This window comes from Scleropages formosus, chromosome 15 (genome assembly GCF_900964775.1).
Source record: "Scleropages formosus chromosome 15, fSclFor1.1, whole genome shotgun sequence".
In the NCBI taxonomy this organism is placed as follows: Eukaryota; Metazoa; Chordata; class Actinopteri; order Osteoglossiformes; family Osteoglossidae; genus Scleropages; species Scleropages formosus.
Window position 1 is genome coordinate 21,439,217 of NC_041820.1, and position 70,679 is coordinate 21,509,895.

A 70,679-nucleotide genomic window follows, 5' to 3' on the forward strand; every position below is an offset into this window, starting at 1 on the left:
AGTCCTTACCTTCAAAGATTCACTTTTATTCTCCTGAACCAGAGCTGATGCCTTCTGACAGGAATTCAAATAATGACTACAAGTAATAATTTATAACTGTTACATATGTTGAAAATTTTTTTCATCTTGACTCAATAATTATTGTAAAGCTGAGTCATATGAATTCAACATCCCAGACACATGCGCAGTCCATAACACATGGTCATATTTCTATTGGAAGAGCTGTCTTGGAGGTCCAGAACTGGTATGTTATGTCTGAGATGAAGAACCCTGTCCACAAGTGCTAATTTTTAATCTCAGATAAAAAAAGCTGGCATCTTAACTAACGAATGGCTCAGTGCATGCTCTTAAAAGCATGTTCAATCAAAGGTGAAATTGATGTTTAACACCAAACTCTGTATATCTTGTCTCTCTAAACAAGTGCCTATTACTAATGGTAGCTTGAGCTTTGGAAAAAAGGCACCTGGGGGGTTAGCTGGGTGGGAGTGTTGGAAGTGTACACACTCAGGAGATGCCCCAGTTTCAGAGGAATGTGACCTCTGGGTAGGTGTGCGATGAATGATGTCGATAACCCAAACCCCTGCTGCTCAGGTTTGGTCTGCAGCTGGCATGTGCTTCTTGAGTGGTGTGATGGGTAGCTGGCTCTTGCAAGGTCACTGGGAAGCATTAAATGAATGTGAAAAAATGACGACAGTTAAAGAAGGACACTGTAACACACATGCAGGGAATGAAGTATGGTTTACAAAGCAATTTATGAAGCAAAGGTCTTCACTACACATGTTGACTCTTTCCTTCTTGCGAGTCCTTCATACATTTTGCTTTTTTTCATGTCTTCCACTCATATGCAGCATCTGAGAGAAAAATAATTCAGAGGCTCTTGCAAAAGTACACACGTACACGTATATATATACACACACACACACACACACACAGCTTGTCCCAAGCAGGGTCACAGCAAACCAGAGCCTAACCTAGCAACACAGGGCACAAGGCTGGAGGGTGAGGGGACACACCCAGGGCAAGATGTCAGTTCATCACAAGGTACCCCAAGCAGGACTCGAACCCCAGACACACCAGAAAGCGGGACCCAGCCAAACCTACTGCGCCACCATGCCCCTTTATATGCAAAAGTATATACCTGCAAATTCTAAAAAAAGAGTATGACATCTTCGACCACCCACACTCCGTGCCAGTAACACTGTGGTTTCACTGCAGCTAACTTGTTTGAACATTGCTTTCCACAAGAAAGGCTGAAGTGACTCATTTGATTCAGAGGGTAAACCACATTTCTGAGTGAATTATATGTCTCATAGATGAAGTGTGAGAAGGTGGTATAAAGTTTTACACATTCCTGTTACCTAGGTTTAGCTTTCACTATAAATCGTCTTGCACCCTTGGGTATAGTAATTGTGATTTGGTTATTATTTACACTGAGCATATTGTAGCTATAGGATTATGAAGGCATTCTCTAGTCATAGTGAACATAGTCAATGATTAAGCCCTCTGCAAAAAATCTGTGGTAGGAGCTCCCTTGCCATAGCGACACATTGGATTACCCTCATAACTTGCAGTAAAAATGAGGAGTAAATGTCAAGGTAGCAAAGGGCAAGTATTTGCTCGTTTCTGAAACATCTTGGCCCAAGATACTCTTACTATCACAACAAGAGTGCTGGGTCAGTAAGAGTCAGACGCACGGTAGGAGGGATGTCTCTATGCGGCAAGTCTGAAACACGCATTTCCTGCAAGTATGGAAGTTACCCCTACCCTGCCCCCCGCCTACTCCCTGCATTAATCCAGTGCAAGTAAAGCTCCTAGAAGAGCATTACGTGAACCAATCTGATGTTCAGACAAGCTGTTTTCCAGTTCTTGTAATCCTGTTGCTTGCATTGCCATAGCTTATCCACCAACATCCGTTCCACATACTGAACAGTTCCACTCTTACACGCTCTTCTTGAGCATTTGGTGCTAATTGGCTCTATGACTCCACTGCTAAGTGGACTGGCTGTTGCATAACATGTCTTGCAAACAAAGAGGTTGTTGAGGAGCAAATCACTCAAATTTAGAATGTGGAAGTCATTCCAGGTCGTACTCAACTTGGCAGGAGAATATAAGACATCCAAAATACCAGGTATGTGACTAGCAAACTTGTCAGTTCAGTATGATGTATCAAGTCTTGTTTTTAGTAGAAAACACAAGTTAAAAAAATTTCACAACAAATCTTAAGTTTGCTACACAATTACACTGCCTCTGAGACACAGAAGCTCTTCACTGGTGATATCCTGTTTTGCTCAGGGTCTCCATAGAGTTTATGAGAGTATTCTAGAGCACCGGCCCAGCCATAAGCTTATGGAACATGAAGCATAAGTAGGTGGAATGTTTACTCGTTCCAGATGAGACCACCCCTGACTCTCTGGATCCCACTCCTGGGACAGTCATCACTCACAGTATCCCAGAGGTATAAACAAATAAAACCATTACTAACTTTTAGTAACATAGACCAACACAGTATGGCATGGGGATCAAGTCTTCCCACCAGTTCTGGTCAATTTGCCATGTTTACATAACTGCAGCAGCTACAACTATATTATTATATCATTTTCTCTTGTGGATGTCTGTGATTCCGTGTGATACGTCTCCCAGAATAACCAAATTGTTGTTTTTGGTTTCTACCAGGAGAAGTCACCCTGTTTGTACTGGACACATCCTCTTTCCTGCAGCTGACAGATCACATAGAAAAGACTGAGAGTTTAACCTGGGGACTGCAGCCTCAGCTATTTGTGGAAAATATTTTATTTTGAACTGGGGACGACAGGACCTAGTGAATGCTGACAACAACCAGGCTACTTTTCCCCTTTCTTTATCCCAAGAATTTGATCAAGGTGCAGAATGCTCAGTCCACATCATACTCAGCATACTCTCTTTACAGCCGATCAGCCTCAAATGGCATCCTTCAAAAAGACAAAGTGAATTGGGTCCTAAAAGGATTGGGACATCATGGCGGAACACAGAAAAACACAAAATTCTGATGCTCCAATGAATCTCAGCAACATGCTTTCAATACTAAAAGAGAGATGCAGTACATGGACCCAGACATGCAGTGCTAGTCAAAAGCTTGAGTACACTTTCTTGGAGTTAGATATTTCACAAGCTGTTTGGGTAACAAAGAAATGAACTGACACATCTTCTGAGCTCTTCTGTAGCAGACGAAAGCTTTGCTTTCACACTTCTGTCCAGGTCACCCACACAAGTATGGTTCAATTTGCCCAGCTTTACTCAGACTTTTGACTAGTATTTGCATGCAAGAGATTGCAAGATCATTCACAATTATCCTGCTGAAGATGACTTGCCCTGTGTTTGTTTAGACTCAGGCAGAAACATTTTATACTAATTGCCAAGGATAGAAAGGGTGACATGCTTGCAATGGCAGTCTTCTATCACCTTCCTCCTGACCTCTCATGCTCATTTAATCCCCCTGTCCACATGGAAAATATGGTGTGTTCTATAATGGCTTCACAGAGCTGGACAGGATGTTTCAACTGGGAATGACAGGCATTTTAATAGTTTAAACCAGAGCTTGTCAAGGCATTTGTCACAGTCTCTCTGGACTGATATAACGGCCCTGGCATGATTGGCTATGTAAACTGCTTTTTTTTTTCCATGTGCCCACATTCTCACAGTAAGCCCCCCCCCCCCCACCACCATTAACTTGATTAGTCTGCTCATTAGTTTAGTGTGATTCTCTGCCAGCTGGGATTTGCACTATGAATCAGAATGTTGGATGGTTTATACCAACATATGTTTTCAAAACATTGGACATCTTGTATATAAATCTTTTGTTCTTAGGCAAGCATGTTTTCTTGCATGTCTAGGGCATCCTTTTCCCAAAAGAACTTACTGGTTGGGAAGTCTTGATGTTTTAAAAAAAAGCCTCGTGATTCATGTTACAGTCAAATGTACCCGATTATTTTCAATTGAGGTGCAATAGGTGAAAGAGGTAGGACTGTAAATTGAGTTAAGGACAGACTGGAGATGAGGTGTTGTAGGGAACAGAGAGGGCAAATTTCCCAGTGGATTGTTTATAACAAGGGCAGCACAGTGGCTCAGTGGGTATTGCTCTCATTGTATAGCCCCAAGGTGGTGTATTTCAAGCCTAGCCTCAGCTTTGACCGACCTATGGCGATGTGGGTTTTCATTAGATGGTCCAGCCCCCCAAACCTTCCACAGGCATGTGAGTGAATTCATGTAAGCGTATGTGAAATGGGTGTGTAAAACCCTTTCACCCCACACTACACATAAATTAGGTGTGGATAACTCCAAACTAACTACAGTACTACGTAATGGATAAGCAATGAGCTTAACCAACCCCACACCTGTCCAAGAAGGAAAAAACAGCTTACTGAAAGCTTGTTCTTGCAAGCTGGTACCAGTTGTTTTAACCCAAATACTGGGTAAAATCTGTTTCCATTAAAATTATTTTAATTCTATTATCTGGAAAAAAAGTGCATCTGACTATTTATGTACCATTCAGAGAAGAAAATAGCCACTCAATAAAAATGAGACACTGAAAGAAAAATTATAGACAATGCAAATAGATAATAAAATAAGACCACTTAATCTCTGTATGCATAACATGCTAGTAAAAATCACCACATTTTATGTCAGTTTTAGTCTTTTAAAGCCTCGGATGAGATTTGTGGCATTGAAACTTTGTCCATGAACCATGTAAGAACTTCCTGGCTTATGTAAATTCCTTATATTTTTTAAATGCTTTTAAGCTACTCAATCCATCATGCATAAATCACATTGTTCTTGTGTAATTCACGTGGTGTTAGATTTATTAATTCCAGCATGATTCCAGAGCAACAGCGCTCTGAAAACTCAAGAGTGTAAACCTGCTTTATGCAGAATTTGAAATGTAAAGTATCATCCATTTCACTCAGTTCAAAACACATGTATCTTATGACTGGCTTCCATTGGCTGCAGAAGAAAAGAAAAATTGCATAACTGTTCTCAAATTGTGCATATAATCATCGAATTCTCTGTTATGTCCTTGAAAGAGGCAGGCATGTACTTAACAGTTCATTCTCCCTTTGTAATTTGCTTGAAAAGGGTCACAGCTTGATCAAGTTTGTGTCACTGGTCACCTCCCAATGTCAAATGGTGTGGTTAGACCCAGGCCACCACACCGTGCTGTTCCTTCACTAGCCACATGCTGTCAATCACCTTGCCGTTCTGTGAGAAAAACAGCCAGGAAGAAAAGTTCCTCAGTCACTACTTGACCTCAGCATAACCACAAAACTGACATCACCCTGTGTCTGAATTTTCTTCACAATCTGACTTGATGGGTTTATACTGCAGCCAAAGGATGAATCAATTTATTGAGCCTCTCAGTAAGGAGCAAACAGATGTGCTGGCAGGCCCTGTTGCTTTTCTCTTCTATTCAAACTAAGAAATGGTCCTGTCTGCAAGTCGCAAACTCCACCACAAGGGCTACCATCTTTGCCTACCTGATCATCGGAAACCTGCTCCAGGTAAAGGTGGGTAGAGTTGAAAACCTGCATGCGTGTGTAGCCATAATCAGAGTTCCGGAAAGCACTCCAGTCCCTAGGATCAGGGATGAAACCGTCATGTTTTTCTCGGCATCCCTAGAAGAGCAAGGGATCGGTTTATAGGGTCCATGAAAGCTTAAGTTTAGGGTGGGTTTACAAAAGAAGAGCCAAAATGTCAACATGTGTCAATACCTGCAGACCTTATGGACAAGACAGCACACTGTGGCAGTGAGAATACCTTGTACTATTCACTGAAGCACTGTCCGCCAGTACTTACAGCAGAGCCAGTGATGATGTGGACTGGGGCTTTGGGATTCACATAGGGCTCTTCTCTACTACCGTTGTATACCTTGGGAAAACACGATCATTCACATTTATTTCTTATTCACATCAGATCATTGACCATTTGCTGAGGGAAAAGCATAGATTGATCATTCGTATCAGTGTTACTTTAATGTTCTTACCATGAATCCGTAGACAGGCCACAGCCTCTCATAAGTGTGCTCATGTGCCCAGAGCTCCAGGTCCACCCCTGAAATGAGAAAAAGGGTACAATAGCAAGTGAATGAGTTTGCCTGTCTTCTTCCTATTGTTGCTTTCCTTTTTCACTTGTTTCAGAGAATGCATCTGACAAATTTACCAGGAAATCAGCTATACAGTCTCAGCTGTTAAGATGACCTTTTTCTTTTCAAAGCTTAAAATGTGATTTTGAGAAGTTAAGGAAACTACACACTGCCAAGGCAGGGTCTGCACACTGTCAGCCAGCTAAACCTGAGCTAAGTCCAAAGATGTAACCACCATTTGTTCTTTTTCTTGTTATTGTTTCAGTCTTCTTTCAGAGGTGTCATACTTAGCTGTCAAAGGACAGACTTGCAAAATTTGCGTTCAACAGAGGCTGTGGCAATTTTGTGATATGAGGTGACAGCAGAAGCATCTTACCGTTAAGGTAGAAGAGGTTTTCCAGACCCTTTCGAACCTAGAAAACAGAGAGCACTGGGTTATACTAAACAAAGTGATGCAGAAGATGGCAAAATGAGACACAGGAACAGGATATGCATGGTTAATTTTGCCTCTCTGTCATATTCACAGCTTTGCACCCCCCCACACACACACACCAAATATTGCCCGCAAATTCTGCTTTAGGATACAAATATCATTCCATTTATGTTTGAAAATAAAAATAAGAACAATCAGCAATGCATGGGCAGTGACACTAATCAGTTTTTATCTGGTGAAATGTGTGGAACGTCAGTTATTTATCACTACTGCCAGACTTTTGGCCAATAGACCTCATATTCAAGGAACTCCAGAACACGACGATGAGCTGAAATTAAAGTTCATTTTATAGTAATATAATAGTGATTAGTGATTCTGTTTTCAGAAAGCAGAGAAGTATATGATTATTCAGTTATTTTGCCAATATCTAATTTAAGAAATGTGTTCTTGTTTAATATTTACTCACTGTATATGTGCAAATTTCTGTCTTAGGCACCTGGTTATAGGTGTTTATAATGTCATCCACTAAACAATGACAGTTTTGCCATCCTAGGTGATTCATTAATTTATTCATTCATTTTTTTGACAGATAAATGCCAAGGTCCAAGGGTTACATACTAGACTCTCAAACTTAGTGCAGTCATCATGGTCATTATTGGAACAGTACATTGGACGGTGGCCCATGGTGATGATCCAGGGTCGAGACTTCCTATTTTCTGGCTTGTTGGATTCCTAAGAGTGCATGGCAAGAGCAGTTTTGTGTTTACCCTGTAGCCTAGACACCAAACTGAAGTTCACACTGAATTTTAGCTCTATGAGGAAATACCCCATTTTATACTTCCAATAAATGTAATTATCAACATCACTCAGTCTCATTATTTGCAAAAGGAGGAAAGAAAAGAATGAAGATTAATTTTGTTTAGACAATTGCTGTCCTTTCTTTTTCACAACAAAATACCCACAAGCAGGTGGGAAAAGATGCTGTTTGGCTGACTTGCACAGATGAAGTGCAGATCCAGTAAAAATTTAAATGTAAATAAAATGTGTACCTCCAGATCCTTTTTGAGCCATTCATACTGCTTGACAATGAGATCCAAGCCATAATCGGTATAGAAGTACACTTCAGTGGAAAATGATATTAAATGAGCAGGACCTACGTTCCAACTACAAGACACAAACAAAACAGAAAGCGCTGAACAGCATAACACATCCATTTTGACAGTAAATGTAATTTTCTATTGAGATTTACATTTATTTTTTTCCAAGCACACTGTAAACTATGTAAAGAATTTATAATAATACTTAAAAAAAAACAGATCCTGTTCAAAAATTGGCTGTAGCTCCCTCTTCAAGATAGGAAAGCTATAAACCACTGCAACTGCAACGTGCAAAGAGCATAAACAGTGTAGTGTGTCTCATTCAGCCAACTCAAGTTGCCTTAAACCTGCTTTGATAGCGAGGGCCAAGGCTGTACCAGAAGCCATAAATTGTGGCTTCAAAAAAAGGAGGCATTTATAACTGCAGTGTGGAGCTTTGCTTCCATTCTGAACACTTGTTGTAAGGATATGCTGGAGCACTTGGAGAGTAATGGGCTTCCTCACAGCTAGACCATGCAAGCAGGCAAAGCCTCTCCGTGGTTTCAACCACTGAGCATGGCACTTAATCCACTGCTCTGCGGCTGACTGAAAAGAACACTTTGCGAGTTTGTGAGCTGAAGCAGTGGCAGAGATGGGCACGGAGGGAGAAGTCAGTAACTCAGGGTAAAGGAGCAAAAGCAGGAATGTGTCCTAGTGTCTATCGCCCTTTCTGAATGTTTGCGGCCTCTTCAAGTGGGACGGCCCAGCATGAGCCACTGGACCAAGTGCACATCTGAGCGATCTTTCTGTCCTCACGCCACTGACAGACCTTTGATGGATGAGGCCAGGGCACCAGTGGGCATAGACCAAAGCTGGTATGGCTGTGGGCAGTAGCATGTAGCCAGGTTCTTGTCCAGCATATCACCTTACAGCCCTAAAGAGTGGAACGAGTCTTTTGCACCCGCATGCTCTTGGATGGCTGGAGTCTCTACCATCATCTCCTTCAGATCCAAGCCGAACATGTGAAGGAAAGCTGGTGAAGGAATAGCAAGCCAACTGTTCTCTCTTTGCAATGCTTTTGGTTCCTGTTTCTTTCCACCTCTTTGCTTATTTTAACTCCTATGACAGACAGTGCGGTACAATGTGTATTCCTGCAGGAGAGCAGGCGTAGCTGTATGTAACCATGGACACTGGGCAGTTCTTGTTTTAAAGATCTATAGAGTAAAATGTTTGATGTTTGGGAAATCTTTATGTGCTAAAATCCAGGCACTGCTCTCAGTTTAACCCTTTCCTCCAGCATGCAGTGCTATACATGGTGTTTGTGACATCCTGCATTAAATGTCTTGTTTTTCACTCTCATGCTAAGTGCATTGGTTGTGAGCAACTCAGTTACATTCATGTGATGTACACTGGTTTATATGGTAGATAGTGACAAATTAACTGTACTTTAGATTCACATGTCTGCATCCAAGACTCTCTTTCTGTTGATATAATGCACTCATTGTATTTTTCTCTGAGACGAACATCACTTTGGAAAAAAATGTCTACTAAATGAATAAATGTAAATGTAGATGTAAGTACAAAGAAGGCCCTCCTCAATGGCCAGACCAGTAAAGAACTGTGGGACTCCTTCCTACCTGTACCACAGGCCCTCCGTGTCCCCTGGCATGCTGAAGCGGTACCTGTAGTTAGAAAAGTTGCTGGAGAAAATAAAAAACAGAACAAGACTTGTGAACTAAATGGGTAGACTGATTGGACTAACAATCCGAAAATTTCTTTTTCTCCTTTAAATTTCAAGAATTTCACTTATGTACTGATTGTTCAATAACACTACTGTCATCTGCTGTGGTTGGTATTCTTGAATTACTACAATCAGTCTGAAAATAAAATTAAATACAGACACTGGTAGCAGTAACCCTTTGACCCTGAGACAAACATTAAGGTAGGATTGAGTTTCCTCAGCATGCCACACACAGCTGAGTTCAGTTAACTTGCTGCATATGGTCAGATCCATCCTCGCTCTTTGGCAGGTGTGGCCAAGCTGCACCTTTCACCCCTGATGACAAGAGACCCATGAGAGGCGCATGGCTGAAGCTGTAACCTTGTATGGATGGAATTTTATCTTTTACATAACAGCGCCCACAAGGTAAAGATAGCAGTGGCACCTACAGTATCTGAGCATAGTGCTGCATCTTTCACTACATTTCTCACACAAGGTCACTGCAAAGGAAGGTCTGATGGTACAGCTTTAGCAACAAGTGACAGACACCCCCACAGTTTCACACAAACTAAAATCAAGGTAGGATTTTGTTCTTAATGACAGAGTAATGGGTCACAGACTTCAATCCTGAAAGTTGCTGATCATGATCTGTGTGTTCTGGAATTCCTGATGTAGTACGTTTTAGATGTGCAGTTACTACAGTAAAAACACCCTTTTTTTATAAAGGGCTAAAAATCTGAATTCTCTTTTGAGGAAAACCAGCTAAGAGAAAAAGGACAATAAGTTCAGTAATATCTGAAATAATACACACACACACACACACATTCTCAGAACCGCTTGTCCCATACGGGGTCGTGGGGAACCGGAGCCTACCCGGTAACACAGGGCGTAAGGCCGGAGGGGGAGGGGACACACCAAGGACGGGACGCCAGTCCGTCGCAAGGCACCCCAAGCGGGACTCGAACCCCAGACCCACTGGAGAGCAGGACTGTGGTCCAACCCACTGTGCCACCGCACCCCCTCTCTGAAATAATAATAATAATAATAATAATAATAGTAATTATTATTATTATTATTATTATTATTATTATTATTATTAAATAGAAGCTCCAGCAGCACAGACTGACAAAGAGACAGTAGGCATGCTGGTTTGGAGGACTGCAGACTGTCAATAAAAAAAACCATGGTCTCTTCCCTACATGAGAGTCATTATTTCAGGTGCAAATCTGCCCACTGCTCCAGATATGACACAAGGTGGAGTAAACACGGTATTTTCTTTTGAACCCACTGGTTCAAGGGTCATTAGAAGCAGTTACTTCCGTTTGTGTCAGACCTTGTCCAAGAAAACATAAATTGATGCGCTCTTATTAAAGTGACCCAAGCCTCAGGGCTCCTGCAGTTTAGGTCGAGGCTCATTCTTTAACCTTTCGCAGTGTGTGCGAGTAGCTAAATGTTTTCCTTCGAAGAGCTAGGCCTGCTATACCATGAGTGAGAAGGGGAAGTCTTTCTAAGACCGCCACTGTTCACAAAGTGCTTTCCATCAGGATTTGCTAGAATTTAATTTCACGAGTTCAACAGTTCAGCCAGCTTTGCTCCTGAGAAGACAGCTTGCTGCAGGGAACACAACTAAACACTCATGTAAGAGTGAGGTAAAGTGACTGTTACGGGCACACAGGTGTGGATTTGGACGATAGAGGTGGGTGAAAGAGTTAACAGCAGGTTACAGTAACCAGAGAAGGTTAAAGTCAAGGATTAAATGGACAAGGAAGGGTCAGGATACTGGTCCTATCACTGAGGCTGCTTAAATCCAGTGTCAGAGTTACAACTGCTTAAAAAGTCAAATTTATGTTATAAAAATGAATTGAGTTGAACTGAATATGTGGTCAGTGTTGAAAAAGCATTCTTCACTGGTCCCGTTTTCATTAGCAGCTCTAGTTTCAAAACACAAACGAACCACATGTCAATTCTTTCACTTTTTTTGTTGCTGCACAAAAACAACAAAACCATGTGCCAAATTCGTGACTCATAAACCTGCACAAACCTTCATTTATTAATGAATGTCAGGACAAACTGAGACGACACCGACACTGATTACTGCCTTCACAGGACTGTGGGTCGTGATCATATGAAAGCCTGCGGGGTCACTGTGTTCACATTCCAATACACCACCTTGCGCAGGCTGCACCAGAAATTCTCACAAGGGTCAGAGCCATGGGTTTACACTGCCACCTTGTGATCAGAAAGGCATCTGAACGTCTCTAAGTTCAAAAGTCAGAAGATAAAGGCTCTGTTTCGGATGTTGGCTTCATGTAAATTTAACGGCAATGGCAGAGGGTTTGAAATAGACATCCAACATGTTTTCCTGCACTCTCTTGCTTTCAGTAACCAATTGTCCTGGTCAGGGTTGCAGTGGTCTGGAGCTTGTCCCGGAATCTTCACTGGGTCTAAGGCGAGTGAGCGGTACACCCTTAATGGGATGCCAGTCCATCACAGGATAGCCACACGCACACACATTCTCACACACAGCCACACACTACTGTGAATGGAAACCAGAGAAGCTGAATAAAACCAACACAGACACAGGCAGAACATGCAACCTGCACAGACTGAGCTGGATTAAAACCTATACCACAAGTATATTATATTAAAACCTCCAACTCCAGCCAACAAATACAGGGATAAATCTTGATAAAAAGCAAAGAAGACACTCAGTTAATATGTGGATCTGTGGCTCATGCTTGTTTATACTAAACTATGTGTTAATAATTTCCTTGACAACTCAGTAAACCAGTTGAATGATTGAAGATACATTTGTTGCTCTGTTTGGTATAAAATGGAGTTAAACAGACACACACAGACACACGCCCAGCAAAAGCTAGGTGTAAATGTTCCGTGCAGAAAGCAATGGGCCTTGGAGATATGGCGCTGTATGTTGACTCTCCCACACTGGACCTGTTCTACATCATTTACAAAATCCTGTGGAAAAAACGAATCATCCAGAGTGATGCATCCCGTTAGTTTGGTTCACTTCTGTTTTTCTTCAAAATGTAAACTGAATGCTGCTGTCCTCACTAGCTGAGCCCCCAGTCAGGAAGGTCTTCTTTTCCAAAGAACTTCTTCATTCTGAGAGGAATGAAAGGGCACAAGAAGCCAGAAGAATCAAACCGTAAATGATTATAGCTTTCAGTTAGGGGAGCGCATTTCTCTGGAAAGCCATGCATTAGACGAGAGGTATCGTGACTCAATGCTCCTTTAATACCACAAATAAATCAACTTTTTATAAAACACTGTAAATATTTAAATGCAGCTGAACTTTCTTCTCAAAGGTCCTGTTTCCAGTCTGCTCAGACAAGCTCAGGTCAGCTACTGCCCAATCTGTCACCCGAAATACACAATTCGAAGAAGAGCACAAAGGCCTCGACGGGGGTCTCCTGCAAACAGGCAGGCGCATCATGCAAATGGAATGCTGAAACGCCACAGTCCGGTGTATAGCCTTTACGGTTTCCTGCTACTGCACTGGTTTTGTGGTCGCAGTGAAACGGGAGATGCCACGGCTGGGGGAATTGGAAGGGTGGTGTGCTTGCAGAGAGGTTATGCAACATAAACACAATTACTGATATTAAATTCTCGTGTCGGGGGTACTGCCAAGAACAACAGGCTACCATTCGCCACTCCCGACATCAGGTCGGGCTCCCATTATGCAGCGTGCAAAGTGAAGGGGAAAATTACTTTGAGAGGAGAGGAAGGAAATGAGATTACAGAGTGCAAACACAACACTTAATGATTGTTTCTGCCACTGGTTTTCATGTACTTGCTCATCCTGCTTCCTCAGGAGAATGAGAATTTGTTTCAAGACTACTTGGGATAGAAACACCCTTCTTCATGATCAAGCCACGTTTGGCATATTTTTCGTATGGGCCATGGCTTTAACAGATATCCTCTGAACTGTCCCCTGTACTTCATATTGTCTAGGGGGCCATGGGGCACTAAGCCCCTTCATTATGATAAAAAAATCATGGTCTGAAATATCCCATCCATTGACAGAACACAACAGTGTGTAGTCAGACAAGGGTCCAAGGATTTTCCAAATTGGCTCAGGCTGGTATGAAGGGCCTTTGGGCCTGCTACAGGTCTAAGCCCCCTTGCCATACTGCTCCTTTCAAAGATTTTTGTACTCACACCAGTGATCTCGACCCTCTGGACTGGCAGTCTAAGGACTCCCTGTTGTTGTTGACCATTCAGGCTCAGCGTCACACATTCCCTCCTTGTCCAAGCTGAACAACACAGCCATTAAATCACCTCCACTTTGGTCTAGCCCCAGGCAGAGAGAGGAACAGTCATAAAAAATCAAATTCTTTCAGGAGATCCAGGAGGCGAGTCACGTTTGGACAGGCTTGCGAAGTGAAGGTAGCTATCTGATGTTGAAGATGCAAAGAGTCTAATCTCAGTTTATACCAACCACAAATAATATGTCCCAGCATCTCCTCTAGTATGTTTTAAGCCATGAGCTAATAAGAACCCTTGCTTGTTCTGGCTTAAAAGAATTGTTGTAAACATTCAACTTCATAGTCCATCAGAATGATTTGCAGCTAGGCCCTTGAAGGAGCACCAGACAGAGAATTCTGAATGTGCTAAGTACACTATTCTGCAATCCCTAACATAGACATCAATCTCCTGTAGGAACATGACTATGGATTTTTCCACATTTCTTTGAATTTCCAGGCTAAATGCAGATTCTGGGTATTACATTACACTAGAGTATTGCTTACCAGGCTGTTCTATCTAACATTGCTTTAGGAAAACCTCCTGTAAATACTTCAGAGCCGGTTTTTATTTTTTTTTTTAAATGGATGGCTCCATTCTACTCTGCTTGATCTGAATAAAGGGAATCAGGTGATAATGTGTTTAAGCCTACAGTGAAAATATCTGACATATTGGTTTGCACTCTCTCCAAATAAACAGCCACTGTGTCCGAAAAGCACTTACAGGATTGAAACACTGGTCATGTCAACACACAATGAAACACTAAGTGTCCATTTGGAGTGTTTAGTCCACTGTATTTCTGTATTTGTTAATGCACATAAAAAATAAGAAGTCTTTGGGTTAACCTGCAGACAAATTGAAAGTGGCTTCAAGTAAATTCAAAGTAGTAAATTCAAAACCTTCAGACTGACCCTAAAAACCAGATATTCCCTGTCTGTTTTCCAGGCTCTGTTTACTTTAGAGATCATTTCCTTGTTTAGGCAATGCTGCTCTGGAACTTGAAATATCCCATGTCTGCTTCAACTGTGCGCCAAAGTTAACTGGAATCTTTAATTCCACAGAACAACAACCTCTTCACAACAATAACAAAATGGGTATGTGTCCAAGATCTCCGATTCACTAGAAGAAAGCTGTTCACACTCAGTATTTCCTTACTGCAGTGTATGTGCTCCTTGTTCCAAAAACCTGTAAAAGCATAATGTACTGGATACATACAGCAGGCTGCAATAAAGCAAGAATAAGCAATAAAAAAGAGGGAAAAACTAAATAAGCTAATGAGAACCAGAGCAGTAACCATATGTACCCATCATATAAACCATCCATAATATAAACCATTTTCCAGGGCTTGCTTTCTTAGTGTTCCTTATTGACTTTGGGAAACTGGAGACTGTATGACTGACATATGACAGCAGCAGTGGGTACTAGCATACCTTACGGCAAACACAAGAGACAGATAACCAGAGGGCTGCTCTTCGAAAGGGCCTCAGGCTCCAAATACCAGACTGAACAATGTCAAAGTGCTTAGTTAGGCCCTCTTATAATGAGGGGATAAACTGGGATTTCACCCTGGGACCTTTGAATGTGAGGATGCAGCTCTAAGAACTACGCCACCTGCTGCCCAGATCTACACATACAGAAGTAATGGCTTCTTTTGAAACCTCTTCTGTGTTTGTCAGTATTATGAACTCTGTGTGGAGCATGACTTGAATCTGAGTTTAAAGAGAATGCAAGTAGAGCAAATAAAAGGCCCCTGGTTTTGCGTGGAACATAAAAACTTTACAAAATGCTGAGTCAGCAGCAGCAAATGCCTCAGGCTTCCCATGTGATCCCAGGGCTTTAGGAATGTTCTGTGAGAAACCATCCCCTCCCTGCATCGACACAGTGGAGCTACTGGGGCCTCTGCTGTCTGAATCAACAACAGCCTCAGCATAAGTCACCCAACTTTTCCTCTAAAACTGGGCTTCCGCTCTGCTGGACCAACCGCTCAGTCTCTTGAACATCAAGCCAGCAGCAGCTTGCGTGGGGGATGCTTACCCTCACTCTGCGGCTGGCCTTGCTTAATCCACTGCCCCAGAGGGGATGGCGGGGAGGCACGTGCCTGGGCAAAGACTACCACTGGCTTTGTACACTAATCCCCAAGCCGCCTGTCCCTCGCCACCGGCCAAGCCGCTAAACTTCTGTGCATGCAGGGAAGATTTTATTTAGGAATGAAACAGGGGAGCTACATGGACATGAATGTTAGACAAAAACAAGATAACTATGTGTACGTATTTTTATTTATTTAGCCAATACCAAAGCAACTTATACAGTTAAACTATATACAATTTCATTCAGTTATTTTTACTAACTGCTTGTCCTCGTCAGGGGCACAGAGATCCAGAGCCTATCCTGGCTGGGGAGTACAACCTGGACAGGCCACCAGTCCGTCATAGGCTACACGTAATGATTTACCCATTTGTATAACTGGGTCATTTTTATTGGTGCAGTTCAGGTTAAACACCTTGCTAGAGGGTACTACAGTGGGAGGGAGGATTTGAATTTGGGGCTTTTAATTACAAGGTGGTGCTCTAACCCAGGGGGTGTGGTGGTGCAGTGGGTTGGACCGGGTCCTGCTCTCCGGTGGGTCTGGGGTTTGAGTCCCGCATGGGGTGCCTTGCGACGGACTGGCGTCCCGTCCTGGGTGTGTCCCATCCCCCTCCAGCCTTACACCCTGAGTTGCCGGGTTAGGCTCCGGTTCCCCGTGACCCCATATGGGACAAGTGGTTCAGAAAGTGTGTGTGTGTGCGTGTGTGTGCTCTAACCCTTTTGCAATCTGGTGCCCTTCAAGGGAAAACAAATCTTCTCAAAATTATCACAACTTGAAAAAATAAATATTAAGAACTGATGTGTAGGACATGGAAAAGGGTGCTGTTGCTTCGTCGAGTTATATTTGTGCCATTTTAGAAGCATCTAAAATGTAATCAGGAAAATCAACAAACTCAACTGTCTCTATCACTGCCCCAATCACTCTTGTTGTGGTTGTCCTTTATCGCTCTCCTGGCCCTCTTGGCTGCTTCTTGGATAACCTTGACACCTTTTTGAGCTCTCTGCCAGGGGACAACTCTCCGCTGATTCTCCTGGGTGACTTCAACCTGCATGTCGATGACATTCATGCAAGCATTCAGATGACATTCTGTTGCTCCTACAGTCCTTTGATCTCTCCCTGTCCCAATCCCCTGCTACTCACAAAGTGGGCAACCGTCTTGACCTTGTATTTTCCTGCAACTGTGGCTGTCCTGTTCTCTCTGTCACTCCGCTGCATGTCTCTGACCACTTCTTCATTTCCTTTCATCCCTTCCTCACCACTAACTCCTTGTGTCTTCCTGCACCCATTGTCACCTTTCGCCGCAACTTAAAACCTCTCTCACCTTCCTGCTTTGCCTCTGCTACTCTGGCCGCTCTCCCTTCTGCTCCACAATTCTCAGATCTATCGACAGATGATGCAACTAACACTTTCCTCTCTGCCCTATCTTCCTCCCTTGACTCTCTCTGTCCTCTGTTTTCTAGACCAGCATGCCCCATTGTTACCCCATGGCTGTCTGATTCGTTACATGCTAACAGGACCAAACTGCGGGCTGCAGAGCAAAGACGGCATAAATTCAAAACTCCATCAGACCTGGATGCTTACCAGTCACTCTTAGCTGCTTTTCAGTCTGCTGTCTCTTCAGCTAAAACCTCCTTCTTCCACAACAAAATACAGTCTGCATCCAAAAAACCACACAGACTCTTTGCCACCTTCTCATCCCTTCTGTGGCCCCCGCCACCTCCTCCTCCCTCTTCTCTCACTGCCGACAACTTTGCTTTGATTTTCAGAGACAAAGTCAAAGCGATCACTGATAAATTCTCACCATCAACCTACCCACTTCATGCTGGACCTCCCTGCAAAGCTATCTTCTCCAAATCTGAAGTCGCTGACTTCCTGATATTGCGCAGAGCCACCATCTGCTCACTTGATCCGATCCCATCATCACTCCTTCAAAACATTTCCCCGCAACTCTCCTCCTTCATCTCTACAATCATCAACTCCTCACTCTCCTCTGGCTGTTTCCCAGCTGCCTTCAAAACCGCTCTAATTTCACCTGTTAAAAAAATGCTCCCTGGACCCCAATCTGGCTGAAAATTACAGACCGGTCTCTCTCTCCTCTCCTTCCTGTCTAAAACCCTTGAGCGGGCAGCCTGTGATCAACTGTCTGATTTCCTCACCCGGAACCATCTCTTCGATGGTTATCAGTCTGGTTTCAAAGTTGGTCACTCCACTGAGACTGCCCTTATGGTGGTATCTGACGCTCTCCAAGCTGCTAGAGCTGCCTCCCTCTCCTCAGTCCTCATCCTCCTCGATCTGTCTGCAGCATTCGACACTGTCAATCATCGGATTCTACTCTCCTCTCTTAACCAGCTTGGGATCAAAGGTGCAGCACTAAGATGGTTTGAGCCCTACCTCTCTGACAAATCCTATCAAGTGGTCTGGCGGAGCTCTCGTTCTTCTCCTCTGCCTCTCTTAACCGGTGTTCCACAGGGTTCGATATTGGGCCCTCTTCCTTGCTCGATCTACACCTCCTCCCTCGATCCGGTCATAGTCTCCCATGGATTCAAATACCACTGCTATATTGGTGATACCCAGCTCTTCCTCTCCTTTCCACCTGGTGCATCAGACATCTCCGCACGCATTACTCCCTGCCTGTCGGACATCTCTTCATGGATGTCTGATCACCACCTCCATCTCAACCTCTCCAAAACAGAGATTCTTTACCTTCCAGCTGGCCTGTCCTCCTGTCACGACCTGTTGATCAAACTGGACAACTCACTCATTTTGTCTAGCTCCTTCGTTAAGAGTCTGGGAGTAACGATTGACGCGAGTCTGTCATTTTCTCATTGTCATCGGAGCCACAACCCGGTCCTGCAGATACATCCTGCATAATATTCGTAGGATCCATCCCAACCTCACTACTGACTCTGCCCAACTACTTGTCCAGGCTGTGGTGACTTCCCATCTGGACTACTGCAACTCTCTCCTGTGTGGCCTTCCTGCTACTGCCATCAAACCTCTGTAGCTGCTACAGAATGCTGCTGTACGAGTTGTGTTTGATTTCTCAAAGCGTTCCTATGTATCTCCTCTACTCATTTCTCTTCACTGGCTTCCTAAAGCTGCCCGAATCAAATTCAAAACCCTGGTTACTGTGTACAAATGCATCAATAGAACTGTTCTCAGTTATTTACAAGACTTAATCAACTGCTTCACCCCAGCCAGGCCCCTTCACTCATCTACTTCTGCTCGCTTGGTGGTCCCGCGCATGAAAGGTAAAGCTCGGAGGTTCTCGGTTCTGGGTCCGTTGTGGTGGAATGACCTTCCCCTGCCACTCAGAAATGCGGAAACTCTGTCTATATTCAAGAAGGGTCTGAAAACTCACCTTTTCCAGATCCATTTCACCCAAGATCTCTCCAGCTCATGTACGGTGTAACTGTTCACGCATCGTAACTCCATAAGCATCCCCAGATACAACCTTTATTCAGCCACTACTCTGGCATTGTACTTGCTTATTTGTGTATCTTATGATATTAAAAAAAAGAAAAATTGGTGGGAGGGTATCGGGATTTGTCTATCCTGTGTTTTATGCACCTACGCGAACGATGAACCTCGGTGCAGCAAGTGGTAGGTAACTAGGTTTGCTTGAGACTTTCTTGTCTGCAGCTATGTCTCCTTCTCTTCATGTAATGCATAAATTGTACTTTTGCTGAGATGTACGTCGCTTTGGACAAAAGCATCTGCTAAATGAATAAATGTAAATATAAATGTCAACAATTGCAAAATATTTCTTTTATTCCAATTACATGTCAGTTATTTTAATACAAGGCACCATTTACTAAAACCCCTGTATTTCTGGAAAACAGTGTTGAAAGACAGCATGCCCTCTGGTAGGCAAGTCAGTCTAAGTTTAGCCTCAGAAATGTGCATTATTGGTTCAGAATGTCTATTCACACCACTGGAAGAGGAACAGGAATGGCAGCTTCCAAACCCAATATTTGTTCTTTTGGGCAGAGGGGAAAAATAAACAAAAGCTCCTGATGCAAGAGTGAAAAAACAGGAAAGACAAACCACATGGATTCCCACTCATGCTGGGAGCATTTGAAATGTGTTTCGGAACATCACTCTCTCAGACAAAGCTATGGAACAGCCTGTCAGCAAATGGTGATTTGACTTTGGCTTTTTTTATACTTATGGGTTGTATGTCAGGTTTTTCATTAACTTGCGCCATGACAGGAGGCGTCCTAAAGTCAGGCATGACTCTGAATGTATTGCCACAATCAAGGAAACCAGAAAACAAATCAAGTGGAGCCATCACGTGTGACCTCTGATCATCATCTTCTGGCTCAAAGCTGTGTTTCTCAGTGTCTCTGTAGTCAGAGTCAAGGCTGAAATATAACAGCGATATTAACTGAAGAAACCCATTAATTCTTGATTTTCTCCTGTGCAGTTCATTAGCAGGAGTGTGAGAAAGGGAGCCGATGCCAAAATTTTTGGGGATAACACAAAGGCCATTCTGCTCCTGTTCAGTGCGAGAAGACACAGGTACTTGAGGATACTCACTAGCTGTTCTCGTGATTCCCCGGACAGGTCATGTATGGCACATAGGCGGCGATAGACTCAACCTGTCGCATGAACTCGTCCCCAATCCTGGCGTTGTCCTGGCACAGGGAGAGCAAAAGCACACAGTCAGTCATCAACATCAGCTGCCTTCCGGCAAAGTTATATGATGGATAAATTTTTGCTTAAGCTTTATGGAGTTTTTTTGTTTTACTGTAACTAGGCTTAAACACACACACACTTTCTGAACCACTTGTCCCATTCAGGGTCACAGAGCCTAACCTGGCAACACAGGGTGTAAGGGGAGGGGACACACCCAGGACAGGATGCCAGTCTGTCACAAGGCACCCCAAGCGGGACTTGAACCCCAGACCCCCCGAAGAGCAGGACCCAGTACAACCCACTGCGCCACTGCACCCCCCTTGGCTTAAACAGCTGAGTTCACAATTTATTGTAAAAAGGCATCCAGATGACTTTGGTTATACAATATTTTGATCTCAGAGACATTAATCAAACTTATTTGAATGCTTCCTGAGTCAGTCAATCCCTAAAAACACACACTTTATATTAATCTCTTACACAGCGCACACTGTGTATGATCTAAGGTCTTCTGAAAGTAAAGACATTTATAATTTGGGAAATGGAAAGTATAAGTGTATCCAAATGGAAAAAATCCTAGTCCTCACATTAAATGTTACAACTCACCAGGAATTCAAATAAAATGCATATGGGGGAAAAATCTTAGATACTTAGTCTCGGAGCAAATAAAGACACAGTTCTACACTTAACAAGTCTACATTATCTGAGAAGAGCAGCAAGTAAAATCCATGAGGAAAGGGATATTTCAAATGTCTTCAAAACTTCTACACAATCCCAGGGCATTCACAGATACACAGACAAAGTACAGGCAATTTTTTGTCATCTAATTAAAATCTAGTTATCTGATGTTATCCAGTTTGCATAAAAATAAGCTTTGAACAGAGGCTCTCTTTCAGATGAGCTAAATGATGCATATTTTTGGATTTTCTTTTCAAGCCGACTTGTCAGTGTCTCCAAAACAATGAAATAGACTATTGGTCTCACTGCTGCTCTGGATTTAATACTCAGTGTTATTCTCAGTGGGGGGCGTGGTGGCGCAGTGGGTTGGACCACAGTCCTGCTCTCTGGTGGGTCTAGGGTTCGAGTCCCGCTTGGGGTGCCTTGCGACGGACTGGCGTCCCGTCCTGGGTGTGTTCCCTCCCCCTCCGGCCTTACGCCCTGTGTTGCTGGGTAGGCTCCGGTTCCCCGTGACCCCGTATGGGACAAGCGGTTCTGAAAATGTGTGTGTGTGTGTGTGTGTGTGTGTGTGTGTGTGTGTGTGTGTTATTCTCAGTGTGGAAAAAACAACTATACTGACAAATGTAATTTTTAACTGAAATGTTTTTATGCAGGAGGGGGGTGCGGTGGCGCAGTGGGTTGGACCACAGTCCTGCTCTCCGGTGGGTCTGGGGTTTGAGTCCCGCTTGGGGTGCCTTGCGATGGACTGGCGTCCCGTCCTGGGTGTGTCCCCTCCCCCTCCGGCCCTACGCCCTGTGTTACCGGGTTGGCTCCGGTTCCCCGTGACCCCGTATGGGATAAGCGGTTCTGAAAATGTGTGTGTGTTTTTATGCACTGCACAAGAACACAAAATGAAACGAAACAAAACGAAAAAGTGTCAATAAATGTTAAACCCTTTTCATATAGCTATGCCTCAAATCAGCAAGCATAAACATTCCAGACAGATTAAAAAAACCCAACCTACATACCAGAAAAGTCTACTGAAATGAGAGCTGTTTATGTGGCGATTATTTTAATGGAAGGTTCTGCTGGGTTTTCTTATTTTTCTTTCTTTCCTTCCTTTTAAATATAGTAACAAAAATGTGTTGGTTTCTATTTAAAAGATCCAGGAAGTAGAGGAATGGAGCGAGGCATGCCAGTCTAAGGCATTGGCTGAATGGGACCACTCATTCTTGTGGCTGTCTGACTACTGGGTCCTACATATTTTTTTCCACTGGAAAATCGCGTTATATGACAGCTTTCCAAGCAACAACAAAACATTTTTCATTGTCTATCAGACCTCTGTGTAATGTTATTTTTATTTTTTTTTTTTTTCCAGAACCGCTTGTCCCATACGGGGTCACGGGGAACCGGAGCCTAACCCGGCAACACAGGGCGTAAGGCTGGAGGGGGAGGGGACACACCCAGGACGGGACGCCAGTCCGCCGCAAGGCACCCCAAGCGGGATTCGAACCCCAGACCCACTGGAGAGTAGGACTGTGGTCCAACCCACTGCGCCACCGCACCCCCTCTCTGTGTAATGTTTGGTTTGTTATTTTAATTTTTCACCAAACACTAAAATTGGTTGGCACTGGTTGTCCCATGTTAAAAGTGTTGAATCTATTCTTAGAAGATTTAGAGGTGCCAAACCAACAGGTGCTGTCAGATCCCTCACTTACTGAGGTTTGAAGGCATACCCTACTGGCGATAGCTGGCCTGAGCAGGCCATGCCATCTAGGCTGTCAGTCACTCAGCCCTGATGGAGAGTACTGCTGTCCACTGATAGTCCCTAAAGCATCTCCTAGTTCCTAATTTCTAGCTCCTCAACACATGGCTAGTGGGATCTTCGAGCTCAAGCTGGGAAACGTGTCAGAGTCTCATGTGAGCTACAGGTAATAACATCAAGCCACACCATCTGATATAAGAGTTAAACCAGGAGAGCTTGTGAAAGATACCATTACAGTTGTACCAGGGGATCCTTTGCTTTTTATACAACTGCAAGCTGTGACATCTGCTCTTTGTGACACAATGACCCAGTAACTCAGACCGACAAGGGACCCAGTTCATTATCTCTCCCTCTCAGGCTCTGACGGATCCTTCCTCATATTTGATTCCCACACATTTCAGACTCGACAGTGTGTTGGATCACCCGCTCCATATATTACAATTTCCAGAGGCTTTTTGAAGGAAACACACTAAGATGTTTCTGCAGGATCAGGAACATAAGACTGGGGGGGCTGAGACAGGATGTAAGGCCCTAAAGACATACAAACCACAAAGTTCAGTGGAACTTAAAGCACGGACACATTACCTCATCCATGTCATAAGCAAAGTCACCTGGAACAAAAATACAAACATGAAACTATTAGTAACAAAAAAGCTCTCAAGGCTGGACTCTGTATATTTCCCAGAACTACAATTCTAATACTAGCAAGAGAAACTGGAAAATATGTTGGGGTTTCAGAGTTTCTTCCTCTCCTTTGTCTGATGTTGTCTGACTTAAAGATGTTTAGTATTTGTTTCAACCTGAGCTGCATATGGTTGTGTCATACTACTAACATCTGACATGTCAAAAGAAATGCAACCCACCTAGGATAAAAGGAACATGGGAAACACTGTGTAGAACAACTTGTCTATTAGCGGATTACTTTTACTTTGTGTTAATTTTCTACGTACCAATGTGCAAGATGACGTCGTACATGCCGACCTGGGTCTCCTTTTGCAGCCTGGCCAGAGACTGCGGGTTCTCATTGCCCATGTCCCCGAAGAGGGCAAACCGGGGGCTCCAGTCACTGCTTTCATTCAGGGCTGTGAAGTAGAAAATGTCGCTCCAGCCAGCCCCACTGCCACAGTGGTATACTGCGAGACGGAAACAAAAGTCAGGCGAAATGCTGAGGAAGACCTTTTCCCCCAAAGTGTTTACTGTGCTCCATGCAAAGTATTGGGAAGCTGCCCCTCACTGCCACACAAAGTAGAACACAAGCCCAAAGACATACCGACACACACTGTCAGCTGGCTACTATGACTTTACACGACATGATCTCATATTTGCATATTAGTAAAGTATTAAAGTGAAACATAGGTATAACTTAACTTGACAGTTGAGTTAGCTAAGAAAACTGGAGGAGTTTTGGGGGTTCCCAGAGGAGCTTTGGACTCTCCTGTGATGTTCAAGGGTGTTTCACCCCATAGTCTGCAGAAACCATATTCATGGACCTGCTGCACAACACATCTGTATTTCTAAGGGACATCAAAGGGGAAATTAGGCCCCAGAGATGTGTTGAGAAAATGGTGAAAAACTCAGAACACCACCGCAAACTGAACAGATAGATAGATAGATAGATAGATAGATAGATAGATAGATAGATAGATAGATAGATAGATAGATCATCTGAAACTGCGAAAGGACCTGGGGCTGTACCCATACTCCTTGCCCCCTCCAAACTTCCTCTCACCCATGTGGCAGTTATGTAAGTGTCAACCATCTGGCACCTCCCACTGTCTGGAGGTCATTTAGGCAGAGCAGCTGCAGCCCAAATAAGGCTTTTGTTTGTTCTTTAGTTCATTCCCATATTCCTAATGATCCCAAACAAGGTATCCTTCTCCCCCTGCCAATAGCTGGTGAGAGCACACCCCTCTGGTGCAAAAACTTAATAATTATGCTCACCATAAGTGAAGCCAGGTCTCAGTGCTGAGAGCGTGACTCGGTGGATGAAGAGCTTCCTTTTCTCTGATCCACCATCTACAAATATTGTGGAGCTCCCTTTGGCCATCATTTCAAATAGTTTCCCACCCAGCAGACCATACTCCACCATGCTGTCTGCTTCATCGAAGGTGGTCCAAGTGACCATCATGGAGCCGTAAACACCTGGCAAGAAAGAACTAATTATTAGGCAAACACAAGACTTACACACTTTTTGTTTACATTGTCTGTGATTTGGCTGTGGATGAAGTCCCAGTGTTTGGTTTCTCACACAGTGATCCTTTACCATGACCTTGAAATCACTGAAAACTGAAAGCACATCCATATCCAAGAGTTGGTAATCATCAAATGACTAGCACATGTCCACCAATACACATAAGACACATGAGGATAAGAAAAATTACAGCTGAGCTTAACCACTAACAGACCCTGACTGTATCACAGAGAGATGCAGTTAAAGTGGTGGACTTTATATTCGGGAAAAAGAGTAAGCAGTATTAGCAAAATATTTATGGGGGAAAAAAGTGCATCTCACATACATCATCTGAAACAGCTTGTCCCATAGGAGGTTGCGGGGAGCCGAAGCCTAACCCGGCAACACAGGGCGAAAGGCTGGAGGGGGAGGGGACACACCCAGGATGGGACGCCAGTCCGTTGCAAGGAACCCCAAGTGGGACTCGAACCCCAGACCCACCCGAGAGCAGGACCCGGTCCAACCCACTGGAAGATGGAATATCAACATCAGAAAAACAATACACTGAAATCGTACCAGGATAGGATAAATGGACCTGTTCCGGCTGTATCTTGATGGGGGGTACCCCGAGGACAACGGGAGCTGTGGAATAGCTGAGAAACAGGAATACTCCCACAGACAGCATCTTTGCTTTCTCCTCCGGAATGAGCTTCCTCTGTTGTGAATGTACAGGGCAATTTGCACATGTGACTGCATATCATTCAGTCCCATGACCTACACACCTTTTTATTTCACTTCAAAGACAAATAAACACTCCAGAAACTTTGTGGACTATGACCCATGCGATTTCCTGATCATAGCCAAATTCCTCCAGCTCTAACCTGGTTTTTCCCTTCTTAATAAAAGACAAAAACAAACACTGTGAAGATATGATATGGGTGCAAGACATCTGCCCTTCAGCAGGGAAAAGAACACATTAACAGCACTGATTTCTCTTGTCCACAGTGATGTTCTCCATCTTGGTTTCTGAATATACCAGCAATGAGCTTTACTGGAGAACAAAGGGAATGGGTCTTAAGGCAATTTTAAATAACCAGAAAAAGTGAAAAAGTCGCTTTCCTGCTAGACACTGCCTTACCAGACCCAGACTTGTTTTAGAGTCCTGCATAGCAGCCTTCAGTGGTTCTGCTCTTCCTCCAACAGCCTCCACAATGAGGTCATCTGTCACATGCTGCTGCTGCTGGTGTTTCTCTTCCCATGTCACCAAAAAAAGAAACTTTATCAGCAAATCACGGCACACAAATTCTTTAAAATTCTCCACTGAGAAGTATAGGGATATGTATTTTACAAATGAGAAAATGAGGACATTGTACTGTATCTAAGTAAACCCCTTTAATCTGTGAATACATATTTTAACATTTAAATTAATTGTTCAAAATAACATTATTATAAGAACAGGTGGCAGGGTAGCACAGCGAGTGGTGCTGCTGTCTCACAGCACCTGGGTGGTGTGAGAGGACATGGGTTTGTGTCAGTCTATGTGGAGTTTGCATGTTCTCCCTGTGTCTGTGCGGGTTTCCTCTGGGTGCTCTGGTTTCCTCCCACAGTCCAAAGACATGCTGTTCAGGTTCACCCTTAGTGTATGAGTGACAGAGAGAGAGTGTGTGTTCCACTGATGTATGATGAGTGACACATTGTAAGTAGTGTATCTAGCAGTGTAAGTCACCTTGGTGAATAAGGTGTGTGGGCTGATAGCATTACACAGAGTTCATTGGAAGTCACTTTGGAGAAAAGTGTCTGCTAAATAGGGGTGCGGTGGCGCAGTGGGTTGGACCGCAGTCCTGCTGTCCGGTGGGTCTGGGGTTTGAGTCCCGCTTGGGGTACCTTGCGACGGACTGGCGTCCCGTCCTGGGTGTGTCCCCTTCCCCCTCAGGCCTTACGCCCTGTGTTGCCGGGTAGGCTCCGGTTCCCCGTGACCCCGTATGGGACAAGCGGTTCTGAAAATGTGTGTGTGTGTGTGTGTGTGTGTGTGTGTGTGTGTGTGTGTGTGTCTGCTAAATAAATAAATGTAAACATGAGTTGATTCTTTGCAAACTGAATAATTGTATTTTTGTGTCACTGCATAAAAAATAAACCAGTTTCTCCAGTCTTGACAGGTACAGTGAAGGAGGACACAAACATTTCCCAGTCCATGTATTTATTCTTAACGGCACTTTCTTTTCTCCGGTTTGTATTTCCTCCAATTTCTGTGTGTAGTGGAGCAAACGAACCCTCTGTTTACATAGCCAGCTGTTTGGTGTCTGTAAAAAGCCCTGGACAAATCAGGGTTGAACTGAATGTGAGACAACATACTTTGTTTTTAGTTTTCATTTTACTATATAATACAGTACCTTAAAGTTAAAAAGACGAAAATACTTGAAATGCTTCAGTGAAATGTACTCTTCATTAACTACAGCTATATCCTAGATTTGAACTGAAGCTACGCTTCAAATAAATGTAATCAAATAAGTTTCTGCTGACTGAGATGTTGGGTCTAAAAATGATTCTGAGGTTGCGAACAAATGCCCTGCCGCGGGCGTCTTCGTCAGTTGCCGAGTTGATGTGTGAGTTTGGAGGCCACGCAGTGCGCGACCATGAGCGCGAGGGGGCGCGCGGTCCAGAGAGCGCCATCCCACAGCTCTCCGGGTCTGTAGCTCATATATTCCTCTCATCGGACGGCAGGGGGCAGTCGAGTCGAAGTGGGACTGAGCCCTCCCAACATGCACTGTTCCAATGTTTGAATGGCGCAAGGTCTCCTCCTGCTATTGTGACCACTGCACTGAATTTGTTTTTCATTAATAATTTTCATATGCGCTGCTCGTGCACAACAGAAATCGATAGGTGGCTCGATACGGACACGTGTTCTGAGGGCGGACAAGCCAAGATGTAACGGTAGGCGGCTGTGAAATTATTTTCACACACTCGTCTCGAGTCTCGTTTCAGGTTGCTAGCCTGTTGTTCGCGGACAGGGGCACACAGACAGACACACAGTGGGCGCTGCGGTCTTTCATTGCTGCTGCTGGCCTCTGCCGCCGGGGGCACAGCGCTCGAGAGGGCCTTTGACCGCCAAAAAACTGCACACACACGTGTGAGCCTGTCATAAAACGGGGTTGTTGGGCGACCGCCTGTGGTCTTACCGCGTTTTACCCTGGTCTTTAGTGAAACAGGTTCTGTGCTCCGTTGTGCGGCCTCAGCTAAGCTAAAGCTAACTGTGTTCAGGCCGCCTCGGGCGCAGTGCTGGCTCCTTCCGCCGCTCCATTCCCCGCGTTACACACACACACACTGTCCTTCTACGCTGTGTAACTACACCGGCGCGATGTTCGGACAAGTATCGTCAGTAAAAATGATAATAGTTATAATAATACCGTGTCCGAAGGTGGGCAGTGTGCGAGCGAGAGAGCGTGCGCGGTGCACTGTGGGTAAGCGGGCCGAGCCGCGGCGCGCTACGTTCCTCTTTCGCTGCAACTTTCGCAACATCAGCAAAAAAGAAAAAAAAAAAAAAAACTGCTGAAGCGACGGGGGAGCCGAGCTCTTTAACCACCTTCAACGCGCAGAGGTCCTCGAACCCGGGGCCGGTGCTGCCCTGGACCTCCTTCCGCGCTGCGGCTGCCGTCTGTTGTTTTGCAGCTCATCCTCGCTTGTCGTGAGTGAATAAACACGGCTGGGCTGGGTCCTCTTCACACAGCAGTCATTAGCTGTCACTTTGTTTGTCCAGTGTGTAGTTAATTATTTTCCCCCGTATATATAGCTGAATAGTTTCTACTGTATGAATTTGGTCTAAGTCTGTCTGTTGCTCAGGGATACAGCAGCCTGGAGTTGGGATTCAGACCCACATCCTTGTACCAAAGGTTGCAGCTGTAACCACTTACGCCTCCTGCTGCTCTGTGGGAACGAGTATGGAGCTGCTGTGCCTGGTCTGCTGAGTGACACACAGCAGTGTGTGAGCTGCTGTGAGCGGCCACGTGTCCTTAGTCCCTTGTCTGTCTCCATCCTTGCCGATCCAGGGAACTACTCTATTATGGCCTCTGGAGATGGCGGTGACAAGACCAAGGAGCCATTTCACCAGGATGCCTGCCCCAGAGACCCTGTTGCTGAGCAAACTGCGCTGTCTGCGAGTGGCAAGACCATGAAGGAGGCAAGTAGGGTTGGCGTTTGCAGGGAGCAGGAGAATGTGACTCCAGCGCCAGGATTAATGCTGCGGATCAGCGGCGCGTGGCTCCAAAGGCCCATGGGCTCAGTCCCGGTTTGGCATTGTTACTGCTGACAGCGTACAAGAAAACAACTCTTTAATTTCCCACTTCTATATTTCCTCACCTTCTTCAACAGTTTTATTTTTCTGGTAGTACAGCTTGTGGCATAGTGGTTAGAGCTGCTGCCTTTGGATCCAAAAGGTTGGAGGTTTGATCCCCATCTCTGACTGTAGTACCCTTGAGCAAGGTTCTTACACTTAATTGCTCCAGTAAAATTACCCAGCTGTATACGTGGTGTAATGATGATATATTATGGGGGTGGGCTAACTCATGATTAGCCAGATCGTTACAGTGGGTAGATAATTTTAAATACTTTAACGCTGTAAGTTGCTTTGGAGAAAATTGTCAGCTATATGAATAAATGTAAATGTATTCTTTTGGTAGCTCAGCAGCTTGTTAAATTAACTGCAGTGCCATGCTGAGGCCTACTTTCATCCCAATATCATTTACTTACTGCAGTGCTTCTCAAACTTTTTTTGGTGGTAATCCTCAATACGGTCTTGCTACAGCCTGGCAACCCCTCAGTGCTGCTTCATGTTACTGAACAATCTTTCTGTGCGTTTAGTCATCTTTGAATGAATTACAACATATGATTCTCAGTGAGTTTTTAATTGGTCTGAATTTATGAGTGACACCATTACACAGTGGCTTTCATGATACTGCTTCATTTTTGTGGTTGAGCTCTTCTGTTTGATAAAATTAAATCACCATCTGTAATATTGCATTCAGATAATTTTTTCTTAATTGCTGAGTTGCTTGATCCACAAGAATTGCATGTAAACATACTCAAATGTTGAGTGTATATGAATGCTATATGATCCACAAGTATTGTACTCTGATTACTGTTGCAGTAATCCTTTTTGTCTCAGCAATGTGATTCCCTTATGGCACTTTTTTGGAGAATGTCCTGCACCTTTCTTTTAGTTCTTGACCATGGCTTTGGAAACTGCTGACTCGGTGTGTCTGTCACTACATTGTTGTATGTATCATGCCATTTTTTTCAGTATTAAAGCTGTCATCGAATCACCTGATCTAATCAGTGCCAAACTATGACATTAAATTGCTTTGTCTTTTCTTTCCCACCTGTTCAGTTGCAGTTAAAATGTAATGGCGTTTGCCAATGTGCCTGCAAAGTAGAAGTGACAGGAAAAGAAATTGGTGGTAGTATTCCTTTACTTTTTTCCCTTTTTAGGTGGATTTTTTTAAAAAGGAAGAAATAAATAAAAAAAGGTGAGTTTCTACAAGCCGTCAGCAGTTGCGCATTCACCTCATGCACAATGTGTGAAACAGTGTTAACACTGGCAATAGATCTCATCTTTACATTGAACGTGAGGGTCAGGTCGGTTGTACGGGTGAAACAAAGCCTGATCTCCTCTCTACAGATCTCCTGTTGGCCGTACTACGCACAACTCTGGCAAAGTGAAGAGAGTGGTGTCCTCCAAGAGGAAGGCGCATCAGGTTACGGTGTGTCCTGGGGGCCGGCGGAGGCCCCCTGCAGCTGGCAGGAGCTGTGACATGGCAAATAAAGAGAATGAGGTTGCCTGTGCAGAGGACCTTTACGGAGACCGCTGCAGGCATCCCCTGAACCCATCGGATGCCACCAAGATGGAGGGGAGTGGATCCAAATACAGTGACTACTTCACAGAGGTGAGGTGGGCAGAACTGGAGGAGAGGGGAGGTTAGCCTTGTTTTGAGAGCTGCAGTTCTGTACATTGGGACAGTAAGTTTCTGCTGGTATCTTTTGAGACATCTTTTGTCATTAATCTTTCTCCTTCCCCTTCATACAGCTATCAAAGGATCATGATGTAATGTCACAAGTGCTTTTTGGAAGAAATCTCAGGCTAAATGTAGCTTTGACTTTGTGGCGAAGGAATGCTGGTGAACTTGTCGCATACCTTATCAGGTAAAGGAATAGCCAAATCTTCTGTCATTTTCATAAACACTTAACTTTTTAAATACTTTTTTAAACTTTTACTGTTAATTTTTGTATTTTCCCCATCTAGAATTCAAGACACTGGTGTGCTTGTTGACTGTTTACCTGTAATTACAAAAAGGTAAGTTATTTTTTTAATCAAAAAAATGATAATGTAAATTGAATTGACCATAGTTGTTTTTTTTTTCCCTGTTTAAACAGTCTTCAAGAGGAAAAACCAAGCATATCCATCGGTTGCTGTGTGGACCTTTTGCCACTAGTAAAAATACTTCTTGCCAGTCAATATGAAGAGTGAGTTCCTGCATTACTATGCTGATGAGCTGAGTTGGGTTGACTGCCAGTTCAATGATTTTCTTGATTTTGTTTTTCAGATACCTGATAGTTGGCTTACAGTGGCTGCAGTCAGTGCTGAGAAAATGGTGGCCAGAGCTATCTGTGAATGGAAAGAGTGCTCATGACAGCCATTGTGATGATAAGTATGTCTGATCAGGACCTGTATTTGAACTTACTGCATTTTCTGTTTCAGCCATGTGTTTCTGGTTCTTCAGTGTCTTTTTCTCTTCTTTAATTGTAGGAACATTAAAGCAATGAAGCAACAATTACAAGAATTGTGGGAGCAGGGCTCTAAATTAATACTAGTTCCCGGAACTACGGGTGAAATAGCAAAGGTGCTTTTTTTTTTTTAATGCTCTTGGTCAGGGTGAATTGTTTTGAAATTTGGCTATGTTCTCATTGTGTTGCATCCTCTCTTACAGGCAGTAGAGTCCTACTTGTCACAGCTGCGCTGATGCAGAAATGTAGCACACTGAGGGTCAGACCACTCCAAGCACTTAATGGCAGTTTCCAGAGGTGCTTCTCAACTTCCACACTAATTCTGGGACTCAAGACAAACTGACCAGTTCCCAGAGGCACAGCACAAGAGTGGTCTTCATGAGCTGAGGAAGCTGCTGATGGCATGTTACCTGTTTTTTTTTAAACTGAAGAAAAGGAAAAAGAACCACAAACCATGGTGGCCTGCTTCACATTGAAGTGGGATGTTCTCTTAACGGCACGATGCTGGACTCTTAGGAGGTTAAAGAGGCTGTTGATCCAGACTGCTCAATTAAGTGCCAAGCTCTTTCTCCAGTACAGCACTTCCTCTGTGTCATCTGTTTGTAGGGATGAATGTAATTAATAGTTTTTTTTTTTTTTTTTTTTTTTGCCATCTCCCCACAGTCCTTTGATTCAACAACTTGAACTGCAGCAGTCTTAAATTATTAGAAATCTTTTTTTGACTGTAATATGTACATAAGATGTTATTTTAATTGATTATTAAATAAATTTGCATTGTCAGTTCTTGGTATGTAATTTAAATTTCAGCTGGGACAGCAGCAACTTCAGCACCCATGCCTTCAGTGAACCTGAGGTACCAACATATAGAGTAGCATCTTTGGTATCTGGTGAATTATAAATAGCGTTTTAGTATACAGTATGTGTGCAGAACTTTAACAAAGGAGACTTACAGCATAAGTAAGATGATGAATGAATGATGAGAAATGGTCTGAAGAATGATCAGTTTACAGAGCAGGGTGTTCTTACTGTATCTATTCAGTGTGCAGACTTTCATCAATGGAGCAGGATTGGAGCTGAGAACCTGAAGATTGTAAAAATAATGGCCTGAAACAGGACACTGCCTTCTGCTCAGTTTAGTTTCTGTCGCTGATTGCTGGCAGCTCTCTAGGAAATTTTGTGAAGCTTAATGCAAATCTCCAGGAAAAGGAAAGATTCCTATCTGCCAAATACTGTTTACACAGCGCTGGTGTTCGCCTCTTTGTGTCAATAAAGTTTCACTTGTAGCGCATGACGTCACTTCCTGCGGAGCCAGGAAGAGGATTCTGCTAACGGTAGCGAAGTGAGCATATTAGTCTTTGGCTCGGTTTAAAACAGATTTGCTGTAGTTCAACACACACATACACAAAATACAGTCAATTTGAAATCGCAAGGCGCTGTTCAGGCGATAATGTGGCTGCGACGCAGAGTGGCGCCGTTCTTGTGCATCGTGCAAAGTCTTGTGGCGCTGGCGCTCGGCTTCGTCGACATGGAGCCCGGGCCGCAGACAACAAGCGGGGAGCGCTTCAGGATCGAGGGCCGCGCGCTCGTGCACGGCGTCCGGCTGCAGGACTGGATCTCCACGGCGCGCGTTCTGGTGGAGGGGGAGGAACACGTGGGGTTTCTGAAGTGGGTCTTCGTTTAGGAATCGTTTGATCTATTGTGTGACCGAGTTCATGAAATGTCAGGAACACACAGTCTGTGTCTGAGTGTTGCTCAGTTAGTAGTCTTTCTTTATCATATCTGCCGCCTGTGTGTCTCTAGTGGAACGTAACAACGTTAGGTTTATAATGATTTATCCATTTATCCTTACTGTGTGAGTACATCGACGTTTCTTTCTACAATGCCAATGGCAGTCGAACCAACAACAACTTCATCATTACGAAACGAGTGCTCAGTACTGCCTTAGTAGATCATGGTACTCGAGGAGCCACTGTTAGTATTTTAGCCTACGCCTTTGTTCAAAGAGACCTTCAGGGTTAGGTTAGTACAAGGCAAAGTGCTGGCAAGGTCGCAGGCAAGATAAGTCAGATTATAATAGTTTCTGATGAAATATTGTATAGCAGCAAAGTCAGTTTAGGACGGAAAAAACACCATTATCGTTAAATAATAAAGCTACAACAAGTCAAACTGTTGCAAAGAAGTAAGACTAAAGAATAGTTTAGTACTGGATATGATTTTCTGTGACACTCTCAAAAAAATAGTAGATCTAGTAGGAAGGTGATCTGGAATCCTCAATATTCTGAGTTTTGTGCAGCTACTTGTGTGATGAATATTGGTGCATATGGGGGAAAGAAACAAACTGTACTTAAGAATCATGTCTGCAACTATGTCTCTTTTTCTCCTAATGTAAGGCACAAATTGTATTTCTCTGAAATGTACATCGCTTTGGAGAAAAGCATCTGCTAAATGAATAAATGTAAATGTTATTAGTAAGGGAAGAGATACTTGTGGGTGAAGAAATTAGTTTTTAGAAGATCTAGTAAGAGATGATATTGAGTGAAAGCTTTTAATCTGTATTTTGTTTCTAGAACTGATGGGAGTTTTGCAGTGAATGATGTTCCCCCAGGATCCTACGTGGTGGAAGTTGTGTCTCCAACCTACAGGTTTGAGCCTGTCAGAGTGGACATCACGTCCAAAGGGAAGATGAGGTAGGAAACAAATCCTCTAATGACACCATCAGTTCCTTATTAACTAGCGCCTTTTTTGTTGAATCCTCAAACCTGTGTTCTTCCATTTTTCTATCATTTGGGATTTAATATTTATTCCTGTTTGACTACAATAAACCAGGATTTGAAAATGTTTGTCAAGCTGTGGCTGTTCTGAATCTAAGGGCACGGATGGTGAACTACATCAAGACCTCTGAGGTAGTGAGGTTGGTGTATCCACTACAGATGAAATCCAGTGGACCTCACTCCTACTTTTTGAAACGAGAAACCTGGGGCTGGACAGATTTCCTCATGAATCCGATGGTAAGTGTTCCTAGTAAAAAAAAAAAAAAAAAAAAAACTTCAATGAAATACTTAAACACAGTAGCTTGGCTTTAAGCACATATGTAAAAAATTTGAAACAAAAATTTAACTGCAAATGCAGATTCTCCTTGTTCCAAAATAGTGCTAAACTAGCATCTCACAGGCAGCTACATACAGTGATGTATTAAGGCATTTCATTGGTATTAAGTAATTTATCCTTACTTTTTTAACCACAGGTTATGATGATGGTCCTGCCTCTCCTTATCATTGTTCTTCTCCCTAAAGTTGTCAACACCAATGATCCAGAGATGAGACGGGTAAAATTAATACTAGCACTTTCCACCCCTGGCTACGTGTGTACTTCACCGACATATTAGACCAAAATGTTTTACTGGTACACTACATGTAAATGCCCAAATCATCAATGCTGACATGAGCCAGGAACAATCTTATTGAAACTATGTCCTTGTGATCTAAGTTACCTGCATGTAAAATTATGATGTAAACTGCACTTTTATAGTTAGGCTTTGGCAGGAAGGAGAAAAAGAGGAGTGGTTTTAAAATATGTGCACTTTCCTTGCATTTGCAGGAGATGGAACAGTCAATGAACATGCTGAACCCCAACCATGAATTGCCAGATGTCTCGGAGTTCATGACTAAGCTCTTTTCTAAGAGCTCTGGCAAGTCTGGAGGTAGCGGAAAGGGAGGCAAGAGTGGTGCAGTGAAAAGGAGGTAGTACCATGCTTCAACCCTGGAACAGGAATGCACTGTGGGATGTCATCAGAGATTTTCTTTTCCATTTTGTTTTCAGTGAAGTATTACTTACTCAAGCCCTGTTTGTCCTTCGTCTCCAGCAATGTTAAGGGAGAAAGGGAACAACAGTGGATTCAAATAAATTGATTGATTGGCACTGCCTTTAAGATTTTGAATGAATTTGATTTTTTACAGATGCCTTGTGGTTTTAATTTCCAGTAAAATGGGTCAGTCATGTTTTTGACTGATCACATGTTCTGCTCCAGTGCATGTTCTTCACTAAAAATTTGCTTCTTGAAGCCCACTACTGTTAAATATTAAATGTAAGTTATTGTTAATTTGTTTGTTCTGTAAGGTAGCTATAGATGTTTGTATTTTATTCTGGTTTTTGAATTGATCTAACTGTACTTCTGCCATATGTACTTGAATGAGAGCTTATATATTATATTCACTATGTTTGTCAGTTGCCTGATCTGGGATTGATATCTTTGAATTAAATAATAAAGCTTATGGAATTTTAACCTCAAAAGAAAAATAAAGTTATTTAAATACTAAGGTTACAAAACTGCAGTGAGCTTATCTGCTTTTGTTTTTTTCACAAAAGTTCATTTAGTTAGCTGTTCCGAATATTTTAGATGTCCAGCTAGTATTTAACATGTTAGAATTTGACATTTAAGGCTGACAGTGTGAGTTTGTCGCTCAAATGCCTGTCCAGTGCTAGTGTGACACCATGTGCACCTGGGAATGGTCAGTTCCAGGCTTTTTCACTTTGGCTGGCAAGAATGTGGTTGGCTCTATCTTGTGCTGTACATTGAAGTGCAATACTAAAAATAAAAAAAAAAACTGTGTTCAATTATTTACTACTATATTCAACATACCATTTTTAATAGAGTACTCTGCAGAGCAAGGATATTCATTTTACAAGGTCAGTAGTCCTGAAAAGGGAACATGACATGACTTCTGATATCTTCATGAGCATTTAGAGACATGCTGGGCCCCTCTAGTTACTGTAGGAAGCTCAAAAGACCTAAGTGCAAAAACTATAGTGTGTCATCTGCCACATTCTGCAATCTGTCTGGCCAAACAAAATAACTGGCTAACTGCAGCAAGAATATAAAGGCTCTCATTTTTTTTTCACCCGGACCTAGAAAAGAGACAATCACTTGAAGATGGTGCTTTATGTCAGCAGGCATCTATGGGTGTGAGAGATAAACATGAGCTCCTACCCTTGGCTCATTTGGGAGTGAAGGCCAAAGTCCACCAGCGGAGGGGTGTGGGTGTGGATGTGGAAGACACTGCGTGTCTTTGGACTCTGCGTTTACCCCTCCCGGCAGCCTGCATGTCTGTATTTGCTCTCTAGCTCAAGCTCCACTCAGTCCAGTCAAAGTACAGAGTGGGTGAGAGCTCTGTCTCAGTGTATGTAAAACACAGCTGGGAGCACACACTCCAGGGCGAGGTAGGCCTGGCTGCTTCATGAACTGTCTTAGAGACATTTTCTTTTGCTTCTCTTAATAGATCACAGTCACTTTATTCTAAAGCCTAATCAGTGGAGCAGATGTATGGTTGTTAAGATATATTGCTTTGTGTACAGCTATTGTAATATAGGCATGGGGTGTAGCATCTTGTCCTGTGTATCTTGAATGTTGAATGGATTACTTTCTAACATGTTGATTTTTTCACAATTTAACCAACAGAATTTTGGCCACATCTTGACTGAAGGTATGTATTAACAATAAATCTGTATTGGTGTAAAAAGTGATCCTGGTACCTTGGCTCATCTGCTTATTCTGTCCCCTGTTGGTTTGTTTGAAAGCTTCTTGGATGAGGATGATCGGTACAGGTGGCTGGCTAGGGGCACTACAGCTCTCCATCCTGTGCCTGATTGCGGCCCGCTGCGATTTCCCCCCTGCAAAGAATGTCCACCTCCTGCAGCCCGAAGAGTTTAAACTGGTTCTCAACCAAGGACTCCAAGGTAAGAGGTCTCTGCATCAAAAAATTCTGTTCAGTCCCCTGTGGATTGTTGCATTGCCCAGCATCTGATTGTTAATGTTTAATGATAGTGCAAGAATTTTTTTATCCCACATACCAGGCTACTTAATGGGAGATGTAATTATGGCAGTTGTATAGTGTCTTATCACTAGCAGTGAGTGATATGGCAGAGGATCAATGGGTCATGTTTTGAGTCCACAGTTTTGCTGCGATTGTTTCAAACTTCAAAGTCTGAAGTAAACTTCCCTTGCTGGAGGGCACAGTTCATGTCAGATAGTGATATACAGAGATGCTGATTTCCCCTTGAGCTGTTAATTAGTGCTACAGCTTGGGTTGCAGCAAAGCCGAATATTTGGTGAATCAGCTGAGGATTCTAGGGGTAAACAGAAAAAGATGTTTGTGGATGAGGAATCACATTTCATCTGCTCAGCCATGTGGGAATTTGGTATTTCACAAAGAACAATGTGAAATTATTACTGAGACAGCACCTGTTTTTGACTTGCAGAGTTCCCAGTGGACTGCCATGAGATCTGGCAGATGTCAGGGGGCCAGGCATGGGATGGGCTCTATCTCATCCAGCCCGCAGGGTCCCTCATTGTGGCTTATTGTGCCATGCAGGAAGGCGGCTGGACTGTGGTGCAGCACATCACTGTCAACAGTACAGTGGACTTTGACCGCACCTGGGACGAGTACAAGCTGGGGTTCGGGGCACTCACTGGGGACCACTGGCTGGGAAACAATTACCTGCACCAACTCACGAGTCGGCCCGTTCGCTACAAGCTGAGGGTGAAGCTGGTGGACAAGGACGCAGTCACGAAGATGGGTGAGTATGACCCCGTCCTGGTGGAGGGTGAGGAGAGCCAGTACAGATTGCGCCTAGGGCTCTTTCAAGGCACAGCTGTGGATGCCCTCACCCAAGACACCGAGAACTACCTTCACGACAACCAGAAGTTTACCACCAAGGACCGTGACAATGACAACTACTTCCAGAACTGTGCTCAACTGGAGTTCCAGGGTGTGCCCGGAGGGGGTTGGTGGTATGATGCCTGCGCGGGAGCCAACCTCAACCGCCGCAATGTCATCTACTGGCAGAAGGACTGCAATAAGGAGCATCTCTGCAAGTATGCCTGGATGATGGTGAAGCCCTCCGGCTTCAGCAAGGGTGTCCACTTTGGCAGCTGTCCGAAGGATGAGCTCTAAATAAATCTCATCCAATAAAAAGAAATCGATGAACCCAACCACCGGGAATGCAGACGGGCCAGTGGGACCATTGCTTGGTACGTTTTTCCTACAGCTCAGTGAAGAGCACTATATGATCCTTTGTGGAATCAAACCCATGGCATTATCAGTAGTGCTGCACAAATTCTGATTGAAATTCAGTTTGAAACCACAGTGGTCTGAATCCAAAAACCAAAATTTTACTTTTAAAATATATGTGCTTTCATAGTTGCACATTTATTATCATTTAAATTATTGTGGAATGATATGGATGTTTTCTTGAATAAAAAAATCTGAATGATTTGACATTCGGATATGTCACTTTAATGTTATCAGGTAAAGGAAAAGAAGCAGGATGGACGTTGAATCTGAATGATGAATGCTTTATCCAAGAGTCTCCACAGGATGGGAGGGGGGTGGGTAATTTTTTCCCATTGAAAAGTAGGTCTAAAGTAAAATGCAAAAGGTAGAGTAATTTTCTATGCCCTTTTGGTACCCTTGTTAAAATATTGCAAAATAAATGTGCATAATTATAAAATAATGTAAATGTCAATCTAATGCCATGACTTGGCAGCTTCGGCCAGAATCAGATGGTATTTTAAACCACTGTTTGCAATGAAAAACTGATACACTCCACATCAGAACACATGAATTATATATAAGAAAAACCCATAATTCTCATTTCATTTACTTCAGTCTGTCTCATGTTGCAATATTAATGAAAGTATGTGCGAAGCTCTAGAAGTGTTTTCCAGTCAACAGATTTATTGTTGTGTCAGGGTAACACAGTTCAGTTGCAATTCTGTTACAAGGTACTGGATGATTCAATGAGTGCCCAGGGCATTATCGGTTCAGCAGTGCCTTCACAGACATGCTCATCCAGTGAATAGACTGAAAAATACAGAATAAAAATTATTTTGAAATGTTAACTGCACAATACAAGCTTAGCAAATGAATTAAAAGGTAAAACCCACGGTATTTTCACAATTACTGCATCTCCTGGTCTCCACTTTCTCTCTTGGCTTCTTTAAAGTTAGAAAAAACCTAATTTGTGCAGTACTCAGTGTTTTTAGACAAAACAGAGGTTTAGCATGAGGCCACGTTGTGTGACAGGCTATACACACATTAGCAGTACGTTATTTAAAAACTACACCACCCATGAAGAAGGGCCTCAATCACCATTGTTTACAATCTGGACTAGGCTCCATAGCCAGCTGACACATACACACCTGGACTGTCTACAGCTGCAGTCGATTCCCACATCACAATGCCTCTGCAAACATGAAAACAATGTCTGCAAAAGAAACACAGAGGCAAGAGAACGAAATAGAATGAAGATAGCACAGCTGATAAAGGTGTTGTCCAGATGGGGCTCCGATGCATGGCTGGGAATTTCCAAGTGCTTCTCTTCTTTTGCTTCTTCTTCTTTATGGAAAGAAGAGAAAATATAATTGATAAGCATTATAAGAAATATAGAGTTTTCTTAATTAGCATTTGGAAGAAGGACATCCGGTTTTTTGCTGCATAATGTTCAAACACCAAAGCTGATTTCCTTAGTACAACAGCTGTTTACCCCTTAAGGCAAGGACGGTGTCCTGGGTTAATCAATTTCTTATCTGTGTTAACTATAACTCACAATCAAAATAATCAAATAATCAGATCCAGCCTAGCTGCTTTTGTTGGCCTTTTTTATACAATAGCTCCTCACTCTACTCAACAGTTGAGTTTTACATTTTAAGTTACACAAATATTTTTAATTTTTTTTATTTTAGTAGTGGAGTGAAATTTACAAGTATTTACCCAACCAGCCAATAGATGTCAGTAAAGTGTACCTTAATACAACTCACTTTGACGGTTGACAGCTCCTGTCTGACTTTTCTGTGTGTTGATCGGTAAAAAGATGATGAACATTTTACATGTTTATGTAACAAATCAGTCGGCATCTGGCATAGAACAGGAGCTTGTGAAGAGAATATATTTTTATTTTTGGTTATGTTAAATTTGTGTTTGTTTTAAAGTAGATTAAAATTAAAAATAATTAAATGAGATTTTTTAATTTATTATTTCTATTTTGGGGGGGCACAGTGGCGCAGCGGGCTTAGCCGGGTCCTGCTCTCTGGTAGGTCTGGGGTTCAAGTCCCGCTTGGGGTGCCCTGCGACACACTGGCGTCCCGTCCAGGGTATGTCCCCTCCTGCTCTAGCCTTGCACTCTGTGCTGCCGGGTTAGGCTCCGGCTCACCACAACCCTGCTCAGAACAAGCAGTTTCAGACAATATGTGTGTGTGTGTGTGTGTGTGTGTGTGTATGTATGTGTGAGATTATGTCTCAGTGGTCAAAGGTACTTTGGAATTACAAATCAAGCAAATTATAAACAGAGTTCCAGATCCAGTTTTGTTTGCAAGCTGAGGAGCAATTGTGTCTTAATTTTTCAGTTTTCACTGAAGCAAAAGTAATAATATTTTTAGCAAGTGATGAAATACTTTAGTGAATTAGATGTAAGAATCACTTATGTAGCTTTGACGCCAGTGACTGTTAGGCCCGTACCAGTATAGCTTCTCTTCTGCCCTTTTCTTGTTCCACTGGCAGAAGAGCAGCATGCGGAATGTCTTCTGGAAGGTTTTGTTGCAGAGGGCGTAGCACATAGGGTTGACCGTACTGTTAACATAGCACAGCCAGTAGCCCAGGTGCCAGAGCGACAGTGGGATGCACTCTGAGCAGAAGGTAGAGATGAGAACCATGATGTTGTATGGAGTCCATGTAAGTATGAAAGCCAGGAGGATGGCACTGAGAGTCTGGGCTGCTTTCTTCTCCTTGATGAGCACCATTCTCTTCCTCTTGGTGATTTGAATCTTCATGTTGGTATCCATGGGTTTGTTGGAGGAGGAGGAAGAGGGGGCACCCATAGACTCCACAGAGGAGCCCGATGACTGTGCCGTTTTTGTGTCCCCATTCTTGCACTGCTGAGGACTGCCATCTTTCAGAACCGGCTTGAATTTGTAGGAGACACATTTTTTGCTTTTCTGTGAACTGCTCTTCGGTGGGGAAGGAAAGTAGGTGCCCTCCTCATAGCTGCTCAGTCGCTCATTCTCACTCATAATGATGGTCTCCTTCAGCCCACAGGCTTGGTCTTGGTAAGGTGCCTGAAAGAGCCCTGGAGAGACAGGGTGCTCCTCTTCTTCTGAGGAAGCGTAGCTGTTAAAAGTAGTCACCTGGTCACTTTTGGACCACTCATCATTGGATGCCTCTACAGACTTAGTGACATGGCTCCGGTTTGAGGAGGACCAAGATGCCTGGTTCTGCTCCCGGGGGGAACCGGCAGGCTGCCTGCAGTTAAAGCAGGATCTTATGAAAGTCTTTTGGGGCTTGGCATTGCTGGAGTCAGCTGAGGAGTTGAGACCTTGGAGCTCTGCCAAGTCCTTTGTGCGCTTCTCTGTTTCCTTGTAGATCCTGCAGTACAGGATGGTCATGACAGAGACAGGGACATAGAAAGCAGCAATGGCAGTCCCAAATGTGATCACGGGCTCAGAGAAGAACTGGATCTGGCACTGTTTATCAGGCACTGTTCTTTTGCCAACAAAGTACTGCCAGCACAAAATAGGGGGTGCCCACAAGATGAAGGAAACCAGCCAAGCCAGGCCAATCATCATACCAGCCCGTTTCGGCGTCCGCTTGGCTCGGTAGGTTAGCGGCCTTGTAATGGAGAAGTATCGATCAAAACTAATTACTAGAAGGTTCATCACTGAAGCATTGCTGGCCACATAATCTACAGCCAACCAGAGGTCACATGCAAGGCTCCCCAAGGACCAGTATCCCATCAGTATGTAAGAGGTATATAAATTCATGGAGAAAACTCCAATGATGAGGTCTGCAAAAGCTAAGCTTAGCAAGTAGTAGTTGTTCACAGTCTTTAGCTGACTGTTGACCTTGAAGGAAATCATCACGAGAACGTTCCCGATTATGGTGATGAGACTCACAACCGCTGACACTGTTGCTATCGTGATGACTTCCCAGAGACTGTGCGTGATCACATGGATGTCTGACGCATTGCCGCTCACTGTGGAATTGTGCTGCTCCTCCATCTCCATGGTGTTCGCACCTCATGAAACTGATTGAGGGACAGAGGTTAACTAGGACCCCATTATAAAGTAGCAGAGCTCACCTGTAAAAAAAAAAAAAAAAAAGAATGAAAATCACCACCATTTGATTAGTTCAGTATTAATTTAAATGGAGGTACAGCAACATCTGTGTCATTCTGAACAAAGTACTGTACTTACAGTACATTATTAATGTATTAATGCTGTAAGCCTTACTGAAGTTGAAAATTTATATTTAAAGTAAATGTTTATATTTAAAGTCAATGTTATAGGATATGCACTTTTTTCACAGCAATTTAATTACCAATTTGTTGAAAATGCTGAGATTTTAAACATTTAAAAGTCAAAGTTTAGTACCTTTAAAAACATTAGCAAAATTTTGTCTGTAAATTTATGAAATGATTTCTCGAAAAGTGAATATTGTCCTTGCAATAACAAAGGACAAGGCTGGTGTTGCAATATGCTCCTCTGTTTGAACGGAGATTGTGACAATGGAAACACCGTAGATTCAGTTCCCAAGATGCGGTGTCTCTTTATCATTTCCGTGGACTAAATGTGAGCCTGAATTTCTAGGCATGGATTTCTTTTGTCTGCTGCCTATCCTGCTTTAGCTGTTAGAAATCATTTATAGTGTTGATTTTAGGAGACATCAGGGAAGAGACCACACACCTGTTCATATCAGCAGGGCAAGAGTGGAGAAGGTGAGTTGTTTTAAGAACCTGGGGAGGGTCAACATCACCAAGGACTTATCCTGGGCCCACCACACCAACACCGTGGTCAAAACAGCATGGAAGTGCCAGTTATTTCTCGGTAGGCTGAAGAAGTCTGGTGTGCCATCCCATATACAAGCCAGTTTCTACAGGTGCACAACTGAGGGCATCCCAACTGGCTGCATCACTGCCTGGTATGGAGGTGCTCAGCCCAGCATCGTAAAGAATCGCAGAGGGTGGTGAAGTCGGCACAGTACATTACTGGCTGTGAGCTTCCAGACATCCAGGAAATCTATGCAGCTAGGTGCCTTAAGAAAGGCCAGGGCTATCCTCAAGAACTCAATCATCCTGGTCACGCGCTATTTTCTCTCCTGCCATCCAGTAAATGTTATCAATCTATCAAATCAAAATCAAGCAGACTGCAGTATAGCTTCTATGCCCAAACAGTCAAGCAGCATCCAAATTCATTGAAAACAACATGTTAAATAGTTTTACTTAATAGTTATTAGTGTTACCCAATTCCTCATGTGTTGTTTCTTGCATATATTTTTAACTTAGTTATTGTAATCTTGTTTTGTGCATATGTTTTTAACTGTGCATTAGACAAATAAGCCGTTGATCGATTGATTGTTTGATTGAAAGTATGTAAACCCTGTAGGGATGGTCATTAATTCTTGTACAAAATATTCAAATAAACTTATAAAATCTAACTGTTAAACCCTTAAACTTCTAAAATGGATAAATGATTATGATTTACACCCCTGATTGTACTTACCTACTTGATTTAACCAGTGCAACTTGGGATTCGGTTATTTTTGCACCTGCACTACACTTCTATTGTATAGAGCTGCTTGAAAGTATATGAATCCTATAGGGGTGGTCAGTCTTCTTTTGTAATATGCAAAACTCTAAAATCTAAATCTTAAGCTTAAATTATTATATGATTATGATTCTACTTACTTGCTTGTTTTAATCAATGCAACATGGGGTTCTTATTTTTGCACCTGCATTACCGTTTTTTTAACTACACATATGATTTTCTCTAAAGCAGCATACAGAATTGGACATTACATACCTATTATGTCGGATGAGAAAAGCTACTTCTGAACTTATTACCACTTCCTGGTAAAAGTAAGGGACAAGTGGTTCATTTACTTTCAGGCAACTCTGTGTGCTAGGTGCCGTATTCTGAATTACCATCGTTTTATGTGTCACATAAAATAGAAAAAGCTGAGTGCAGATGACATGTCTAACATGTATCCATCTCTCAGTTAGTCCTAATTATTAATCAGCTTTTTGCTGATGTGTAAACTGTTTAGGGGTGTTACCTAGCCTCCACTTGGCATGCTCATTGTTACATTCCTGAGGGACACATAAAACACAGCTGTGTAAGTGTGTGGGAAAATTTATATGTGCTGAGGAGTTTCACCACGAACCACGGGTCCCTGATTCAAAAACCTGGCCTGTCACCTCTGAAGGTCCTTGACTGAAGGTAATTCTGAAGGTTTTTTTAGCCATTTCCTTTCCATTACGCTACAACAAAAATGGTCTAGGTACCTTATAATTTATTAAAACTGGGCAAATTCATAATTATACAAATTTTCTATGGCCATTTAAAAAAGATCAACATGACGTTGGGGGGCATAGGGATGCATATAATAGGCTCTGCAGGTTCATAGTGTTTCATAGCACACCATATCTCCTCTTCACTGTTCCACTGGAACCTACATTTTTACCCTTGGTTCCATCACACTTAGATAAAATATTTTTTATTCTTAAAAGGTCTTTGACAGCATCCAGCATATTTGTTTACTTATTTATCTGACTTTTCTGAAGACTAGGACCTTCACCAGCACCTGAACCCATGGCAAGTCATCTTTTGTCAAATGGGAAACCTGGGATGTCTCTGTCTACCACCATCATACTGCTCTCATAAATGGAGATGAAGAACAAAGTTAGAGTGCCATCTATAGGCACAGGAAGCACCCACAAATGTGGATGAATTCAAGTTATACATACACTGTTAAATTTGAAGGGCCTATGAAAAACAGGTGAAAGCCTTCCAGGCTTGTTTACGTGTGTAACTGACGCTCCTGCGCAAAAAAATGGCAAAGCTACTGGAAGACTGTGTCCTTTTCTTGAATGGGTCACCCATCAAAGCAGGGTCAATCCTATTACAGGATGAGAGTGTATTTCGACAAGGAGTGTGTGCAGCGGGTGGGGTGCTTAGCCGTGTCTGTGCAGCTTTTTGTCGCCAGGGAAACGGTGGAGTGAATGAGTGCTCCTGGATGATGAGGACTGGTGCCGATTCCACCAAAGTGAAAGCTCTTGCCTATCAGGGGGAAAAGCAAACATGCAAAACGCAGTGGCCCTGTTTTATTTTCTTCTCTTCTCGCTGACTCTGACCGCTTGTTTGAATAGCCTTGTTCTTGTAACGTCTGTTGACTTTGCGGCCAGGGCGAGTTTACCCTTCAATGGTAACAGAAGATCCTTTGTGCAGAATGCTGTTAGAGCTCTCAACTTGCGGAGCCACATCCTGAGTCAATTGTGTGTAACCGATAAATAGGAAGGGGACATTACCTTTGCTTTCTGTGAATGTCTAATGAAAGCCACAGCAATACGACTCTTATCCCTATGATGGCAGCTGCTTAACACAATGTGCTTACGGAGTGTGCATCATTTATCTATAACCGCACCTCTTACAAAAAGTAAAGATCATGAGAGTTTATCTCGGGTGAGTCTGGGCCCCCGGCACTAGGGGGCAATAGAGCAAAGACATTGGGTTTCTGCTTTGTTTGTTGAAGTTTAAATATAGAATCAGGCTGTCGGCATCCACAGAGGACATGAGCTAAAGGTTTGACGGAGGTTTAGGGTTCTGGCAGGGGTGTTGCCAGGGAAACCAGTCTGTTGTGACACTGGGACAATCCTCCTCCTCCACGTCACCCTGCCCCATTGGCTTCCTGTAGCCGCCTGAATCAAGTTCAAGACTCTTTTGCAGCCAACAAGACAGTCAAACAATGTGCACCTTGGTACCTGGAGAACCAATAACCTTTGGGCTTGCTGGTCCCACCCACAAGAGGTTCAAATTCAAGAGCCCAAAGGTCATGGCTGTGGCTCCTGTTTAATGGGATGACCTTTCTCTCTCCTTCAGAACTGCAGAATCCCTCTCAACATTTAAGAAGGGCCTCAGAACACATCTCTGTCAGTCTCACTTTTCTTTACAGCAGCCACAGGACCTGCTACCTGCATGCTTAATGCTGCCTGAAGTGAAAGCAATGCTCAGTTACATGTTACAGCAGTTCCCACACTCTGACCCTTTGACACTAAATAACAACAGGCTTTATCGTTGTGCAAACATAAACCAAGATCACAGTCAATGAAAAGATGACCATGTCCTTGAATTCCACCCACTGAGGACACAGAAATTTTGAGATTGCTCTCGTCCATCCCCTCCAGTGGACATCTCTCAATAGCACATTTGTCTGTTCACTGACTTTCTGTGCTTTGTAGCCCACGTCCCTTTGTCCCAGCCAGGAACACGCAGCTCCACAGTACTTTGAATTAGGAGTGGGCGTTGTTTGGTTGTTTGTCATTACAAGCAATTAGCACAACCATACAATTAGCAGCTATTTTACAGGACTTTTAGCATTTTTAAGGGAAAAAAACACCCTGCGCCAGGGTACAAATAACCACTGTACTCATGCATGACAGGTGACCATATCCACATCATTCTTCAAAATGTCCCGGACTCTTGCGGCGGCTTCACCTCCGAAACTGACCTTAAAACCCCAGTATGCTGGCTCTTTACTTATTCCCAGTACATACAGGTGCCCCAAACTGCCCATTTTTCCACACTAAACTCCAGAAATAATTTTTTTTTAATTGGTTCTTCCACATTCCTAAATTGTGCCCCTTGACAGCACTCTGTCTGAGATGAGTAAATTAGTGTGTACGGTGTTATTTACCTAAATAGATCTGCAATCAGGATGCTGCTAACTTTCTGCTTTATGGAAGTTGTGGACTAGAGAAGGCTTTCCCTGTGCCAGTAAGCATCCTTTGCTGTCACCTTGGCCTTGCAAAGAGCCTTATGGGAATTGGTTTTGGAAATGTGGGGCGACTGAGTACACACCCCAAGCAGAAGTTTGAACCTCATCAGTATCCATTAAGTTACTGCCAAACTTATCCATGGAGAGACTTCTACTCCGTAACATTAATTCACTTCCGCTGTTTGCGTGCCAAGAGCAACGGCCTTCAGTTTACCATAAAATAAATAAGTAAATACATACACTACATACATACAGCAGTCTGCTGGGCTATGGACTCAGATGTGGGTTGGCATGTTAGCTTGTGTGTAGTTTGAATGTTCTCCCCTTTCACGTTGGGTAAATTCATGCCCATTATTATTATTATTATTATTATTAGTCTGGTTTCCGCACTGATCACAGCACTGAAATGGCACTCACACGTGTTGTTAATGATATTCTCATCTCTTCTGATGCTGGTTAGATCTTTATTCTTATGTTACTGGACTTCAGTGATGCATTCGATACTGTAGAGCATAGTATCCTACTGAGTAGACTTGAAAACCTGGTTGGACTAAAGGATACTGTCCTGAAGTGGTTCAACTCATATTTAGCTGACCGTGAACAATTTGTACTGAAATCTGATGACTGTACCCCCTCCATCTCAACTATTGTTCAGCATGGTGTGCCACGGGGCTCTGTGTTGGGTCCATTACTCTTCTCACTGTATATGTTACCACTGGGTGACATTATTCACAAACACAATGTGAATTTCCATTCGTATGCCGATGAACCACAGCTATATGTATTATTTAAGCTTGATGATCCATCACATGTAGTGTCCTTAGCTAATTGTTTTTACCAATATAAAATTATGGATGAGTAAAAATTTTTTTGTCTCTAAATGCCAGTAAAATAGAGGTACTTGTGGTGATGCCAAGCTCTCGACATAATCACGCCATTCTTTACAACAAATTATTATTAGTATTATTATTACTTGTCCTAAATGACAAGTTAAAGTTATAATATTGACTTGACGTTTTCTGAAGAAGACTTTTGAGTGGGTATAATAATAATAATAATAATAATAATAATAATAAGAAGAAGAAGAAGAAGAAGACTTACTTCAGCTCCCCTAGAGACATTCTGTATACATCTTTGAACGTACTTGGATGTGCAACACATATGAGTCGGGACTTAGTTAGTGACACTTTTTCTCATTTCTTGTCTTTCAGAACAATTTGAACATATTGCTTGTTCTCTCCTCGTCCGTGTGATGTCACAAATTCTTCTGCGCAAACATTCGTACGGCTTTCCAAGCCTCTGCACAGAGCACACGCAAATCAGGCAGTGACGTGTAAATAAACAGCAGGTAGCAAACAACCAAAGAGTTATTTTCTTACCAGTGAAGCATTAGAAGAGGCTGACACACTTCTTTCTCATCCAGAAACATTTCATAGCGTATTCCTTCATCCTTCGCTCATCTTCGCTTCACCTTTTTTGTTTCGCTTTTTGCACCTAAACCTCTGACTCCCTTACCTTTGTTGTAATCGTATCTCACAATTTACCACATGGCTGACAGTCATTTCTAACAAAATAATTCACTTAAAAAATATTTGTGATGCTTTTCTTTTGCTTGTTTCTTCATATTTTTCTACCAGTAAGTGACTGCCAGCTCCCGACGGTTGAATTACATGCATTTGGTGGTTTCAGCCAAGTATGAAAGGGAGTGGTATGAAATATCCTGTTTTCACTTAATGCAATGCCTGTTACAGTTTCCCGATACTCTGATACAGGCTGTGTTTTTATTGGCTTTCATTCAAAGTTATCTTTGCACCTCATGAAACTGCATCATATATGCATTGCACGTTATACACTGAAACACAATTTGACAGCCCCTACAACCATTTGCTAGTAAACTGGAAATACTTGTAAGGTATTTTTAAGACCCTGATGCTTCAACTATTGGTATCTCAATATTAAATTAACATAAGAGTATATTAGCCTGTTTGCCCATGTAAAGAATGTCACATGATGAATGCTCATTCAGACATGGTCAACTTATGACAACAATATCAAAGCAAAAGGGTAACCATACAGCTAGAAGATTTGAAGAAAATATAATAAATGCTATACAAATTCTAAAATTTTTTATACGGTGATGTGTGAGCACATCTAAGTAATATGAGCCTGCATCAGGAACTAGCACTAAATAGAAATAGGTGCAATAGGCTATAATTTAATACATATACTACTTTAAGGTGTATTCTATTACCGGTGTAAAGACTTAACTGTGTTCTATTGGTTTAGGAGCTGGATATCAATAATGGAATTTTAGTGTGCAAGTGTGGTGTGGATTATTTAATGGTTCAGAAATTATTTATGTTGACTTTTCTGGTGTCTGCATTATGTACTGGTTTTAGATGAAAAAATAGTTTTATAGCAAGCTGACAGTACAGCTTTAAAAAAGGGGGTTCTCTTTTATTTGTTTTACATGTATAATCCACTTATGCTGCCAAATATTTATGGGATAGACTCTAATGTGGGATTTAAATCTACAACTTTTTACATTTGGTTTTTAATTTATTTCATATTTTTCTCCAAAGTGTCTTACAATGTTTGGTTACTTACAATGATTTACCCATTTATACTCCTGGATAATCTTTACTGGAGAAATTCACAGTAAATAACATGTTCCAGAATACTACAGCAGGAGGTGGGAGTCAAACTCAGACCTTTAAACTGAAGGGCAGCAGCTCTAAACACTACGCTCCCTGCTGCCCCCCTGATCCCAAGTCTTAAGTCACATAATAATTCAGTGTATTAGTTTTTAATAAGTGACTAGGTGGGAATATTTGACTGGATGGGAAACGTTTGATCAAAATGGGGCTGATCTGAACTGTCGGCTATTGACAGAGCGGTTGCTGGTAATTAAATAAGAACATGCAGCGTTTTTGTGTGTTATGGTGTTTGAGATTTGAAGGGACAAGTCCAGACCTAAACATGGTCTGGCATTATTAGAAGATAATTAGCAGCATGAAGGGACCATCACCATCCGCTGTTGTCAGGGGCCTGGTGCTGTCACCATGAGTCTCTGGGTGAAGCAGCCAGGCAGGCAGATAAGGGAGCTTGTATTTTTCTGAGTCCACACAGTGTGCTTGTGCTTTCGAAAGGTCTTACCCTAATTCCTGGGACTCCATTGATTTCTCATCCCTGTTGGTTTTGTCACATTACCTTCAAGGCACCGAGTGCTGTCTTCTTTTTCCTTGACAAAGGCATCAAAGCCCTTATGAAGCACCTTATGGCTTATCCACAGCGTGTACTGTATTTTTATTAGTTTCAGATGATCTTTTTAAAATAATAAACATCGATCCACATTCACGATCTAGTTTTCTGTTCTGACTTCACAGCAATTGTGTCAGAACGCTTTATGCTTAAAAGGCATTTCTTTCCATTTATGAGGACAGTATTAATTAATTAATTTATTTATCGCTGTTCTCACATTCTCATCCTCTTCTCGTTCGCCATTATCCCTTGTTTACTAGTTTCTCGTGTTATAATTTCAGTGATCATGGACCCATTTGAACTGTCCAAACCATGTCCACTTGTTCAGTGACTGAATTCATTAGCATTGTTTTCATTGATTTCTATTGTCCATACAGCCCCATTTTTTTTTAATTAATACATAAACATATGTGTATGTTTTGTTTGTGAGGGTCTGTTAAGTGTACAGTTTGTAATAGCTATGAAACAGCTCAGTGATCCACAAGTACAGAGTCATACAGTTTTATAGAGTAATTAATGAAAAGAAGCTGCGTTGTTACAGTGTGATATGATCACCAGTGTTAACTATTGAAATATATCGATCTTTTTTAGTGCAATTGGTGATATTTTAGGGGAATGCATTGGCACAGCAGGTTTGGCCGGATCCTGCTCTCTGGTGGGTCTGGGGTTCAAGTCCTGCTTGGGGTGCCTTGTGGCAGATTGGCGTCCCATCCTCTGTGTGTCCCCTCCCCCTCCGGCCTTGTGCCCTGTGTTGCCGGATTAGGCTCCGGCTTGCCACGACTTCAGACTGTGTCTGTATGTGTGTGTGTGTCTATTATTTCTTCAGTTTATGAATTCACCTTACAAAAGGTTTTCCATGAACTACATTCTTAAGACGGTGAAAGACTGTACATCTAATATGAAGCATAAAACTGAGTTATGGAGTTGAGGAGAAACAACTTCATATGATTTCATAGTAGAGAATATTATGGTCCAGTTTAGGGAAATTTTGTAACACTGCTTGAACCTCTGTAATTTTCTAAAGATTTGTGCTCGAGATCTCTTTAAAATTTACAGTATATTGCATTTTTTTTCTTCATAGTTGACATGTGTCTACATACCTATTTATTTACGAGCAGTTAGCTTTGCCATTCCCAGCTCCATGTAAGTATCTGAATATTGTAGAAAGCGGCAAAGAACGTTCCACTGTTTTGGAACAGAGCAAAGCGACCTCGCATCCTTGATCTGTGCCAAAATCCTCCATGAAGGATGAAGAAAGACATGTCTTCTCCTCAGCAAGCTGTCCTAAGACAGGTGCAGCTTGAACTCACTATGGCTGCTGCTGCTGCTGCGGCACATGGACACGCAAGCGACGAGGCGTTCTCTGGCACTGCCGCTGACTCACTGCTTACAGTCACACACACGAGTGAAAGCGCTCAAACGTATACACACACACACCCCCTCTATGACTCACCATCCAACAGCTCTTCTGTACGTGTAGACACACAACACACACACACACACACACACACACACACACACACACACACACACACGCACACGCACGCACACACAGAGCCTGCATCACCAGTCACTGTCTTGCTCATAAATGGGAAAGAACCAGAGAGGAGTGATTTTGCACTGATATGCAAAATGAAGAACAATGGCCCTTAAACTTATTACCACAGTTTAATGTGCTTTTATGCTTTGATACATTATCATTTTAATTAAACTGAGGTCTTGATTTGGCTCTGTAGATATTTCCAACATTTTAATGGAATTCAGGTAATGTGTATAGAAGTAACAAAATTAGACTGACTCAAAAATTGTCGTGCTTCTACTGACAGTGTTATTAATTGCTGCTCTTTTCTTTATTTAACTTTTTTCACTGGCTTTATGACTAATTGAAGCACAAAGACCACCATTATCTAGATGGCATAGCAGAGAAACAGTGCTAGGTTTTTATGTAAACTCGTCTTAAGGTCAAAGTGCAGGTCAAGATGAAGACCCAAGACACATTTTACTGCTTTGATGTGAACTTCCCATGGATCCCCCCTCCTCGTCTCTCTCCATTGACTTCCTATAGCTGTCCATATCAAGTTCAACACTCAGACCATCAGCGGATCTGCTCCCCGATGTTTGTCGTTTGCTTCATCCCTACCAGACTGCTACGCTCCTCAACCTATGCCTGCTTGGTTTTTGGTTCTGGCTTTGATGTGGTGGAATGACCTCCCCCTCTCACTCAGAACTACTGAATCTCTCTCCACATTTAAGAATGAACAAAAATCACCTCTCAAAAGGATCACCTCTTAAAACACCTCTTTTACACCCACTTGTCCCCTGATGTCCTACATGCTCCATCCATTTATATTATATAATTTGTTAAAAATACCTTTCTATTTCCTACCAATTCTTTATACAGCTACCCATTTAATTGTAATGTATATTAGTTTAATTGGTAACATCAGACAAACTGACTGTACTTGAAGACTCATGTGTCTGTATCTATGTCTCTCCATCTGTTGGTGAACAGCACTTTTGTTTTGTTGAGTTGTACATCATCACTTTGGATAAAAGCATCTACTAAATGAATAAACAAAAATAAAATGTGAAAGTACCATTTTTGACAACAGTGAATCAATCTTTTACGGACAATCACACTAAATTTCTGGTCATTTAAGTTTTATCGACAGGGACAATCTAACAGTCACGTATTCACCCACCATCAACAACTGCTTGTCCCAAATGGGGTTGCGGCAAGCCGGAGTCCTACCCGGCAACACAAGGAGCAAAGGGACACACCAGTCCATCACTAGGCACCCCAAGCAGGGCTCGAATACCAGATTCACCACACAGCAGACACCAGCTGAACCTGCTGCACCACCACACCCCTTGACAAAATAACAATAAAGTAAAAGTAAAGTAAAAAAATAAGGTAATAATTATTTTAGTTTTTTGGTGGTGGGTTGGACCTGGTCCTGTCTCCGGTGGGTCTGGGGTTTGAGTCCCACTTGGGGTGCCTTGTGACGGACTTGGCGTCCCGTCCTGGGTATGTCCCCTCTCCCTCCAGCCTTACGTCCTGTGTTGCCGGGGTAGGCTCCGGCTCCTCACGACCCCGTATGGGACAAGCAGTTCAGACGATGTGTGTGTGTGTGTGTGTGTGTGTGTGTGAGTGTGAGTTTTTTTGGTGGTGAGAATGTCCTCTAACTCAGAAGTAATTAACATTACAGAAGAAAGGAATACAAGACAAAAATTTTAGAATGGAACATACATATAGGCAAATGAATGAATTTTATTAACTATTTTCATAACAGCTCGATTATACGTAGTACATGAAAATTTCGGAAAGTACTGAATTATTGTTGCGTTAAATGTTTGGGGACCTAAAAAGAATCAGAATAGAGATTTTCGTAAGCAGAGTATTAGAGGGTATTTCAGCTCTTAAGTATGCCGATGGACACATTCAAGGCACACACTCACCAAACAACATATATAGTGTCAAATAAATACCATATATAGGAGCTAAATTGCAGATGCTCAGTTTGTAATTTATATTTGTCTCAAGTGCCATTCTTTTTAGTAAAAGAAGAATGAGCTAGTGACTGATTTTCAGCTCAGTCTTCACGTAATATGAGGCCTTCGGCAAACACAGGTTAAAAGGTGAAACATTCACAGCGCCTTCAGCTCATTTCTGACATATCTGTAAATTATGCATGGGAAGTGTGTACAGTGCAGCAAAGGCTATGAATGTGATGCAGAGAATGGGGCTGATGTGCCTGCATGGTGGCAAATAAAAGCTTTTTAATGTGTACAGTCTGGATCCCCTCTAGCCAGCACCTGAGGTGAGTGTATGAATGCACACATGTGCACATGTGTCTCCATGAGGAGGACGGGCTGTACCGCAGGAAAAACAATGACCACAGAAAGGTGTCTGGACTGGCCCTTCTTTTGAAGTGTGTGGTGGGGCTGAAGATATGCACACAGGGACTGTGGCTGTTATGGTTAACCTGTTCCAAGTAGAGCAAGTAATGGTCTTGAAGCCACTCAACATGTTATCCTGAGCCCTGCATGAGAATCGCCTGTCAATTACACATGTAAAAGCCAATCACACAGACCAGTGAGGTCTAGACACTGAAGAGTTGGGCACCAAAACTTTCAACTTATCCTGACAAAAATAACAGTGGGTTTTCAGGGCTTCTTTCTCCTTTTGAGGTTTGTTTAACTTGCATCAGCAGTTCAACATTACCATTATCCACTTCTCCTGATAAGAGTGACAGTGGTTCAGACCCTATCCTAGAATCAGTGGACACAAAGCTAGTGGGTACACCCTGGAATGGACAGCAGTCCGTAACTGCACACTGAGCCATTCACACACCACAAGCAATTTAGAGTGTCTAATCTACCTGCACTGTATGTCTTTGGACTGTGGGACACTTGGAAAACATACAAACACTATAGAGACCTAGCTAGATTTGAACCTATGCCCAATCTGGCTCAGGAAGTGTGAGGTAGCAGCAATTCCAGTTACACCACTGTGCTGCCCCTACTTTAACATTGCTACCCTAATAACACACTCTAAAGCATTATTCTACTGATTAGCTTATGACTGAAAAATTCATTTTAGCAGCGAAAAGCATTTATTTCTCTTGATCCCCTTATTGCACAAAACAATACAGCATGACTGCTTACATCACATTCCTTGGCAATAGGGGATGATATCTAACTAAACTCAGTTCAGGTTACAATGATTGGCTTTTAGGTGCTTTAACCTCCGTAAGTGTTGTGCTGGATGAAGCTGTTCTGAGAAAATCATCTATTATTCATTTCCAGATATTAATTTCCTTATAGTTACGCATAATTACATCATTTTGTCCCATAGAGTGATAATCAATACAATCTGCAATCATAAAAATAACAGATTCTATAATCTATAAGAATTTAAATAGGTTTTATATTTGCACGTTAACCCTTCAGGTCAGTCTGTTTATTAAATGTAATTTAAAAACAAAGATAACAAAAATTCTATAAATTGTAACAAGAAACAATAACAGTGTTTATACTTGCACTTTAACCCTTTTTCAGTCAGTGAGTTTATTTATTGTATAAATAAACAATTAAAAAAAAAAAAACATTAGTTCACCCCTAATAATAGATGTGTGATTCTGCTATGCATACTCTCTATAGTAGCCACTTTTTTGCCGAGATGTGTTTGGTATTTTAACAAGGGGCTGTAATCCGATGGAGAGGACATTTACACTGCTGTGCCCTATGTCTCGCATGCATGGAAAAAGGAAAGACTTGTCCCGAGGGATGTCTTCCACAAATTACACTGGGAACTGCTTTTTCATTTACTTCACAACTTGTTTATGTTTATGCTGGACTGGACTTGTGTTAAAAAAATGAAAAGAAAGAAAAAATGCAGACCCTACTTGTATGTTAACTGTAGGATGTAATCAAAATCTTTAATTCTAATCATATCACTGTTGGGTGTAATTTGAGCTCATGTGGTATGTCTTAAGTCCACTTGTGTTCAGCATACATTATAAAAGCAAGACTTAGTGGATGGAAGTTTTTTTTGTCATCTTGCACACGCACGCACACACACCCTTGCACCTTTCAGTATTCAGTTGGTGTTAATCAGACCCAACTTAAGATAAATCATCTCTAGTGGCTGAAGTGCTCAGAATAAACAGAATAAAAAAGGTAGATAATGTTGCATTAATTTGTCCCTGGATATCCAATGGTGGTCCTCTCCACAGGCATCAAGCACAGTTTGAAAGTGGGAGACTATGGACTACCGTCTACCTTATTCTTCCTTAGCAGCGGGAGCAATGCTATGATCAGATGAGCTCAGGTGCAAGGCCCTTCCAGCCCCTGGTGACACATACACTCACCTTGTGTCCCTTCCTCCACAGTGTTTCCTTTCTTTACCAGATTGTTTCTTTTGTTTGGTTACAGCCTTACAGCCTCTTACTGTTGTGTTTATAACCCCTTACATTTCAAAAGTTTGCACTACAAGTCGTTAAAATCACACCTGAATAAATAATCCCTAGGTTCGTTTTTGACTATGGAGGGCATGTAGGGGACGGGAACATTGGACATATGCTGGGATTTTAAATGAGACAAGCAAGATTTTTGTTGTTTTTCCTTTGCTTCCTATGCTTTGCGTGCAGCTCTCTGCCGAAATGCTGTCAAAATTCAACTGAAATCCAGCTGATACTCTCTCATTAGCAACAGTGTGTTAGGATTTAATTCAGCAGAAAAAGAAGAGTGTGTGGGTGAAAAGAAAAAAATGTCAGTACATGTGGATGTCATTGAGATTTTCCATTTTGGTTTTACTAGCTGTGTTTTCACACACTTTTTCCATCTAATTTGTTGTGAATGGTGGGTGTTAAAATGCTTATTGAAAGCTCGTGCTGGAATGTCATTGTGCCATTATTTGCGCAAGAATTCCCACAGTCATGAAAAGGTTCCCACACTTTATTTATTTCCCTTGATTCATCCCACCCTTTAGTGGGCTATCATACATCATAAATGCCTCAACTAAATTATATTCTTGAAAATTCAGTGTGTGCAAACCACAAGCTGAAAGAAACACTGACAGGTGTTTTTTTTCTTGTTGAAGATGTACTCCCTGGTAATTAATTTAAGCTGCTGCAGCTGAATACATATGTCTTTTCTTTTTTCTATGAGTAGTCAGTTACATTTAGTCACTTAGCAGACACTTTTCTCCAAAGTGACTTATATTGTTATAGTTATCTACCCATTAATATAGCTGGGTAATTTCACTACAGCACTTGAGAGTAAACACCTTGCTCAAGAGTACTATAGCAGGAGGGAGGAATTGAACCTGTGACTTTCAGAGCCAACGGGAGTAGCTAAAACCACAATGCTACCAGCTGTCTAACATTTTGCCTTTCTACAGTTCCAGTTTGTAAATGAACAACAGCTCAGTATATGACAAAGGGCTGAAAAGTGGAGGGAGAAGCAATGCGATCAGGGACCCTAAGGTCAGTCAGGGCATCAGGGTAGAGCTGCCTCTCACATACCTACCGCTCACCCCACCCTACATAGCCACTACCATTTTTTAACTTAATGAGGGTGTACTTTTTCTCCTTATTACACATTTTTGATGCACCCATGCTCCTCAGCTTTGGGAGGCAATATTTAGGAATAGAGCCCCTTTTTTCCCTAAGAGCTCAGTCCACTATGTAGCACTGGCTCTACCATCCACTTATCAGTGGTTTATGAAAAATTGTGATTTGTGATGCCATCTAATATGGGAACAGTGTTGTGTGTTGTGTTTAGACTAGGAATTTCAGCCTGTATATGATTCGCCTGGAACTTCTGTTTGGTTACCTGGTCTTTGGTCTTTTTCCTCCTGTCGAATCTGGATCCGAACTGCACTCTTTTGGTTTGAGTTAAAAAAAGCTTTGAAAATATGTGAAGTCATTCTGGGTATGTGCCTGTTTGCCTGTAGCAGGCTGTGCTTGGTGTGACCAAGCTGGTTTGTGAGTGAGTCAAAAGCGCCGGCGTGCATCCTAGCTACTGGTTCACAAAGTGAAGCGAGCGGAAAAGGGAGAGACATACTCACCGCTGACATCTCCTCACAGCCACTGCTCTGCATCCAAGATCAGCCTCTGTCCCCATGTGACAAGTAAGATGTTTCTTGGTCACAGTTAATCCTTGTGCTCCTGGCTTCAGATTCAGCCGTTGAGGCTCAGCTTGCAAAGTCCAGATAAATTCACAGAGGCAGATCTTCTGGTATCAAAATTCCCAAATATTCCCACTTAGGTTGCCATGATTATATCAAGCCCAGGAATTGGAGGGGGGAGCCAGAACATTGTGGAGAGTTTAAAAGCAGGCTAGCATTCATCTTGGGAAGTCAGCTCTGGTGGAGGGAGAGGAGGAGGACTCACAATGTGCCTTGTGCAGAAGGAGGAGGATTGCAAAAGAGCAGGTTGGAGGGGGGCGGAGAAGTTCTTGGGTTGGGCTACCCAGTAGAGCGCCCCCCTGTGAAGCTGCAGCTTAGCAGCTGATGGAGTCTGCAGAGTCTCTAACAGCTGTTACCCATGTATGTGGCCAGCGCTGGCCAGAAGCTTGGATTCCCATAGGGCAGGATGGCTGGCTAGGAGTATAGGGTACAGGGTGAGGGAGGAGAAGGGGGGAAGGACAGGAGGCAGGACTCTGGCAGGATGACGCCCCTAATGCATAATGAGTCCACTAATTGCCCACTCCCCACCCCCGTGTTGTCTGCCACTGTGAGGAACTCATAGGGGGAGGAGCGCAAGGGTTATCTCCTACGACAGGGGTCTGCATGTTTGCACAGCTTTTCATAAGTGACCCATATCAGAGAGTCAGCCAGTCAGATGGTCTTTTCTCCTTCTTCACACTGTTTTGACCTGGGTGCCCAAGATAAGATTGATCCTGTGTTCCAGGGCCATGTTTTCAGAACTGTGGTTCGTTTTTGCCCTTACCATCCATAGCAGCATGAAGAGCGGGCTGGGAGTGGAGTTTTATCAGAGTTTAATATATTTAAACCATTGTGTCTCTAATCCAGATTATTTATGCTGATTTATGTGATGTATTGGAAAGCGAAAAAGGAATATTAATGCTATTTTTTATTCAGTTGATTTAGAGCAGTATTGTCCAGAAGGTCCACTATTCGAAAAGGTGTCCTGAGTTCATATGAGTTACCCGCAATCAAAATGAAATACACACACACACACACACACACACACATTTTCAGAACCGCTTGTCCCATACAGGGTCATGGGGAACCGGAGCCTACCCGGTAACACAGGGCGTAAGGCCGGAGGGGGAGGGGACACACCCAGGACGGGACGCCAGTCCGTTGCAAGGCACCCCAAGCGGGACTCGAACCCCAGACCCACTGGAGAGTAGGACCGTGGTCCAACCCACTGCGCCACCGCACCCCTCAAAATGAAATATTTATATATATATATTTTCTAGCAAAAGAAAATTCATCAACTGGGTAATTCATATACTGTTTCAACAGAGGGGGCTTCAGGTATAGACCACAACAGAATAAACTACATCATCAGCCGTGGATAGTGTGAACTGAAAGGAACAGACATTGCTTTATAGCGAAGGACTTTTAGGCAGATAAGTGAAAGGGGGGGATTTTAGGTAAACACATCTAAGATGTTCCTGGAGATATCCAATAAAAATGTGCTGGATTGAGATAGACACTGTAAATAATCTAGGAATATACTGTAGATGATATTATGATAACTGTATAACTTCTTTTCACTTACCATGCATCAAGACTGTGTCGCTTTACTTGGCTGGCTAAAGTGTGTCAGCCTCAAACATCATTAATCAATTAATTAATTCATTCATTCATTAATCCTCTTCGCTCCAGGTGGAGCATAAGGTGTTAACAAATATCTGCCAGCCTCTGCGATCCTGGGCTAGTCAGGTGGCATCATTGGTGACACAGAAAACACATGCAGGGTACCTAGCAGCATGACTGTCAGCCTGCAGCTGTGGGGCAAATTCTCAGCCAGAGCCATGCTCTAACCCTCCACTAGCCAAGCAACCAGTAACCTATTGTAAAACAAAATTTACCGTATACACCCTACACTGTACAGATGGTTTCATTCAATGTCAACAGCAGGGGGCATAGCAGTTAGTGTTGCTGCCTTTTCACACAGAAGGGTTCATGTCCAAATGTTTAAATCCATTTTCTGCTGTAGCACCCATTACCAAGGTGCTTACACTGAATTGGTGCAGAAAAATTACTCAACTGTACAAATAAATAAATCATTGTAAGTAGCGCTACATTTTCCATTGCTTTGGAGATAAGCATCAGCTTAATAAATAAATGTAATACTTTCTATGCATAGAAATATATATATATATATATATATATATAAATAAATAAATGAATGAATGAATGAGTGGCTGGATAGTGTAGTGGTAAGATCGCTGCCTTTCACCTGGAAAACTGGGGTTAAAATCCTGGTCATGGCCTACCTCCAGTAGGGGGTCCTTAGGCAAGACCTCCTTACGCTTGGCTCTGCTTACCTTGGATATGAGAGCGAAACAAACAGAGTTATGCTGCCTCAGATGTTGCCTGGATTAACAAGGTCTGTGCCAGATGTTGGGGAACCAGGACACACTGATGATAAGTGAGACCAACCAGCTGATGTACAACAGAAATGTTTGGGTACAAGCAGTATCCTCCATGGAAAAGAAGGCTAGAGGCCAAGATGAAGGCAGCATGAAGGGAAGTTAGCCAGCTATTGGAACTGCAGAAAGGTGTGATGAAGACCCTGCCTAAGAAGTATAGCAAGCTATCTATACCTGAGGCCTTAGACACTGCCAAGCAAAGACTCACAGCCTTGGCTAACCGCCTGAAGAGGTACACAAGAGAGATAGAGGGCAGAAGAATAAACCAGATGTTCTCCACAGAACCATCCAAAGTGTACTCTCAGTGGCAGGGTAATAACATGAGAGCAGACCCACCAAGGTTGGAGACTGAGCAATACTGGAAAAACATATGGGAGAAGGAGGCATCACATAACAGCCCAGTGGCTAGTCTCTCTAAGAGTAGACCACAGCAACCTCCCTGAACAGGATCCAGTAACCATCACAGTGGCAGACATCCAAGAAAGAGTCTCAAGTATGAAGAACTGGACAACACCAGGCCCTGACATGATCCACACCTTCTGGCTAAAGAAGCTAACTGCACTCCATGAGTGCCTGGCAACACAAATGAACCAGCTGCTAATGGATGGGACCCACCCTGAATGGTTAACAGAAGGCTGGACAGTCCTGATCCCCAGAAAGGAGCAGTCCCATCCAACTATTGCCCGATAACCTGCCTCTGCACAACATGGAAGCTGCTCTCAGGTATCATAGCGGCTAAGATGAACAGGCATATGGCTCAATACATGAGTGGGGCCCAGAAAGGAATTGGTAGAAACACCAGAGGAGCAAAGCACCAGCTACTGGTAGACAGAACAGTCACTTGAGACTGCAAGAACAGACAGACCAACCTGTGCACCGCCTGGATTGACTATGGATTGAAAGACTATGACTCGATGCCTCACTCATGGATCCTGGAATGTTTAGAACTATACAAGATCAACAGGACACTAAGAGCCTTCATCAGGAACTCAATGGGGCAGTGGAAAACAACCCTAGAGGCCAACTCCAAGCAAATTGCACAAGTCACCATCAAGTGCAGCATCTACCAAGGAGATGCATTGTCCCCACTGCTGTTCTGCATAGGCCTGAACCCCCTCAGCCAGATCATCACCAAGACTGGCTACGGATACCGACTACGGAATGGAGTAAACATCAGTCACCTCCTCTACATGGATGACATCAAGCTGTATGCCAAGAGTGAACGAGACATCGATTCCCTGATCCACACCACCAGGATCTACAGCAATGACATCGGAATGTCATTCGGACTGGATAAGTGTAGCCGGATGGTAACAAAGAGAGGGAAGGTAGTCAGAACTGAGGGGATTGTACTACCAGAAGGCAACATAGCAGATGTTGAGGACAGCTACAAGTAGCCTGGAATCCCACAGGTGCATGGGAATCATGAAGAGGCCACACACACACACACACACACACACACACACACACACACACACACACACACACACACACACACACATTTTCTGAACCACTTGTCCCATGCAGGGTCACAGGAAGCCAGAGCCTACCCAGCAACACAGGGCATAAGGCCGGAGGGGGAGGGGACACACCCAGGATGGGACGCCAGTCTGTCGCAAGGCACCCCAAGCAGGACTTGAACCCCAGACCCACTAGAGAGCAGGACCCGGTCCAATCCACTGCACCACCACACCTCACACAAGGGAAGCAGCAACCGCCAAATACCTGCAGAGAGTAAGGCAAGTCCTGAGAAGTCAGCTGAATGGGAAGAACAAGGTCCGGGCTATCAACACCTACGCCCTGCCAGTCATCAGATACCCCCCTGGCATAATAAGCTGGCCAAAAGAGGAGATAGAAGCCACTGACATCAAGACAAGGAAGCTCCTGACAATGCATGGAGGGTTTCACCCCAAATCCAGCACCCTGAGGCTGTACACTAAGCGGAAAGAAGGAGGCTGAGGACTAGCGAGCGTCAGAGCCACTATCCGGGATGAAACAACAAAGATCCTTGACTACATCAGGAAGATGGTCCCGACTGATGAGATGCTTAGTGAATACCTCAGGCAGCAGAAACCCGAGAAGGAGGACGAGGAAGAACAGGAACCATCATGGAAGGACAAACCCCTACACGGTATGTACCACCGGCAGATTGAAGAAGTGGCTGATATTGAAAAATCATACCAGTGGCTGGACAAAGTTGGACTGAAAGACAGCACAGAGGCACTAATCATAGCAGCACAGGAACAAGCTCTAAATACAAGATCAATAGAGGCCGGGGTCTACCGCACCAGGCAGGACCCCAGGTGCGGGCTGTGCAAAGATGCCTCTGAGACAATCCAGCACATAATAGCAGGGTGTAAGATGCTAGCAGGCAAGGTATACATGGAACGCCATAACCAAGTGGCTGGCATAGTGTACAGGAACATCTGTGCCGAGTATGGGCTGGAAGTCCCAGGATTAAAGTGGGATGCACCCCCAAGGGTGGTCGAGAATGACCAAGCTAAGATCCTGTGGGACTTTTAGATCCAGACTGACAAACTGGCAATGGCTAACCAACTGACATAGTAGTGGTGGACAAACAGAGGAAGAAAGCCGTAGTGATAGATGTCGCCATCCCAAGCGATGGCAACATCAGAAAGAAAGAACATGAGAAGCTTGAGAAATACCAAGGACTGAGAGAGGAGCTAGAAAAGATGTGGAAGGTGAAGGCAACAGTGGTCCCCGTGGTAATCGAAACACTTGGGGCTGTGACCCCTAAGCTGGGAGAGTGGCTCCAGCAGATCCCGGGAACAACATCCGAGATCTCTGTCCAGAAGAGCGCGGTCCTAGGAACAGCTAAGGTGCTGCGCAGAACCCTCAAGCTCTCAGGCCTCTGGTAGAGGACCTGAGCTTGAAGGAGTAAGACCGCCCGCAAAAAAGGGGGCGAGTGGGGAATTTTTTTTATATATTTCTAATGAATCTAATAGCTATTTCTAAATGTAACTTTAATGGAACTCATACACACTTGAAACTGCAAATTAAGTGATTCAATAGAAAACAAGGTCTGGAGAAAAAATTAAGACTGTCGGGGCAAGTACAACACTCCTATCTATCAGTTATGTTACTTAAAATTACCCTACTCTATAAATGGGCAAATACATTTACATTTATTCACTTAGCAGACACTTTTCTCCAAATCGACTTACCCTGTGTTACCGGGTAGGCTCCGGTTCCCCGTGACCCCGTATGGGACAAGCGGTTCTGAAAATGTATGTATGACTTACAATGTATATGTAATGATACTATGTAGTGTTACCAGCCCACACACCTTATTCACCAGGGTGACTTATACTGCTATATACACAACTTAGAATGGGTCACTCATCCATACATCAGTGGAACACACATACACTCTCTGTGTCAGTTACACACTAAGGGGGAACCTGAACAGCATGTCTTTGGACTGTGGAAGGAAACCAGAGCACCCAGAGGAAACCCACACAGACATGGGGAGAACAAGCAAACTCCACACAGACTGAGCAGGGATCAAACCCATGTCCTCTTGCACCACCCAGGCGCTGTGAGAGAGCACCACTGTGCCACCCACATTGCTCAGTACTATAACACTGTAAGTTGTCGACTAAATATGTAAGTATACACAATGTAATGGTAATGGTACTCCAGTACAAGGTCAACAGAGGACATAGAGGTTAACTGAAAGTCCTTGCCAGACTGAGGAAAGCTTTCTTAGTTTGTTTCCCATTCCACTGGGGGTTCACTGGAAGGAAATGGATATTCTGCACCTCCCCCCACTGACATAAATTTTGCATCAGTATTAAATGTATTATTCACTTTGCCAGTGAGGATGATGGAGAATGGCTCAATGATGTTTATGAGCAATGCTTTAACCACACCTAGGAACAGTGATCAAACAAGGTGAGAACAGGACCCTTTATATTTGGTAGATTGAATTTAACATACATACATATGCACACATATACAGACACACACATTACATAGATACATACATATATAGATTACGAGAAAATTAAATTATATATACTGTATATATATATATATATATATAATTTTCTCATTTCCTTCTTTGATGCAAAACCTGCATCCTGTGTTTAGCCAGGCTGTCCCTCCATGGATTGTCGCCTGGCCTGAAAAGGCAATATATGTCAGTGGATTTGGAACAGCTGAACATCTGTACAGATGGTTCTGCTTATTGCTGACCCAGTTGTGCACTCAAACGATGCTGCTTTTGTTCTGTTCACTATGGTGGAGAAAGAAATACCCGACCTTAGAGATCCACACATACCCTTTACTGCTCTAAAAGACATTCCGAACTATGTGGGTGTTTGTTTTAGATGCAATATTCACACTATATTCATTCAACTTACAAAGTGAACATACTGAAATATACTGAGGTATATTTATCTGTTTTCCAACTGAATCACTTCTTCTGCTCTTGTAGTTCCATTAAAATTACATTTAAAGATATTAACCATTTTAACTTTAATGTTTAAATTTAGGGGGTGCGGTGGCGCAGTGGGTTGGACTGGGTCCTCCTCCTCAGTGGGTTTGGGGTTTAGGGTTGGGGGTTCGAGTCCCGCTTGGGGTGCCTTGCGGCGGACTGGCGTTCCGTCCTGGGTGTGTCCCCCTCCGGCCTTACACCCTGTGCTGTCGGGTAGGCTCCGTGATCCTGTATGGGACAAGTGGTTCTGAAAATGTGTGTATTTAAATATTTCAAATTACATTTATAGTTTGTAGGTAATATTACATTTATTTACTTAGCTCACTCTTTTCTCCAAACTTGCCAAAAGTGTGACTCTTAAGTGTTACTTACAGTCCCATTTATACAGCTAGGTAATTTTTACTGTATCAGTTCAGGGTAAATACTTTGCTCAAGGGTACTAGGGCCAGAGATGGGATTTAAACCTGGGTCTCTCAAGTACTAAGATGCAGATATTAAAACTACACCATCTCCTTTTTATTGTTAACATTTGAAAATTATTTGTCTTATTCTAGGAAATGTTATAATATAATATTATTTAACTTGAATATACTAGCAAAAAATTATGAAGGCTTCTTTCCTGCAAGTTTTAAACGTCACAAAGATTTTTAGTGAAAATAAAAACAAAGGGGTTAGTGAAAATACATACAGGAGATGCAGGTGACCAAATCAGTGAAAACACAAAAGTCTGCATTTGTACTCACCAGGCCATCTGCTAGTTTTTTCCAGCTCTGTGTTTTGGTTCTGATTCCTTTGAAAGCAGTACAATGTGCCAGGGGTGTGCTGAGATGTCTTTTCATATATGCACATGGAGCTTTTTATCATCACCAAGGAAGATGTTGGAAAGGCTTCCAGAACATTCTTTCAGTACATTCATTGCTGGAAGAAGAGTTGTGCCCTGTACCCTCAACTCACTTGGAGACTCAAAGAAATTATTTAATAACAAGCACACTAAAAATGAGCCCTGTCCCATTGGGACGATTTCCTGCTATTTGGGTGAGAGAGAGATTGATTGCTGCGCCAGAATGCAATAGAGTTCTCAGGGCAGCAGTCGGAGTAGTGATTGGAGATGCTGCATTTAGACTCAAATGTCACAGGTTTGAATCCCACTTGCTGCTGTAGTAGCCTTGAGCAAAGTAGCTACCTTGATTTGCTCCCTTAAAAATTACCCAGCTGTATAAATCAGTGCCAGTAGCTCCGCACTGAAAGTTGCTTTGGAGAAAACAATCAGCTTGATAAATAAGCAGGACCTTTTCTGCAGGCATTTTGGCTACTGAATAGTGACACTGTCCCTACCGGTTAGGTGTCTTTCTCATAGCCGTTGGGGAAAAATGGGCTGCTAATCATTAAGTGTGACCAGGGGCTCCCTGCCTCTAGATACTGAATGCCTAAACCTTTAAGGCTGGACTTGTTGCCTCCTTGGGGATGGCCATCTACATTTTCCTCAGTGGTACCTTCTTTCTCCTGATTTATTGCTAAATCAAGAGCAGCCCTTGTAGAGATTATATTCAGAAAAGCTCATCACAGAACACGGATTTGGTGTTGAAACAGAATTATGAGTTTTCAGTGCTTCAGCAGTGGTGACATTGATGGGTATTAATATAGAACCAGAGTCAAATTGCTTATTTTGTTTTTAAATGGAAGATCACACATTTCTTTGCTCCATTACATAACTCAAGGAATTATATTTGTCACAGTGGTGTTGCTGAAAAGAAATAATTTGTCTAGATATAGCAAAGATTCTTGGTAAGATCTGACACAATGCAATAACATGTCTGTACATCTCATGATCCTTTATGTCATCAAGGTTTGATATTTGTTCTGCAGAAATACTGCACCCGGGGTTCCATAACAGGATTCCTGGATGGTAGTCAGTGCCAAGCATTATGTCCAAAAGTTTTGCATGAGGACTAATGTCCTTGAACAGGCAGCTTGGTGGATGGTGATTGTGTGGGCTGGGACAAGTGCTACCTGAGAGGCCTGTTTACCTACAGTGACCAAGAGGTCAGTTAGTCAGGCAGACAAAACACTTGAGCCTGTTGACAGCCTTTTTCTGCATTGGTGGTGAATATGGCCACATGACACACCAATGACTGGCACAAAGTGATACACCATGTTTCCTTTAATCTCCCTTGACAAAATGTTTGCTTTACTCCTCTGCAAAGAAATTAAAAAAAAATAACTTGAGTAGTGCTTTCTGAGTATCTGAAGATGCCTACATTTTACTGTGGTTTATTGGGGATTCTCCAGCTGGATAAGAACCTGGGAACTGCTTAATTTTAAAAGAAGTATATTTGAAAAGCCCAGATATAAAGGACTTCTCAGATCGCCAACATGTTCTGTAGTTTCACAAACTCTAACATTTACACATTTTGAGTAAATGGAGCTCTAAAATATGTTACGTTTCCGATTCATGCCTCCTACACCTGATATTCTGAGTGTTTTGTCAAATGACACTTAATATCTTGCTTCCCTTAATTATTACTGGGAAGTGCTAGCCTTGTTGTGACACCTGTATGACCATGTTTTGAATTAGTGTGCATAAGTCTTAGTAGTTCACCTCCAATGACATTGCCTGCTGCCCCTCCTTTGGTACCCAAAAGCAAGAACAGGGTCTTCATCTAAGGGACCAACTTTCACCATTGTTCTGTCCCTTACATCTTGCATATTCGGGGGGCAGGGCAGAAACAGAAAAGTCTTTCTGTAGCCCCAGTAGCTGGTCTTTGTGGTTACATTTACATTTTTTTCTCATTTAGCAGATGCATTTCTTCAAAGCAGGGGGTGGCATGATGGTTCAGCGGGCATGGCCAGGTCCCGCTGTGTGGTGGGTCTGGGGTTTAAATCTTGCTTGGGGTGCCTTGTAGCGGAGTGGTGTCCCATCTGCGGAGTGTCCCCTCCCTCCAGCCCTGTGCCCTGTGTTGCTGGGTTATGCTGTGTGTGCGATTTCTTTAAAGCAACATGCAACTTGGAGTAAGCAAAAGTGCATTTCATGTAGATGCTATAGCACAGTCACTTTGTGCAATGCCACTTTTTTGCTGGTGGACATTACATGAATGCTGCCTATAGAATTGACAGGACATTACATAAGTAAATACAACAGATGATATGATTTGTGTTTATGGAGCAGTTAGGAGCTCTTTGGTAAAGTAGGTAAAAAAAGATACATTCTGAAACCCTACTTGAATGTCAGAAAGGATTCCACAGTTCTGAGGGAGAAAGAGAAGTCATTCTACAATAACAGAGCTAAAACCTACTGACTTTCAATTCTGGACCTCTTGTGTGTGGGACTACCAAACAGTCAGACATGGAGGAGCACAGCATTCCTGCAGGGTCGTAGTAAGTGATCAGGACAAATAGGTATTACAGTCGAGATCCTTTTACTGTCTTTTTCACCAAAGCCAAAGTCTTGAACTTGACACATGCAGCTACAGAAGGCCAGATAAGGGGAGAAACAAGAAGGAGAGATACATACTCTGTGGCAGGTCAAAGACAACTAGCGCTACAGAGTCTTGGGTCAACTGAAGAAATTTTATGGCAAAGGCTGGAAGACTGAACAAGAAGTTGCAGTAGTCCAGGCAGGTTATTTATTGCCTTGGCCTGGACTAAGAGATCTGTAAAGTGTGTTGTGAGATATGGGCGGTTGTTCTAGATGTTATACGTAAGGTTAGGTGCAACTAGTCCCCAACTTCCATCTCTTTTCAGTTGCCATAACCAGAAACACCCTTTCCCCACCTCTTACTCATTTCTGCCCTCTTCAGTGTTACACCAGCCACTTCCATGCAGCTAAAGATAAGTAACACTGATGTCCTAACATAACATTGGCATTCTGCTTCTGTAGAGTAGATTAATGGTATCCAGCCACCTTCTGTACAATCTGCTGCCAGCTTGGTGTATTTAAGGCTCCTCCTCTGATACACAACTTCCATCCTTTCCTCTCTTGGGATGGTCAGCACTGCAAGGAAAACTATATTGGTCTCATCTGCCCACACCAATATGTTCTGATACAATGTTCTGCAGATTTCTTGAAATTAAAGCTGCGTTCCATATTCTACCTCAACAAAACTTTTGGTCTGAGGAACTTCTCTCCATATTCACCTTCCCCTTGCCCTGCCTAACAAACCCCACTTGCTGCCATTTTGTTAGGGGACATCTTTATTTTGCTTCCTGTCTCTTGGTTTATGCCAGCTTCATTAGTACTTGCCCATCACACAAGAAAGCTCACATTTTTTCCTCCCCAGTATCATGGATTATAGTATGGAATAGTGATGAGCTGGCATTGCTCTATGGCTCTATTCTGAAAGAACCCATCTTTCATTCATTGGCTCATGAAAACACTTCACTCTTGGATCTTGGTCAGCAGTGCATTGGTACAGTTGAAGTTGTTTTATTGGAGAGTCTGTGTTTTGGGTAGCTAGTGAGAGTAGTGGTTACAACTGCTGGCTCTGGACTCAGGGGTACTAGGTTCAAATCCTACCTTTTCCAGAAGTACCCTTGAGCAACTTGCCCTAAATTGGGTCAATGCAAATTGACTAGCCAGAGTAATGGGTAAGTAATTTTAAGTATCTTAACACTGTAAGTTGCTTTGGAGAAAAATGACAGCTCAATGAATAAATGTAAATGTTTGACAGAGGAAAGAACATTGCTATGAAATCAGCCACAAGTGTTAGAATAGCTATTTCTCGAGAGAGCAATTGCCTGTAACAGTCCTCAGATTTTAAACTATGGATGTCTGCTTTTTATTAGGATGAAAAATATATCATCCAGCTGGTAAAACTGCTGAATTGCCAAGGTATATCAAATCTGGAAGGAAGGGTAAAGACCAAACAATTGATAATGGTCACTGACTTAGTCTCATGCTGTCCTTCCAGCACATTTATATTCAGGTCTGTGTAATTTATCTTGTACGCCCACGACAAAATTCTGCTCATCTCTCTCAGCAGATGATAGGAGATGGAGGAGATTTGTGTGCCTGTTGACTGCAGTTGATAGTGCTGTGGTAGCAAGCTACAAATTCTACAGAACAAATTCTACAGTGAATGTAAGCAGCACCAGAAATGATCACATATTTCAAACCTTGGACCACTGCTGTTTCAAATGTCATCACTTGCTGTTCCTCCATTTAAGTGGCGATCATTCCTCCGTGGAAGGACAAGAGAGGAGTTTGATGTGGTAAACGTGGGCATTTCTGACAGTCAGATTAAAGTGAAGTTGTGTGCCCCAGATTTTTCTGTACCACACCCCCCGTGTATAAATAATTCTGTGCCATTTCAGCTCCGA

At 42.9% G+C, this 70,679-nt stretch overlaps 5 protein-coding genes across 8 annotated transcripts; 3 read left to right on the forward strand and 2 right to left on the reverse strand.

Annotated features, from left to right (window-relative positions):
* Nucleotides 1–4,825: 4,825 nt before the first annotated feature.
* On the reverse strand, nt 4,826–28,909 carry acp7 (acid phosphatase 7, tartrate resistant (putative)). Of its 3 annotated transcripts, XR_001964942.1 has the most exons (16): nt 28,322–28,571; nt 26,056–26,168; nt 25,494–25,632; nt 24,689–24,889; nt 23,698–23,880; nt 23,333–23,358; nt 20,230–20,327; nt 9,259–9,321; nt 7,595–7,709; nt 7,164–7,277; nt 6,489–6,525; nt 6,014–6,081; nt 5,827–5,898; nt 5,508–5,645; nt 5,077–5,232; nt 4,826–4,977 (listed from the first exon to the last, which is right to left on the reverse strand). XR_001964942.1 is itself a non-coding variant. In XM_018727849.1 (15 exons), the coding sequence occupies exons 1-15, from the start codon at nt 28,586–28,588 to the stop codon at nt 5,167–5,169; spliced, it is 1,524 nt and encodes a 507-aa protein (XP_018583365.1). In that variant the 5' UTR covers nt 28,589–28,909; the 3' UTR covers nt 4,826–5,166. The 3 variants fall into 3 exon arrangements, 2 of the variants coding, with proteins under 2 accessions (XP_018583365.1, XP_018583364.1); XM_018727849.1 differs by having other exon boundaries at nt 4,826–5,232; nt 28,498–28,909; XM_018727848.1 differs by having other exon boundaries at nt 4,826–5,232.
* katnbl1 (katanin p80 subunit B-like 1) lies at nt 27,434–32,429 on the forward strand. The gene is made up of 10 exons (XM_018727850.2): nt 27,434–27,848; nt 28,961–29,091; nt 30,399–30,436; nt 30,589–30,853; nt 30,994–31,109; nt 31,210–31,260; nt 31,341–31,430; nt 31,511–31,615; nt 31,714–31,807; nt 31,895–32,429. Exons 2-10 carry the CDS (start codon nt 28,975–28,977, stop codon nt 31,925–31,927), a joined length of 909 nt encoding a protein of 302 aa, XP_018583366.1. The 5' UTR covers nt 27,434–27,848; nt 28,961–28,974; the 3' UTR covers nt 31,928–32,429.
* A 566-nt stretch (nt 32,430–32,995) lies between these two features.
* emc7b (ER membrane protein complex subunit 7b) lies at nt 32,996–36,706 on the forward strand. Its single transcript, XM_018727478.2, has 5 exons — nt 32,996–33,356; nt 34,259–34,378; nt 34,561–34,699; nt 34,936–35,016; nt 35,289–36,706. Exons 1-5 carry the CDS (start codon nt 33,139–33,141, stop codon nt 35,433–35,435), a joined length of 705 nt encoding a protein of 234 aa, XP_018582994.1. The 5' UTR covers nt 32,996–33,138; the 3' UTR covers nt 35,436–36,706.
* A 115-nt stretch (nt 36,707–36,821) lies between these two features.
* On the forward strand, nt 36,822–38,911 carry LOC108919497 (fibrinogen-like protein 1-like protein). Of its 2 annotated transcripts, XM_029258588.1 has the most exons (4): nt 36,822–36,908; nt 37,147–37,171; nt 37,266–37,424; nt 37,947–38,911. In XM_029258588.1, the coding sequence occupies exons 3-4, from the start codon at nt 37,274–37,276 to the stop codon at nt 38,639–38,641; spliced, it is 846 nt and encodes a 281-aa protein (XP_029114421.1). In that variant the 5' UTR covers nt 36,822–36,908; nt 37,147–37,171; nt 37,266–37,273; the 3' UTR covers nt 38,642–38,911. The 2 variants fall into 2 exon arrangements, with proteins under 2 accessions (XP_029114421.1, XP_018583002.2); XM_018727486.2 differs by lacking the exon at nt 36,822–36,908 and having other exon boundaries at nt 36,920–37,171.
* A 1,063-nt stretch (nt 38,912–39,974) lies between these two features.
* Nucleotides 39,975–42,787, reverse strand: chrm5a (cholinergic receptor, muscarinic 5a). The gene is made up of 2 exons (XM_018727483.1): nt 41,204–42,787; nt 39,975–40,084 (listed from the first exon to the last, which is right to left on the reverse strand). Coding segments are annotated over exons 1-2 (1,542 nt in total). The 5' UTR covers nt 42,745–42,787; the 3' UTR covers nt 39,975–40,083.
* Nucleotides 42,788–70,679: the final 27,892 nt, after the last annotated feature.

Coding starts and splice junctions, on each gene's coding strand:
- acp7 (XM_018727848.1), bottom strand. CDS start 28,433: ATGTTGCGAAAGTTGCAGCGAAAGAGGAACGTAGCGCGCCGCGGCTCG. Junction 24,890..25,493: donor GGTCCATTTATCCTATCCTG/GTACGATTTCAG, acceptor CTTTCTTGCCAG/GTGTTTACGGCTCCATGATG. Junction 7,710..9,258: donor ACGGAGGGCCTGTGGTACAG/GTAGGAAGGAGT, acceptor TGTGTCTTGTAG/TTGGAACGTAGGTCCTGCTC.
- katnbl1 (XM_018727850.2), top strand. CDS start 28,975: ATGGCCTCTGGAGATGGCGGTGACAAGACCAAGGAGCCATTTCACCAG. Junction 31,616..31,713: donor GACAGCCATTGTGATGATAA/GTATGTCTGATC, acceptor CTTTAATTGTAG/GAACATTAAAGCAATGAAGC. Junction 31,808..31,894: donor CTACGGGTGAAATAGCAAAG/GTGCTTTTTTTT, acceptor CCTCTCTTACAG/GCAGTAGAGTCCTACTTGTC.
- emc7b (XM_018727478.2), top strand. CDS start 33,139: ATGTGGCTGCGACGCAGAGTGGCGCCGTTCTTGTGCATCGTGCAAAGT. Junction 34,379..34,560: donor ACGTCCAAAGGGAAGATGAG/GTAGGAAACAAA, acceptor TCTGAATCTAAG/GGCACGGATGGTGAACTACA. Junction 34,700..34,935: donor ATTTCCTCATGAATCCGATG/GTAAGTGTTCCT, acceptor TTTTAACCACAG/GTTATGATGATGGTCCTGCC.
- LOC108919497 (XM_018727486.2), top strand. CDS start 37,093: ATGTTGAATGGATTACTTTCTAACATGTTGATTTTTTCACAATTTAAC. Junction 37,172..37,265: donor TGGCCACATCTTGACTGAAG/GTATGTATTAAC, acceptor TTTGTTTGAAAG/CTTCTTGGATGAGGATGATC. Junction 37,425..37,946: donor TCTCAACCAAGGACTCCAAG/GTAAGAGGTCTC, acceptor TTTGACTTGCAG/AGTTCCCAGTGGACTGCCAT.
- chrm5a (XM_018727483.1), bottom strand. CDS start 42,744: ATGGAGATGGAGGAGCAGCACAATTCCACAGTGAGCGGCAATGCGTCA.